The 70,702-nt window shown below is 42.2% G+C and overlaps 5 protein-coding genes across 5 annotated transcripts; all 5 read left to right on the top strand.

Moving 5' to 3' along the window:
* Positions 1 to 3,982: 3,982 nt before the first annotated feature.
* Positions 3,983 to 6,630, top strand: LOC147005240 (PRAME family member 8-like). The gene is made up of 3 exons (XM_085836247.1): positions 3,983 to 4,269; positions 4,710 to 5,300; positions 6,063 to 6,630. The coding sequence occupies exons 1-3, from the start codon at positions 3,983 to 3,985 to the stop codon at positions 6,628 to 6,630; spliced, it is 1,446 nt and encodes a 481-aa protein (XP_085692373.1).
* Positions 6,631 to 18,960: 12,330 nt separating this feature from the next.
* Positions 18,961 to 21,608, top strand: LOC147005239 (PRAME family member 8-like). Its single transcript, XM_085836246.1, has 3 exons — positions 18,961 to 19,247; positions 19,688 to 20,278; positions 21,041 to 21,608. The coding sequence occupies exons 1-3, from the start codon at positions 18,961 to 18,963 to the stop codon at positions 21,606 to 21,608; spliced, it is 1,446 nt and encodes a 481-aa protein (XP_085692372.1).
* Positions 21,609 to 33,936: 12,328 nt separating this feature from the next.
* On the top strand, positions 33,937 to 36,584 carry LOC147005238 (PRAME family member 8-like). The gene is made up of 3 exons (XM_085836245.1): positions 33,937 to 34,223; positions 34,664 to 35,254; positions 36,017 to 36,584. The coding sequence occupies exons 1-3, from the start codon at positions 33,937 to 33,939 to the stop codon at positions 36,582 to 36,584; spliced, it is 1,446 nt and encodes a 481-aa protein (XP_085692371.1).
* A 12,344-nt stretch (positions 36,585 to 48,928) lies between these two features.
* On the top strand, positions 48,929 to 51,576 carry LOC147005237 (PRAME family member 8-like). Its single transcript, XM_085836244.1, has 3 exons — positions 48,929 to 49,215; positions 49,656 to 50,246; positions 51,009 to 51,576. Exons 1-3 carry the CDS (start codon positions 48,929 to 48,931, stop codon positions 51,574 to 51,576), a joined length of 1,446 nt encoding a protein of 481 aa, XP_085692370.1.
* Positions 51,577 to 63,947: 12,371 nt separating this feature from the next.
* LOC147005236 (PRAME family member 8-like) lies at positions 63,948 to 66,595 on the top strand. Its single transcript, XM_085836243.1, has 3 exons — positions 63,948 to 64,234; positions 64,675 to 65,265; positions 66,028 to 66,595. Exons 1-3 carry the CDS (start codon positions 63,948 to 63,950, stop codon positions 66,593 to 66,595), a joined length of 1,446 nt encoding a protein of 481 aa, XP_085692369.1.
* The last annotated feature ends 4,107 nt before the right edge of the window (positions 66,596 to 70,702 follow it).

The raw sequence follows: 70,702 nt of genomic DNA, 5'->3' as shown, positions 1-70,702 counted from the left end.
TACATATGCAGCTAGAGACAAGAGCTCCGGGGTTCTGGTTAGTACATCATGTTGTTCCAACAATAGGGTTGCAGATCCCTTTAGCTCCTTGGGTACTTTCTCTAGCTTCTCCATTGGGAGCCCTGTGATACATCCAATAGCTGACTGTGAACATCCACTCCTGTGTTTGCTAGGCCCCGGCATCGTCTCACAAGAGACAGCTATATTTGGGTCCTTTCAGCAAAATCTTGCTAGTGTATGCAATGGTGTCAGCGTTTAGAAGCTGATTATGGGATGGATCCCTGGATACGGCAGTCTCTAAATGGTCCATCCTTTCATCACAGCTATGAACTTTGTCTCTGTAACTCCTTCCCTGGGTGTTTTGTTCCCAATTCTAAGAAGGTGCACAGTGTCCACACTTTGGTCTTCATTCTTCTTGAGTTTCATGCGTTTAGCAAATTGTATCTTATATCTTGGGTATCCTAAGTTTTGGGCTAATATCCACTTATCAGTGAATACATATTGTGTGAGTTCTTTTGTGATTGTGTTACTTCACTCAAGATGATGCCCTCCAGGTCCATCCATTTGGCTAGGAATTTCATAAATTCATTCTTTTTAATAGCTGAGTAGTACTCCATTGTGTAAATGTACCATAATTTCTGTATCCATTCCTCTGTTGAGGGACATCTGGGTTCTTTCCAGCTTCTGGCTATTATAAATAGGGCTGCTATGAACATAGTGGAGCATGTGTCCTTTTTACCGGTTGGGACATCTTCTGGATATATGCCCAGGAGAGGTATTGCTGGGTCCTCCGGTAGTACTATGTCCAATTTTCTGAGGAACCGCCAGACTGATTTCCAGAGTGGTTGTACAAGCTTGCAATCCCACCAACAATGGAGGAGTGTTCCTCTTTCTCCACATCCTCGCCAGCATCTGCTGTCACCTGAATTTTTGATCTTAGCCATTCTGACTGGTGTGAGGTGGAATCTCAGGATTGTTTTGATTTGCATTTCCCTGATGATTAAGGATGTTGAACATTTTTTCAGGTGTTTCTCTGCCATTCGGTATTCCTCAGGTGAGAATTCTTTGTTCAGTTCTGAGCCCCATTTTTTAATGGGGTTATTTGACTTTCTGGAGTCCACCTTCTTGAGTTCTTTATATATATTGGATATTAGTCCCTTATCTGATTTAGGATAGGTGAAGATCCTTTCCCAATCTGTTGGTGTTTTTTTTGTCTTATTGATGGTGTCTTTAGCCTTGCAGAAGCTTTGTAGTTTCATGAGGTCCCACTTGTCAATTCTCAATCTTACAGCACAAGCCATTACTGTTCTATTCAGGAATTTTTCCCCTGTGCCCATATTGTTTTATTGTTTTGAGACAGGGTGTCTTTGTTTAAGGGCGCTAAATGTCCTATAAGCCACTCTGAGGAACAGTCTAGCCTTGAAATCAAAGATGTTCCTGCCTCTGACTGTAGTCCTGGGATTAATGTCCTGTGCCACCCTGCCCAGCTCTGGTTCAATTTTATGAAAGATACTCACTCTATAGGTTTCACTGGTTGGGAATTAGTTATTTAGATAAGGGTAGTTCTGAACTCCCTGAATCAGTCAAACTTTGACTCCTGGGGGGAGGGAAAAATGTGTATGCCACCATTTCCAGTATAGATGTATTGTTTTAGTAAGATTTGTTCTATGTGTAGGGGTGTATTGCCTACAACTAAGAATGGGGAGCCCTCACATGCCTGCTACCCTAGAAGGTCAGAAGGCCGTTTAACATTTGCTAGAACTGGAGTCAGAGATCATTTCAAGCCACCATGTAGATGATAGGGATAGAAGGTTGACAGGTGTTCCTTCTTTCTAAGCCAAGTCTCCAGCCCACGACCCACATCACATCTCATAGCCCTGACGAATGTTGTTGGGCTGATCCTACTTGTCATACTCTAAGTTTCCTGAGCAGCCAAGGGCACCATCTCCCTCACACCTTCCTTTTCATGTTTGCCTTTATGTATTTAGAAAGCAGGTCTTGTAGGGATCAGACTATACTTCAGCTTACAATTTGGCTGAAGATGACATTAAAACTAGCCTCCTACCTCCCACTTCCAATTTTGAGCTTACAAGCATGCCCCATCTTGTCTATTGCAAAGAGAGTTTTAGAGTGGAATCCCTGAATGCCAGGTAGCTCCTTATGAACTGAGTGCACACACAACACCTTGGCTAGTATAGTAATGGAATCAAGCCTTGCTCCTACCCTAACTTTTGAGTGACTGCTGCTACAGTTTACTGACAGAGCATCCACTTCAGCCCTTGAGCTCCAGTACATATTCCTAACTCTGACTCTGTATTCTGTCCCAAATCCAGCAAAGAAGAATAACGTTGAATTATGCTATGTCTCTGATCAACAACAGATTAAACCCTTAGCTGATGAAAACTGGAAATGACTCTGGTCCCAAGAATAAAATCCAACCAGATGTGTTTATTCATAACAGTAATCCTATCAATAAGAAGGATCCTGAGGCAGGAGAATTTCTAGAATTAGACTTCTAAAACACCCTTGGCTTCTCAGCATGACAAGATCCCTGGAACAAATTGCAAACTAAGTAAGCCTTAAGTAAATGAAAGAACAAATCACCAAACTTGATGTTGTATGGTTATTTAACAAGTGGAATGTTCATATTTTTCCATAAAAGTTTTTTTTGGGGGGGTCTGGGGATGAGGAAGAGTGGAGAGTATGGGAACACAAGTCCTTCTGATTCAAACGATGAAATGATTAGATCTGTAATCTGGAATTTGAAAGGTGGAGATTAAACCAGGAAATCCAATTCCAGTTTGGGATTGGAGGGTGTGGCTACAATAGGGAGGGGTGAGCACAGAGGTATATAAAGGCACCAGTGGATCCAGAGCACACATTCAGTGACCTGCAGCCTGGATAACTGTCTGGTGCAACTGGAACTTGGAGACCTATCTGCAGTGCTCAACTGGTATGTACTGGTGTTTCCTGGAGGAATGCAGTTTGATGTAGAGAAGTTTAGACTCCTTTAGAGGAACAGGTTGAAGACCTTGAATTTCATTCCAAATGAATTTTTAGCCTCATCACCGATATATTTCCATGATAGCTTGCATAGTTCACTAGTGTGCTTCATATAATCTTTGGAGACAAGGATTCTGTATCTTGATCAAACTCTCTTAGAACTGGCCATGTGGCTCCTGGGAACCTGGAAATCAGATCATTCTGACTAACCTGTCCCTCATGATTCCCCTTCACTGAATTTGTGTGTGTGTGTGTGTGTGTTTGTGTGTGTGTGAGAGAGAGAGAGAGAGAGAGAGAGAGAGACAGAGACAGAGACAGAGACACACACACACACAGAGAGAGAGAGAGAGAGAGAGAGAGAGAGAGAGAGAGAAAGAGAGAGAGAGAGAGAGAGAGAAGCTGGCTCATATGGTAGACATGTGTTCCATGTATGTTTGATCTCCTTCAATACCCATTTGTTGGAGTGATACTTGTGAGTTATGCATATGTATTGCGTTAGACTTTGCTTTTCATCTTTTCCACATAGCTTTGCTCTGTGTACATGATCTTTTTCCCAGACACAAGAAACCCTAAAAATTGTAGAAATGCACTGAAGTCATTCTGCTTACTGGGAATTAATATTGCTCCGCATCACAAGGATTTATGTTTGGTTGGTTGGTTGGTTGGTTGGTTGGTTGGTTTTGTTTGATTTCTGATTTTTTTTTTTAAGACTGTTTTTGTGAAAGGGTCATACAAAAAGGATTTTGATTTGAAAATTATGTGCTCATTTGTTTGATAGAATGACCCTGGTTTTGGGAGTCTGCCTTTCCACCACCAGTTTATGTTGAAGAGGTTAAATGATTTCTCTGTCACTCTCAGAGTAGTAACTCTGAAGCTTAGTGGTTGATGTAATGGTGAGGAAGTTTTAAACACTTTGTCTTGAAAGTATATTTTTTTCTGAATCCTTCCCAAGGAGCCTTCTGACTGGAGACCGAAGAGGATGAGTGTTCAGACTCTGTCCACACTCCAGAAGCTGGCATTGCAGGCTCTGCTGAGAGATGAGGCTTTGGCCTTGTCCTCTCTGGAGGAGGTGCCTTTTCTGCTCTTCCCAGCACTGTTCAAGGAGGCCTTCGCCTGCAGACTTAAGAAGCTCATAAAGGCAATGGTGGCTGCCTGGACTTTTCCCTGTCTCCCTGTGGGGGCTTTGATGAATTCACCTAACCTGGAGACGTTGCAGGCTGTGCTAGATGGAATAGACATGCTACTGACAAGAGAATCTCACCCCAGGTGAGTAATAATCAAGTCGTCTATAAGGGAGCAATTGGGTACACAGTAGAGATTGTGGGGTCAGGGAGAATGGCTTCTGATGGGATCATCAAGCAGTGGTGCAGGAACCTTGAAGCTATTGTCTTCTTGGATTAAGGACAGTTGTCAGTGGATTACAGCTTACTATATGTAATCTCTAGAATGAGCCTATCCCTGGTTTCCCACAACCACTATTACTGGGACTAAGGAGAAATAAAGAGTAACTTAGTGGAAGGAAAGTGGTCAGGTCTACACATGCAGCTCAGGGAAAGATTCTGTAGCATGCTTGCGTGCACATTGCACTCTGTTTAAAGTAATTACACCATAACAAGATGGGCGAGACTTGAGTTTAGAGTCAGGTACTCAAAGCTGACTGACTGTAGTCATGTCTGCTGATATTTGACATGTTTCACTCCAAGCAGGGGAAAACTTCAGGTTCTGGACCTGAGGAATGTGCACCATGCCTTCTGGGACATATGGGTTGGTGCAGAGGATGGTAGCTGTTCTTCAGAGCCCTTGGATGAGAAGCCTACGGTAGTGAAAGTCCTTCCAAGATATGCACGGAGGAGGCAGCTGAAGGTGGTAGCTGACCTGTGCCTCAGGCCCCGCCAGGATGAGTCACAAGCATACTTCTTGAAGTGGGCCCAGCAGAGAAAGGACTCCCTACATTTGTGCTGTATAAACATGAAGATCTGGGCTATGCCCGTGAACTTTGTCTTAGAGATTTTGAACGTCTTTCATCCAGAGCACATAGAGGAATTGGAACTGAACACTGAGTGGAATGTGTTCAATCTGGCCCGTTTTGCTCCCTGCTTCGGGCAGATGAGAAATCTTCGCAAACTTCTCCTGGCACCCCTCTATAAGAACGTCTTCAAGATTTCCAATAGAACAGGAGACAGAGAAGACATGTGTGTCAAGGAGTTCATTTCTATCTTCTCCAAATTCAATTGTCTCCAGCATCTCTCCATGTGTGGTGTCCACTTTCTCATAGACCATATGAATCAGGTCTTCAGGTAAGCAAGGAGGGAGAGCTGGGTTACCTAGCCGAGCATTTTTTCTTGTCCATTTAAAGGATTATTCGTGTTCCCTGCCTGACAGTTAGCCACCTGGAACAAATTTTAGGGACCCTTTAGAATATGGATGTTATGTGAGATTCAAAGACTCAAATAATTACTCCTGAAGCAGAAGACTGAAGGGAGGTAAGGAGTAGCTCAGATCAGGTCAGAAGGGACTGTAATTCTTCTTGGAATCACGGCCAACAGGGGGATGAGGATGTATTTAGGAGATGGGGGAGATCATCAAAGTGAGGAGGTGAGCTCTGTGCTAAGATCTGTGGGAACAGCCTACTATCTTCCCCTACTTTCCCATGAGTGAAGGGTTTTGAGCCCCAGTACTGTGGAGTACAAGGGACGTGAGGGATTGTATGGAACTGTAAGGGATAGCAAGTGTGACAGTTCAGATGCTGCGATTAAATGCAGCTTTGAATGAGCCCACATGTAATATCCCTAGATCCTGTCAGGACTCTCTTGCTATGGAAATTCCTCTATGTGTCTTAGGGGCTAAACTGGTTTTCTGCTTGAGACTGAAGTCCGCTGATTTTGTGTGGGTTTGACTTGACTAAGCTGATTTCAAAAGGAAGCATCTCAGATAATATCTATGGTCATTTGGTCACACTGAACTTGGTCACCTGGTCACTTCTATGACTGTGTAAACCCCACTCCATGCTCTTCATTACCATTTGCCTGAACTAACCATCTGGTCTCATTTATCCCTAGGTGCCTGATGACATCCTTGGAGTCCCTCTCCATCACTCACTACCAAATTTCACAGTTAGACTTGGATTCCTTCTCTTGCTGTCAGAGTCTCTTTCAGCTAAAACATCTGGAGATGAAAGGTATGGTCTTACAGGTTTTGGATGTGATGCCTCTGAGAGGTCTCTTAGAGAAAGTAATGAACACTCTTGAGACTCTGAATTTGCAGGGATGTAGGATGAAGGACTCCCAGCTCAATGCACTCCTACCTTCCCTCATACAATGCTCTCAGCTCACCAAGATCAACTTGTACAACAATGACTTCTCCATGCCCATCCTGAAGGACCTTTTACAGCACACAGCCAGCTGGAGCAAGATGAATGTGGAACAATACCCTGCCCCTCTGGAGTGCTATAATGAGTTGGGCCATGTCTCTGTAGAAAGATTCGCCCAGCTCTGTCAGGATCTCATGGATACACTGACAGCAATAAGGCAGCCCAAGAGCCTCTCTTTTGCTACACGTAAATGCCACAAATGTGGCGAGCGCTGTGTCTATGGCCAGGGACTCAGACTTTGTTTTTGCTGGAGGTGAACATGGATACAGAACTTCTGCATGTGAATAAATGACAAGTTTGGGACACATCTCTGATGTCGGTTGCTCAGAGACTGTGACTTCAGGCAGTGTACAGATGCTTGGAAAGAAAAGGATGAACAATAACTGGGATCTTGGAGGCTGAGCTTGACCTGGGGAACAGAGAGATGGACTGTGCAGTGATAAAGACAACTTGGGTGGCTTGAGTGGACTCTGCCGGGAAAGATTAACTAGATCCTTTTTCATGGACTTGTAAACTTTTTGTTCTTCACTGTACTATTAAGTGAATGCATAGAACATGGGTTCTTTAGATGTTATTCCTGTTGTCTGAGTAGAATAAAGTATCTAATTTTAAGCATTCTGTAGCAACTGCCCTCTGTTGAGAGTCAAAATGAACACATGGAAGTCAGACATATCATGATTCAAAATCTTGGGTAGGTGGATAAAGTTATCAGCTAAGGTGGTTCACATATGGATATCTTGATTGGCTGGTGGTAAAAAAGAAGTCATAAATACAATCTCCATGTCTCTTACACTCCTTCTTTCTTTCTTTCCCTCACCCTGTCTCCCTGTCTGCCTCTCAACTTCACAGGCCTTGTTGCTTGGAACCTGTGAACCTGCTGGAAGTTTGCTCACAGAAAATTCCTTTCATGCTCTTCAGAAAAACAAACAAATCAACAAACAAAAGCTCAGGAGCCCCAAAGGGCAATGGATCATGTTTTAATAGTACATGTTGCTTTAGAAGAGGGCAAAATTTGTTTTCAGAACTGCAGATGCAACTCACGCTTCAGGTGTTAGTCCCATTTCTTCAGACATCTGTGGATCCTGGCATTTACATGCACATTATGTAAAATAAATCTGAGTATACACAAAATTGAGAACATCTTAGACAAAAATCACACAATTTCACAAAGACTTCAGAAAAATGAAGTAATTGAATAAATGACATTGGTCAGTAGCAGTTGCCTGAGTTTTGTGTGCCTCCAATGGTATTTCCCCTCCACCACAGTGTGAAGAGAATGTGCGAAGCTTCAGGTGTTTTCATTGAGCTTAATTGGGGAGTAGTAGCCCAGTTTGTTCTGGGCTCTGGTTTGAGGCCTGCACCTTGGATGTTTGAAAGAATACTATGACTTCATCCTAGACCAATATCTATCTTTCTGTCTATTTTCCTGTCAGTCCTTTTCAAGACAGTGGTTGGGACCCTTAGTATTGCTCAACAGTACTACATACTGGGTATCTGTCTAAAGAATCTACAATATACACATACATTCACACACACACACACACACACACACACATAAACACACACTAAACAAATGAAAACAAGAAAGTATTGAGAATGAAAATTTAAAGGTAATTCCAAATATTCTCTGTATGTGAAATAAACTCTTGACTGTATACCTCCAAGTACTTTACCTATAGCAATTCCTCACATCCTTAGCTTACACAGTCTGGAAAGAGAAAGACCAGTAACTAGACTTGAGCTATGGTGGTAATTAGTCACTGAGCTGAGCCATCAAGTTTGAAAATTTCAAATTTTTTCACACTATATGAGATGGAGTCCCAAGACATTATACATGCCAAGCAAGCATCAAACCACTGAGGTACATCTCAGGTTGACTTTGATCAACTCATTTAGTTTTTCATTTCTGATTTACTTCCAGAGGGTCTTACTTCGTAGCCTTTTCTGGCTGATAATTCTGTCTACTTAAGAGGATGTGCAGTCCCTTGGAGATTTTTTTTATCTGGTGGCCACTTATTCTTCAGATCAGGTTTTGTCAAATTTACAAATCTCCTCTCTCATTTCTCATGCCAGTATACATCATTTTAAACCAATGTCACAAATATCTTTATATGAGAAAAGAAAAATATTCAGTGTCACCTTAGCCCACATGCTAGTCTTTGAGACTGCCGGAAGATCTGTAATGTGTTCTTGTCCATTTGGTCAAGGGATGGACACACTGAACCAGGTAAGCAGAGCACTTAGTGACCAAGAGACCAGAACATAACCTCATTCAGAAAATCATTCTCTCTACTAGCTTCTTTGGGGCTCTTTGTTGCTGTTGAGACAGGCTGTCATGTATGAGCTGCATCTGCAGTAAAACAGCTGTGTACTCCTGATACTCCTCCCACTTCTTTCCATGTGAAGGCAAGAGGGCAATACTCTCCAATTTCTCCTTAATATAGAACAAGTGTATTCAGTTCCACAGAAACTGTTTTCACTGCTGGCTGTGGTGGTCCAAGCTCCACTCTCAGGATGCAGGGGTGGTAGCATCAGGGTAAGTATTCAGGCTAGCCTCAGCTTCATAATTGCCTGCAGGCTAGGTTAGTCTACATCAGATGACTCAAAAATAAAGAAATAAGTATGGAAAGTAGATCAGGGCATATCATCTGTAAGATATTGACCCAGAGCCCCCATGTTCTGAGTGGTTGGGGAATCACCTTCACAGGGGCAGAGGGAGGGGGATGTAAAAGGGGGATTGCAAAAGGGAGACATGGAAAGGGAAAAACATTTGAAATGTAAATATAGAAAATATCGGAGACAAAAACAAACAAACAAACAAACAAAAACCAAAGAGAATCATATGAAGAATCAACAAAACCAAGAGCTGATTCTTTGAGTAAAAGCACTAAAATGGATAAACCCTTAGCCAAACTAAGTAAAGGGCACAGAGTAAGAATCCAAATTAATAAAATCAGAAAAGAAAAGGAAGACAGCCACAGACTTAGCAAGGGGAAACTACGACAGGAAGTGGGAGGGTGTTTTTCAGAGGGGAAATCAGGAACTGGGATAACATTTGACATGGAAATAAAGAAAATATCCAGTAATAAAAAGGAAAAGGGAGACAGAACAACAGACATGAAGGAAATCTTTAGGTTTTAAGTCAAAAACCTGTACTCTACACAATTGGAAACCTAAATGAAATGGATTATTTTCAAGACAAATGTAACTTACAAAATGTAAAACTCAATGTCAAGTTAACTGTCTAGTCCTATACCCTCTACAGAACTACTAGTAATCATTAAAAGTCTTCCATCCAAAACAATGGCTCAGGGCCAGACTGTTTTAGTGCAGAACTTTACCATACTTTCTTTTTTTTTTTTTTAATTTTTTATTAGGTATTTTCCTCATTTACATTTCTAATGCTACCCCAAAAGCCCCACACCCTCCCAGACCCACTCCTCCACGCACCCACTCCCACTTATTGGCCCTGGCATTCCCCTGTACTGAGGCATATAATGTTTGCACGACCAATGGGCCTCTCATCCACTGATGGCCGACTAGGCTATCTTCTGATATATATGCAGCTAGAGACACAAGCACCGGGGGATACTGGTTAGTTCATATTGTTGTTTCACCTATAGGGTTTCTGATCCCCTCCAGCTCCTTGGGTACTTTCTCTAGCTCCTACATTGGGTGCCCTGTGATCCATCCAATAGCTGACTGTGAGCATCCACTTCTGTGTTTGCTAGGTCCCGGCATAGTCTCCAAAGACACAGCTATATCAGGGTTCTTTCAACAAAATCTTGCTAGTGTATGCAATGGTGTCAGCATTTGGAGGCCGATTATGGGATGGATCTCCGGGAATGCCAGTCTCTTGATGTCCATCCTTTCATCTCAGCTTCAAACTTTTTCTCTGTAACTCCTTCCATGGGTGTTTTGTTGCCAATTCTAAGAAGGGGCAAAGTGTCCACAATTTGGTCTTTGATCTTCTTCAGATTCCTGTGTTTTTCAAATTGTATTTTATATCTTGGGTATTCTAAGTTTCTGGGATAATATCCACTTATCAGTGAGTACATATCATGTGAGTTTTTTTTTTTTTTTTTTTTTTTTTTGTGATTGGGTTATCTCACTCAGCATGATGCCCTCCAGGTCCATCCATTTGCATAGGAATTTCATAAATTCACAAAAACAAACACAAACATTTGAGTGAATGGAAATGTGAGGGAACACACTAGCAATCTTAGCACTGAGGAGGCTTATGAGTAAGGAGGTTCTTGCTTTTCAGCCTACCCAATGCCACATGGCCATTTCTAGGAGAGCTTAAACAAAATACAAAGACCTTCTTTTAAAAAATCAACCATAATAATGAAATCAACTGCTTAACATATATGTTTGTGATGAGGCTAAAACTTCATTTGGAATTAAATACCAGATGTTCAATGTGTTCCTGTAAGTAGATAAAAATTAACATTTTTTTGGTCATATGTGGGAGACTAAAGGTTTCTACATCCAACTGCATGACCCAGGGGATTATCCTTACCTACTACTTCTGAACACTGTAGATAGGTCTCTCAGTGCTGGCCAAACAAGTCCATTATCCAGGCTGCATGACAGTATTGAGATAAGCTCCCATTTTTAACCCAGAAGCTGTCTCCAATCCATAAAGTCTTGCAAATGAAACACTAACCTTGTTAAATGGAAATTTCTTTTCCCTTTTTTTTTGGGGGGGGGGTGTCGAGACAGGGTTTCTCTATGTAGGACTGGCTGTCCTAGAACTCAGTCTATAGACGGAGCTTGCCTGGAACTCAGAAATCTGCCTGCCTCTGCCTCCCACCTGCTGGGATTAAAGGTGTGTGCCACCGTGCAAGGTGCAAATCTCACTCTTAACGGGAGACTAATTGACCAGTTGTAGGTAGGAAAAGAAGACAAACTCAAAGACTTTTTAGCAAATCTGAGTGTTAGAAAGTTGTGTCATGTACTTTTTTTTATTTATATTGTTTTGCTTTTAGATTATAAGTTCTTTGCTTGTCTATTACAGCTACCATTTTCCTGTTTTTCTGGGATTTCTGTGTCTTTGAATGTATTCTGTATTTCTTTGGCATTTGTTTTTGCTGCTGTTGTTGGTGATTCTACTTTATTGTTTTGATGGGATGGGATTGGCTCCCTTTTTTCTGTTGGTTTATTTATTTTGTCCTGTTCCATCTTGTGTGTTTTTCTTTTCTATTGATTTTTCTGTTGCTTTTTTGTTTATTTGTTCATTTCTGTGTTGTTTTTCAGGGTCTGATTGTAAATTAACCTGTTCTGTAACTCACTTGCTAGGCCAGGCTGGAGGTGGTCCTGCCTCTTCCTTCCCTGTCCTGACAGTACACTTGTGTACTACCACACATGTTTCTGGATTCTTTCAGTGCCTGTTTCTTTTCTCAGGAGAGATACAAAGAGTGTGGATTGAGATGGAAAATAATGTGGGAATGATCTCAGAGAAGATGGGGGAGTTGAAACCATAACCACAACCCATTGTATGAATAAAAATATTTTCAGTAAGGAAAAAGCAAAGAAAAGGTGAGGGAGATGTGACTGATTAGGTAGAGCACTGGCTTCTCTAACAGATACCTCAGGATCATTTCCAGGCTTCTATGTGTCAGCTACTGTATCTTTTCCCCCCATGCTCCTAACTCATGAACCATCTCTTTATCCCATATGTGGTTAACATGAAGGAGTGTAAGCTTAGCACATTGTCTACAGATAATGCCACTGAGATAGTAACTAGACAGGCTGAAGGCTCATACTACACAAAGAGGCAGAGATAGTATCTTCTTTAATTTGCATGTAGACAGTGTTATAGATGGAAACTATTTCACCTAGGCAGCCATAACGAATAGTGTGGGGGTTCATTAAAGGAAAGGATCTCAGTATACAGACTTCATAAGTGAGATAGTAGAATTTTAGAAGCTTGAAAGTTGGGAGCTATAGCACTCTTGATCATGAGAGAGACCCCAACATGGAGAAGACCAGTGGCTGCTTGAATGAGGCACAGTCTTGAGGGAAGTGCCTGAAGAGAAGTTGTTTCAAGACATGTAGCTGGCAAGACTTTACAAGGTGTACACTGGCCTGGAAGGAAACTGATCTCTGTTTTCTACTTTCATAGGAACCTGTGTCATTGATGCTGTCCCCTGGAAGAAGTGATTCTGGAATGACCTCTGAGGTTACTCTCTAGGCACATCTGCTAGATATTTTCAAGATATGCAAAAGTTGAGGACCAAGCCTAGATGTGGCCATTGTCCTGTGACAGCCAAATTTCTGGAGAAAATAAATGGAAGAAGCCAAGCTTATTAGTTCCCTTGGATTTCTAGTCTCTAGTCTCTGACTTATGCCTGTTAAATTCAATTGTCAGTCAAGGAAGAAAATGATTGCTCATAGCTTTGGGCAGCAAACAGGTGTTGCTCTGAAGCTCACAATGTTCCTTCCCAGGTCCTACTGGTGTGGCTCAGAGGTGAAAACAGAAAGGAATTGTGTGTGCTAGGAAGATGTGAATGGCTAAATACTATAGGCACAGTTGTGAAGCAGCTGCTATACCTGCTTAGAGGTGGTAGAAGGCAGCAAGCTACCAAAATAAAAGCTCTGGGCACCAGATGAGCAAGGGGGCTAGAAGTTTCATGGACAGACAGAGAACAAGGCTTAGTAGCAGGATCAAGTCAAGTCCAGAGGAAACCCTAAAACAAAGACAGAAGTAAAATCACTGCCCCCCAAAAGACCTCACGAAGAAACAAGAAACAAATAACAACAAGAAAACCTTCAAGTCTTTCCATCCTTCTACTCTGATGAGCATTGAACAGAAGGTCAACATCACCAGGACAGGGCTCCTAGAACCTTGGTGAAACAATGGCACCCAAACAGCAGATTCTACCGTGCATGAAATTCCTCAAGGACAGCCTGGACCAGCTGCTCACAGAGTCACAGGTCAATTACAGAAAATCTCTAGAAGTAAACTCATAGCAATATAACAGGTTCAGGGATCTATCCCCTCCCATTGAGCACAACCTCTGAAGAAAGCCTTTTTCCCACCATTGGGTATGTATACAAAGGCCTCCATTCCCTCTGATGTGTGACATTGTTCACGCATGCTAAATAGAGTATGCACATCAGTGTCTGGTTTCAGTGATTGTAAATAGGATGGATCCCCAGGTGAGTCAGTCTCTAAATGGTCATTTATTCACTATCTACTCCACATTTTGACTCTGTAACTCTTTCCATGGGTCCCCCCCCCCTTCTAAGATGGATAGAAGTATCCACACTATGGTCTTCCTTCTTCTTGAGTTTCATGTGGTTTATTTATTGTATCTTGGATATTCTGAGCTTCTGGGCATCTGGGATAATATCCACATATCTGTATGCCCCAGTGTGGGGGAATGCCAGGGCCAGGAAGCAGGAGTGGGTGAGTTGGTAAGCAGGGAGAAGAGGAGGGCATAGGGGAAGGGTGTTTTTCACAGGGGAAATCAGGAAAGGGGCTAACATTTGAAAATGTAAATAAAGAAAATATCCAATAAAAAGGCGTGTCATTGTCTTTATCTCTAGCCACGGGTCCTTGTGGCTCTTCCATTAAAAACTGTATTGGCTGTTAACTTGGCAAGGTCAATGCTAGCCCCTAGGCTCCGGAATTCCCTGGTCATGAGCCCCATCCAGCTCAAAGTCTCCTTTCTCTTGGTCCCATTTTATTCTGAAAATCTTTCTTTCCACTTTGGATTTCTCCTTACTTTTCCAAGGAGACTTCGTTAGCTCTTTGGAGAAAGCCTTTTTCTCTTGACCCCAGGAGTTTTACTGCAGATATTTTAATTCATGAAGCCCAGAACAAGAGGCTGAGCTGCCAATCAAACACCCAGCTCCCATTGTTGGTATTTGAATGGGAGACACAGAATTACATTATATAGTTTGGGGGTCATCCTTCATCAGTTCACTGAAACTTGCACTACCACCCTAGATCAGCTCTCCTGCTCTTCTGTGCATGCTGACTGTCTTAGTTCATTTGTGAATTGGTGTATCAGCAGGGGCATATGCACATAGAGTGGGTGGACTGTAAACTGAAGTGGTCTCTCTCAATACAGCTGTGGGTCCCACTACTGAACTCAGGCTTGACAGCAAGTGCCATTCCCCTCTGAGCCATCTCACTGGCTCTTAAGCTCTCTTGAATTTTTATTTAAGAATTTTATTTTGCGTTTTGGGTATTTTTTATTTGGTTTTGTTTCTCTCTTTGTTTGTTGGATTTATTTTTGACAGGGTTGGTCAGGTTACCCATTTCTGGTTCTTCCTGAACTCACGTTGTAGACCAGACTAACCTTGACCTCAGAGCTTCTCCTGCTTCTACCTCCCTAATCCTGGGTTTTAAGTCTGTAACTGCACCGTCTGGGAAATTTCACCTTGCTTCTGTTTTTGTTTTATTGTTTTTTTTTTTTGATTTTTAATATTTTTATTACATATTTTCCTCAATTACATTTCCAATGCTATCCCAAAAGTCCCCCATAGAGCCCCCCACTTCCCTACCCACCCATTCCCATTCTTTTGGCCCTGGCATTCCCCTATATTGGGGCATATAAAGTTTGCAAGTCCAATGGGCCTCTCTTTCCATTGATGGCCGACTAGGCCATCTTTCGATACATATGCAGCTAGAGACAAGAGCTCCGGGGTTCTGGTTAGTACATCATGTTGTTCCAACAATAGGGTTGCAGATCCCTTTAGCTCCTTGGGTACTTTCTCTAGCTTCTCCATTGGGAGCCCTGTGATACATCCAATAGCTGACTGTGAACATCCACTCCTGTGTTTGCTAGGCCCCGGCATCGTCTCACAAGAGACAGCTATATTTGGGTCCTTTCAGCAAAATCTTGCTAGTGTATGCAATGGTGTCAGCGTTTAGAAGCTGATTATGGGATGGATCCCTGGATACGGCAGTCTCTAAATGGTCCATCCTTTCATCACAGCTATGAACTTTGTCTCTGTAACTCCTTCCCTGGGTGTTTTGTTCCCAATTCTAAGAAGGTGCACAGTGTCCACACTTTGGTCTTCATTCTTCTTGAGTTTCATGCCTTTAGCAAATTGTATCTTATATCTTGGGTATCCTAAGTTTTGGGCTAATATCCACTTATCAGTGAATACATATTGTGTGAGTTCTTTTGTGATTGTGTTACTTCACTCAAGATGATGCCCTCCAGGTCCATCCATTTGGCTAGGAATTTCATAAATTCATTCTTTTTAATAGCTGAGTAGTACTCCATTGTGTAAATGTACCATAATTTCTGTATCCATTCCTCTGTTGAGGGACATCTGGGTTCTTTCCAGCTTCTGGCTATTATAAATAGGGCTGCTATGAACATAGTGGAGCATGTGTCCTTTTTACCGGTTGGGACATCTTCTGGATATATGCCCAGGAGAGGTATTGCTGGGTCCTCCGGTAGTACTATGTCCAATTTTCTGAGGAACCGCCAGACTGATTTCCAGAGTGGTTGTACAAGCTTGCAATCCCACCAACAATGGAGGAGTGTTCCTCTTTCTCCACATCCTCGCCAGCATCTGCTGTCACCTGAATTTTTGATCTTAGCCATTCTGACTGGTGTGAGGTGGAATCTCAGGATTGTTTTGATTTGCATTTCCCTGATGATTAAGGATGTTGAACATTTTTTCAGGTGTTTCTCTGCCATTCGGTATTCCTCAGGTGAGAATTCTTTGTTCAGTTCTGAGCCCCATTTTTTAATGGGGTTATTTGACTTTCTGGAGTCCACCTTCTTGAGTTCTTTATATATATTGGATATTAGTCCCTTATCTGATTTAGGATAGGTGAAGATCCTTTCCCAATCTGTTGGTGGTTTTTTTGTCTTATTGATGGTGTCTTTAGCCTTGCAGAAGCTTTGTAGTTTCATGAGGTCCCACTTGTCAATTCTCGATCTTACAGCACAAGCCATTACTGTTCTATTCAGGAATTTTTCCCCTGTGCCCATATTGTTTTATTGTTTTGAGACAGGGTGTCTGTGTTTAAGGGCGCTAAATGTCCTATAAGCCACTCTGAGGAACAGTCTAGCCTTGAAATCAAAGATGTTCCTGCCTCTGACTGTAGTCCTGGGATTAATGTCCTGTGCCACCCTGCCCAGCTCTGGTTCAATTTTATGAAAGATACTCACTCTATAGGTTTCACTGGTTGGGAATTAGTTATTTAGATAAGGGTAGTTCTGAACTCCCTGAATCAGTCAAACTTTGACTCCTGGGGGGAGGGAAAAATGTGTATGCCACCATTTCCAGTATAGATGTATTGTTTTAGTAAGATTTGTTCTATGTGTAGGGGTGTATTGCCTACAACTAAGAATGGGGAGCCCTCACATGCCTGCTACCCTAGAAGGTCAGAAGGCAGTTTAACATTTGCTAGAACTGGAGTCAGAGATCATTTCAAGCCACCATGTAGATGATAGGGATAGAAGGTTGACAGGTGTTCCTTCTTTCTAAGGCAAGTCTCCAGCCCACGACCCACATCACATCTCATAGCCCTGACGAATGTTGTTGGGCTGATCCTACTTGTCATACTCTAAGTTTCCTGAGCAGCCAAGGGCACCATCTCCCTCACACCTTCCTTTTCATGTTTGCCTTTATGTATTTAGAAAGCAGGTCTTGTAGGGATCAGACTATACTTCAGCTTACAATTTGGCTGAAGATGACATTAAAACGAGCCTCCTACCTCCCACTTCCAATTTTGAGCTTACAAGCATGCCCCATCTTGTCTATTGCAAAGAGAGTTTTAGAGTGGAATCCCTGAATGCCAGGTAGCTCCTTATGAACTGAGTGCACACACAACACCTTGGCTAGTATAGTAATGGAATCAAGCCTTGCTCCTACCCTAACTTTTGAGTGACTGCTGCTACAGTTTACTGACAGAGCATCCACTTCAGCCCTTGAGCTCCAGTACATATTCCTAACTCTGACTCTGTATTCTGTCCCAAATCCAGCAAAGAAGAATAACGTTGAATTATGCTATGTCTCTGATCAACAACAGATTAAACCCTTAGCTGATGAAAACTGGAAATGACTCTGGTCCCAAGAATAAAATCCAACCAGATGTGTTTATTCATAACAGTAATCCTATCAATAAGAAGGATCCTGAGGCAGGAGAATTTCTAGAATTAGACTTCTAAAACACCCTTGGCTTCTCAGCATGACAAGATCCCTGGAACAAATTGCAAACTAAGTAAGCCTTAAGTAAATGAAAGAACAAATCACCAAACTTGATGTTGTATGGTTATTTAACAAGTGGAATGTTCATATTTTTCCATAAAAGTTTTTTTTTTGGGGGGTCTGGGGATGAGGAAGAGTGGAGAGTATGGGAACACAAGTCCTTCTGATTCAAACGATGAAATGATTAGATCTGTAATCTGGAATTTGAAAGGTGGAGATTAAACCAGGAAATCCAATTCCAGTTTGGGATTGGAGGGTGTGGCTACAATAGGGAGGGGTGAGCACAGAGGTATATAAAGGCACCAGTGGATCCAGAGCACACATTCAGTGACCTGCAGCCTGGATAACTGTCTGGTGCAACTGGAACTTGGAGACCTATCTGCAGTGCTCAACTGGTATGTACTGGTGTTTCCTGGAGGAATGCAGTTTGATGTAGAGAAGTTTAGACTCCTTTAGAGGAACAGGTTGAAGACCTTGAATTTCATTCCAAATGAATTTTTAGCCTCATCACCGATATATTTCCATGATAGCTTGCATAGTTCACTAGTGTGCTTCATATAATCTTTGGAGACAAGGATTCTGTATCTTGATCAAACTCTCTTAGAACTGGCCATGTGGCTCCTGGGAACCTGGAAATCAGATCATTCTGACTAACCTGTCCCTCATGATTCCCCTTCACTGAATTTGTGTGTGTGTGTGTGTGTGTGTTTGTGTGTGAGAGAGAGAGAGAGAGAGACAGAGACAGAGACAGAGACACACACACACACAGAGAGAGAGAGAGAGAGAGAGAAAGAGAGAGAGAGAGAGAGAGAAGCTGGCTCATATGGTAGACATGTGTTCCATGTATGTTTGATCTCCTTCAATACCCATTTGTTGGAGTGATACTTGTGAGTTATGCATATGTATTGCGTTAGACTTTGCTTTTCATCTTTTCCACATAGCTTTGCTCTGTGTACATGATCTTTTTCCCAGACACAAGAAACCCTAAAAATTGTAGAAATGCACTGAAGTCATTCTGCTTACTGGGAATTAATATTGCTCCGCATCACAAGGATTTATGTTTGGTTGGTTGGTTGGTTGGTTGGTTGGTTGGTTGGTTGGTTTTGTTTGATTTCTGATTTTTTTTTAAGACTGTTTTTGTGAAAGGGTCATACAAAAAGGATTTTGATTTGAAAATTATGTGCTCATTTGTTTGATAGAATGACCCTGGTTTTGGGAGTCTGCCTTTCCACCACCAGTTTATGTTGAAGAGGTTAAATGATTTCTCTGTCACTCTCAGAGTAGTAACTCTGAAGCTTAGTGGTTGATGTAATGGTGAGGAAGTTTTAAACACTTTGTCTTGAAAGTATATTTTTTTCTGAATCCTTCCCAAGGAGCCTTCTGACTGGAGACCGAAGAGGATGAGTGTTCAGACTCTGTCCACACTCCAGAAGCTGGCATTGCAGGCTCTGCTGAGAGATGAGGCTTTGGCCTTGTCCTCTCTGGAGGAGGTGCCTTTTCTGCTCTTCCCAGCACTGTTCAAGGAGGCCTTCGCCTGCAGACTTAAGAAGCTCATAAAGGCAATGGTGGCTGCCTGGACTTTTCCCTGTCTCCCTGTGGGGGCTTTGATGAATTCACCTAACCTGGAGACGTTGCAGGCTGTGCTAGATGGAATAGACATGCTACTGACAAGAGAATCTCACCCCAGGTGAGTAATAATCAAGTCGTCTATAAGGGAGCAATTGGGTACACAGTAGAGATTGTGGGGTCAGGGAGAATGGCTTCTGATGGGATCATCAAGCAGTGGTGCAGGAACCTTGAAGCTATTGTCTTCTTGGATTAAGGACAGTTGCCAGTGGATTACAGCTTACTATATGTAATCTCTAGAATGAGCCTATCCCTGGTTTCCCACAACCACTATTACTGGGACTAAGGAGAAATAAAGAGTAACTTAGTGGAAGGAAAGTGGTCAGGTCTACACATGCAGCTCAGGGAAAGATTCTGTAGCATGCTTGCGTGCACATTGCACTCTGTTTAAAGTAATTACACCATAACAAGATGGGCGAGACTTGAGTTTAGAGTCAGGTACTCAAAGCTGACTGACTGTAGTCATGTCTGCTGATATTTGACATGTTTCACTCCAAGCAGGGGAAAACTTCAGGTTCTGGACCTGAGGAATGTGCACCATGCCTTCTGGGACATATGGGTTGGTGCAGAGGATGGTAGCTGTTCTTCAGAGCCCTTGGATGAGAAGCCTACGGTAGTGAAAGTCCTTCCAAGATATGCACGGAGGAGGCAGCTGAAGGTGGTAGCTGACCTGTGCCTCAGGCCCCGCCAGGATGAGTCACAAGCATACTTCTTGAAGTGGGCCCAGCAGAGAAAGGACTCCCTACATTTGTGCTGTATAAACATGAAGATCTGGGCTATGCCCGTGAACTTTGTCTTAGAGATTTTGAACGTCTTTCATCCAGAGCACATAGAGGAATTGGAACTGAACACTGAGTGGAATGTGTTCAATCTGGCCCGTTTTGCTCCCTGCTTCGGGCAGATGAGAAATCTTCGCAAACTTCTCCTGGCACCCCTCTATAAGAACGTCTTCAAGATTTCCAATAGAACAGGAGACAGAGAAGACATGTGTGTCAAGGAGTTCATTTCTATCTTCTCCAAATTCAATTGTCTCCAGCATCTCTCCATGTGTGGTGTCCACTTTCTCATAGACCATATGAATCAGGTCTTCAGGTAAGCAAGGAGGGAGAGCTGGGTTACCTAGCCGAGCATTTTTTCTTGTCCATTTAAAGGATTATTCGTGTTCCCTGCCTGACAGTTAGCCACCTGGAACAAATTTTAGGGACCCTTTAGAATATGGATGTTATGTGAGATTCAAAGACTCAAATAATTACTCCTGAAGCAGAAGACTGAAGGGAGGTAAGGAGTAGCTCAGATCAGGTCAGAAGGGACTGTAATTCTTCTTGGAATCACGGCCAACAGGGGGATGAGGATGTATTTAGGAGATGGGGGAGATCATCAAAGTGAGGAGGTGAGCTCTGTGCTAAGATCTGTGGGAACAGCCTACTATCTTCCCCTACTTTCCCATGAGTGAAGGGTTTTGAGCCCCAGTACTGTGGAGTACAAGGGACGTGAGGGATTGTATGGAACTGTAAGGGATAGCAAGTGTGACAGTTCAGATGCTGCGATTAAATGCAGCTTTGAATGAGCCCACATGTAATATCCCTAGATCCTGTCAGGACTCTCTTGCTATGGAAATTCCTCTATGTGTCTTAGGGGCTAAACTGGTTTTCTGCTTGAGACTGAAGTCCGCTGATTTTGTGTGGGTTTGACTTGACTAAGCTGATTTCAAAAGGAAGCATCTCAGATAATATCTATGGTCATTTGGTCACACTGAACTTGGTCACCTGGTCACTTCTATGACTGTGTAAACCCCACTCCATGCTCTTCATTACCATTTGCCTGAACTAACCATCTGGTCTCATTTATCCCTAGGTGCCTGATGACATCCTTGGAGTCCCTCTCCATCACTCACTACCAAATTTCACAGTTAGACTTGGATTCCTTCTCTTGCTGTCAGAGTCTCTTTCAGCTAAAACATCTGGAGATGAAAGGTGTGGTCTTACAGGTTTTGGATGTGATGCCTCTGAGAGGTCTCTTAGAGAAAGTAATGAACACTCTTGAGACTCTGAATTTGCAGGGATGTAGGATGAAGGACTCCCAGCTCAATGCACTCCTACCTTCCCTCATACAATGCTCTCAGCTCACCAAGATCAACTTGTACAACAATGACTTCTCCATGCCCATCCTGAAGGACCTTTTACAGCACACAGCCAGCTGGAGCAAGATGAATGTGGAACAATACCCTGCCCCTCTGGAGTGCTATAATGAGTTGGGCCATGTCTCTGTAGAAAGATTCGCCCAGCTCTGTCAGGATCTCATGGATACACTGACAGCAATAAGGCAGCCCAAGAGCCTCTCTTTTGCTACACGTAAATGCCACAAATGTGGCGAGCGCTGTGTCTATGGCCAGGGACTCAGACTTTGTTTTTGCTGGAGGTGAACATGGATACAGAACTTCTGCATGTGAATAAATGACAAGTTTGGGACACATCTCTGATGTCGGTTGCTCAGAGACTGTGACTTCAGGCAGTGTACAGATGCTTGGAAAGAAAAGGATGAACAATAACTGGGATCTTGGAGGCTGAGCTTGACCTGGGGAACAGAGAGATGGACTGTGCAGTGATAAAGACAACTTGGGTGGCTTGAGTGGACTCTGCCGGGAAAGATTAACTAGATCCTTTTTCATGGACTTGTAAACTTTTTGTTCTTCACTGTACTATTAAGTGAATGCATAGAACATGGGTTCTTTAGATGTTATTCCTGTTGTCTGAGTAGAATAAAGTATCTAATTTTAAGCATTCTGTAGCAACTGCCCTCTGTTGAGAGTCAAAATGAACACATGGATGCCAGACATATCATGATTCAAAATCTTGGGTAGGTGGATAAAGTTATCAGCTAAGGTGGTTCACATATGGATATCTTGATTGGCTGGTGGTAAAAAAGAAGTCATAAATACAATCTCCATGTCTCTTACACTCCTTCTTTCTTTCTTTCCCTCACCCTGTCTCCCTGTCTGCCTCTCAACTTCACAGGCCTTGTTGCTTGGAACCTGTGAACCTGCTGGAAGTTTGCTCACAGAAAATTCCTTTCATGCTCTTCAGAAAAACAAACAAATCAACAAACAAAAGCTCAGGAGCCCCAAAGGGCAATGGATCATGTTTTAATAGTACATGTTGCTTTAGAAGAGGGCAAAATTTGTTTTCAGAACTGCAGATGCAACTCACGCTTCAGGTGTTAGTCCCATTTCTTCAGACATCTGTGGATCCTGGCATTTACATGCACATTATGTAAAATAAATCTGAGTATACACAAAATTGAGAACATCTTAGACAAAAATCACACAATTTCACAAAGACTTCAGAAAAATGAAGTAATTGAATAAATGACATTGGTCAGTAGCAGTTGCCTGAGTTTTGTGTGCCTCCAATGGTATTTCCCCTCCACCACAGTGTGAAGAGAATGTGCGAAGCTTCAGGTGTTTTCATTGAGCTTAATTGGGGAGTAGTAGCCCAGTTTGTTCTGGGCTCTGGTTTGAGGCCTGCACCTTGGATGTTTGAAAGAATACTATGACTTCATCCTAGACCAATATCTATCTTTCTGTCTATTTTCCTGTCAGTCCTTTTCAAGACAGTGGTTGGGACCCTTAGTATTGCTCAACAGTACTACATACTGGGTATCTGTCTAAAGAATCTACAATATACACATACATTCACAAACACACACACACACACACACACACACATAAACACACACTAAACAAATGAAAACAAGAAAGTATTGAGAATGAAAATTTAAAGGTAATTCCAAATATTCTCTGTATGTGAAATAAACTCTTGACTGTATACCTCCAAGTACTTTACCTATAGCAATTCCTCACATCCTTAGCTTACACAGTCTGGAAAGAGAAAGACCAGTAACTAGACTTGAGCTATGGTGGTAATTAGTCACTGAGCTGAGCCATCAAGTTTGAAAATTTCAAATTTTTTCACACTATATGAGATGGAGTCCCAAGACATTATACATGCCAAGCAAGCATCAAACCACTGAGGTACATCTCAGGTTGACTTTGATCAACTCATTTAGTTTTTCATTTCTGATTTACTTCCAGAGGGTCTTACTTCGTAGCCTTTTCTGGCTGATAATTCTGTCTACTTAAGAGGATGTGCAGTCCCTTGGAGATTTTTTTTATCTGGTGGCCACTTATTCTTCAGATCAGGTTTTGTCAAATTTACAAATCTCCTCTCTCATTTCTCATGCCAGTATACATCATTTTAAACCAATGTCACAAATATCTTTATATGAGAAAAGAAAAATATTCAGTGTCACCTTAGCCCACATGCTAGTCTTTGAGACTGCCGGAAGATCTGTAATGTGTTCTTGTCCATTTGGTCAAGGGATGGACACACTGAACCAGGTAAGCAGAGCACTTAGTGACCAAGAGACCAGAACATAACCTCATTCAGAAAATCATTCTCTCTACTAGCTTCTTTGGGGCTCTTTGTTGCTGTTGAGACAGGCTGTCATGTATGAGCTGCATCTGCAGTAAAACAGCTGTGTACTCCTGATACTCCTCCCACTTCTTTCCATGTGAAGGCAAGAGGGCAATACTCTCCAATTTCTCCTTAATATAGAACAAGTGTATTCAGTTCCACAGAAACTGTTTTCACTGCTGGCTGTGGTGGTCCAAGCTCCACTCTCAGGATGCAGGGGTGGTAGCATCAGGGTAAGTATTCAGGCTAGCCTCAGCTTCATAATTGCCTGCAGGCTAGGTTAGTCTACATCAGATGACTCAAAAATAAAGAAATAAGTATGGAAAGTAGATCAGGGCATATCATCTGTAAGATATTGACCCAGAGCCCCCATGTTCTGAGTGGTTGGGGAATCACCTTCACAGGGGCAGAGGGAGGGGGATGTGAAAGGGGGATTGTAAAAGGGAGACATGGAAAGGGAAAAACATTTGAAATGTAAATATAGAAAATATCGGAGACAAAAACAAACAAACAAACAAACAAAAACCAAAGAGAATCATATGAAGAATCAACAAAACCAAGAGCTGATTCTTTGAGTAAAAGCACTAAAATGGATAAACCCTTAGCCAAACTAAGTAAAGGGCACAGAGTAAGAATCCAAATTAATAAAATCAGAAAAGAAAAGGAAGACAGCCACAGACTTAGCAAGGGGAAACTACGACAGGAAGTGGGAGGGTGTTTTTCAGAGGGGAAATCAGGAACTGGGATAACATTTGACATGGAAATAAAGAAAATATCCAGTAATAAAAAGGAAAAGGGAGACAGAACAACAGACATGAAGGAAATCTTTAGGTTTTAAGTCAAAAACCTGTACTCTACACAATTGGAAACCTAAATGAAATGGATTATTTTCAAGACAAATGTAACTTACAAAATGTAAAACTCAATGTCAAGTTAACTGTCTAGTCCTATACCCCCTACAGAACTACTAGTAATCATTAAAAGTCTTCCATCCAAAACAATGGCTCAGGGCCAGACTGTTTTAGTGCAGAACTTTACCATACTTTCTTTTTTTTTTTTTAAATTTTTTATTAGGTATTTTCCTCATTTACATTTCTAATGCTATCCCAAAAGCCCCACACCCTCCCAGACCCACTCCTCCACGCACCCACTCCCACTTATTGGCCCTGGCATTCCCCTGTACTGAGGCATATAATGTTTGCACGACCAATGGGCCTCTCATCCACTGATGGCCGACTAGGCTATCTTCTGATATATATGCAGCTAGAGACACAAGCACCGGGGGATACTGGTTAGTTCATATTGTTGTTTCACCTATAGGGTTTCTGATCCCCTCCAGCTCCTTGGGTACTTTCTCTAGCTCCTACATTGGGTGCCCTGTGATCCATCCAATAGCTGACTGTGAGCATCCACTTCTGTGTTTGCTAGGTCCCGGCATAGTCTCCAAAGACACAGCTATATCAGGGTTCTTTCAACAAAATCTTGCTAGTGTATGCAATGGTGTCAGCATTTGGAGGCCGATTATGGGATGGATCTCCGGGAATGCCAGTCTCTTGATGTCCATCCTTTCATCTCAGCTTCAAACTTTTTCTCTGTAACTCCTTCCATGGGTGTTTTGTTGCCAATTCTAAGAAGGGGCAAAGTGTCCACAATTTGGTCTTTGATCTTCTTCAGATTCCTGTGTTTTTCAAATTGTATTTTATATCTTGGGTATTCTAAGTTTCTGGGATAATATCCACTTATCAGTGAGTACATATCATGTGAGTTTTTTTTTTTTTTTTTTTTTTTGTGATTGGGTTATCTCACTCAGCATGATGCCCTCCAGGTCCATCCATTTGCATAGGAATTTCATAAATTCACAAAAACAAACACAAACATTTGAGTGAATGGAAATGTGAGGGAACACACTAGCAATCTTAGCACTGAGGAGGCTTATGAGTAAGGAGGTTCTTGCTTTTCAGCCTACCCAATGCCACATGGCCATTTCTAGGAGAGCTTAAACAAAATACAAAGACCTTCTTTTAAAAAATCAACCATAATAATGAAATCAACTGCTTAACATATATGTTTGTGATGAGGCTAAAACTTCATTTGGAATTAAATACCAGATGTTCAATGTGTTCCTGTAAGTAGATAAAAATTAACATTTTTTTGGTCATATGTGGGAGACTAAAGGTTTCTACATCCAACTGCATGACCCAGGGGATTATCCTTACCTACTACTTCTGAACACTGTAGATAGGTCTCTCAGTGCTGGCCAAACAAGTCCATTATCCAGGCTGCATGACAGTATTGAGATAAGCTCCCATTTTTAACCCAGAAGCTGTCTCCAATCCATAAAGTCTTGCAAATGAAACACTAACCTTGTTAAATGGAAATTTCTTTTCCCTTTTTTTTTGGGGGGGGGTGTCGAGACAGGGTTTCTCTATGTAGGACTGGCTGTCCTAGAACTCAGTCTATAGACGGAGCTTGCCTGGAACTCAGAAATCTGCCTGCCTCTGCCTCCCACCTGCTGGGATTAAAGGTGTGTGCCACCGTGCAAGGTGCAAATCTCACTCTTAACGGGAGACTAATTGACCAGTTGTAGGTAGGAAAAGAAGACAAACTCAAAGACTTTTTAGCAAATCTGAGTGTTAGAAAGTTGTGTCATGTACTTTTTTTTATTTATATTGTTTTGCTTTTAGATTATAAGTTCTTTGCTTGTCTATTACAGCTACCATTTTCCTGTTTTTCTGGGATTTCTGTGTCTTTGAATGTATTCTGTATTTCTTTGGCATTTGTTTTTGCTGCTGTTGTTGGTGATTCTACTTTATTGTTTTGATGGGATGGGATTGGCTCCCTTTTTTCTGTTGGTTTATTTATTTTGTCCTGTTCCATCTTGTGTGTTTTTCTTTTCTATTGATTTTTCTGTTGCTTTTTTGTTTATTTGTTCATTTCTGTGTTGTTTTTCAGGGTCTGATTGTAAATTAACCTGTTCTGTAACTCACTTGCTAGGCCAGGCTGGAGGTGGTCCTGCCTCTTCCTTCCCTGTCCTGACAGTACACTTGTGTACTACCACACATGTTTCTGGATTCTTTCAGTGCCTGTTTCTTTTCTCAGGAGAGATACAAAGAGTGTGGATTGAGATGGAAAATAATGTGGGAATGATCTCAGAGAAGATGGGGGAGTTGAAACCATAACCACAACCCATTGTATGAATAAAAATATTTTCAGTAAGGAAAAAGCAAAGAAAAGGTGAGGGAGATGTGACTGATTAGGTAGAGCACTGGCTTCTCTAACAGATACCTCAGGATCATTTCCAGGCTTCTATGTGTCAGCTACTGTATCTTTTCCCCCCATGCTCCTAACTCATGAACCATCTCTTTATCCCATATGTGGTTAACATGAAGGAGTGTAAGCTTAGCACATTGTCTACAGATAATGCCACTGAGATAGTAACTAGACAGGCTGAAGGCTCATACTACACAAAGAGGCAGAGATAGTATCTTCTTTAATTTGCATGTAGACAGTGTTATAGATGGAAACTATTTCACCTAGGCAGCCATAACGAATAGTGTGGGGGTTCATTAAAGGAAAGGATCTCAGTATACAGACTTCATAAGTGAGATAGTAGAATTTTAGAAGCTTGAAAGTTGGGAGCTATAGCACTCTTGATCATGAGAGAGACCCCAACATGGAGAAGACCAGTGGCTCCTTGAATGAGGCACAGTCTTGAGGGAAGTGCCTGAAGAGAAGTTGTTTCAAGACATGTAGCTGGCAAGACTTTACAAGGTGTACACTGGCCTGGAAGGAAACTGATCTCTGTTTTCTACTTTCATAGGAACCTGTGTCATTGATGCTGTCCCCTGGAAGAAGTGATTCTGGAATGACCTCTGAGGTTACTCTCTAGGCACATCTGCTAGATATTTTCAAGATATGCAAAAGTTGAGGACCAAGCCTAGATGTGGCCATTGTCCTGTGACAGCCAAATTTCTGGAGAAAATAAATGGAAGAAGCCAAGCTTATTAGTTCCCTTGGATTTCTAGTCTCTAGTCTCTGACTTATGCCTGTTAAATTCAATTGTCAGTCAAGGAAGAAAATGATTGCTCATAGCTTTGGGCAGCAAACAGGTGTTGCTCTTAGGCTCACAATGTTCCTTCCCAGGTCCTACTGGTGTGACTCAGAGGTGAAAACAGAAAGGCACAGTTGTGGAAGCAGCTGCTATACCTGCTTAGAGGTGGTAGAGGGCAGCAAGCTACCAGAATAAAAGCTCTGGGCACCAGATGAGCAAGGGGGCTAGAAGTTTCATGGACAGACAGAGAACAAGGCTTAGTAGCAGGATCAAGTCAAGTCCAGAGGAAACCCTAAAACAAAGACAGAAGTAAAATCACTGCCCCCCAAAAGACCTCACGAAGAAACAAGAAACAAATAACAACAAGAAAACCTTCAAGTCTTTCCATCCTTCTACTCTGATGAGCATTGAACAGAAGGTCAACATCACCAGGACAGGGCTCCTAGAACCTTGGTGAAACAATGGCACCCAAACAGCAGATTCTACCGTGCATGAAATTCCTCAAGGACAGCCTGGACCAGCTGCTCACAGAGTCACAGGTCAATTACAGAAAATCTCTAGAAGTAAACTCATAGCAATATAACAGGTTCAGGGATCTATCCCCTCCCATTGAGCACAACCTCTGAAGAAAGCCTTTTTCCCACCATTGGGTATGTATACAAAGGCCTCCATTCCCTCTGATGTGTGACATTGTTCACGCATGCTAAATAGAGTATGCACATCAGTGTCTGGTTTCAGTGATTGTAAATAGGATGGATCCCCAGGTGAGTCAGTCTCTAAATGGTCATTTATTCACTATCTACTCCACATTTTGACTCTGTAACTCTTTCCATGGGTCCCCCCCCCTTCTAAGATGGATAGAAGTATCCACACTATGGTCTTCCTTCTTCTTGAGTTTCATGTGGTTTATTTATTGTATCTTGGATATTCTGAGCTTCTGGGCATCTGGGATAATATCCACATATCTGTATGCCCCAGTGTGGGGGAATGCCAGGGCCAGGAAGCAGGAGTGGGTGGGTTGGTAAGCAGGGAGAAGAGGAGGGCATAGGGGAAGGGTGTTTTTCACAGGGGAAATCAGGAAAGGGGCTAACATTTGAAAATGTAAACAAAGAAAATATCCAATAAAAAGGCGTGTCATTGTCTTTATCTCTAGCCACAGGTCCTTGTGGCTCTTCCATTAAAAACTGTATTGGCTGTTAACTTGGCAAGGTCAATGCTAGCCCCTAGGCTCCGGAATTCCCTGGTCATGAGCCCCATCCAGCTCAAAGTCTCCTTTCTCTTGGTCCCATTTTATTCTGAAAATCTTTCTTTCCACTTTGGATTTCTCCTTACTTTTCCAAGGAGACTTCGTTAGCTCTTTGGAGAAAGCCTTTTTCTCTTGACCCCAGGAGTTTTACTGCAGATATTTTAATTCATGAAGCCCAGAACAAGAGGCTGAGCTGCCAATCAAACACCCAGCTCCCATTGTTGGTATTTGAATGGGAGACACAGAATTACATTATATAGTTTGGGGGTCATCCTTCATCAGTTCACTGAAACTTGCACTACCACCCTAGATCAGCTCTCCTGCTCTTCTGTGCATGCTGACTGTCTTAGTTCATTTGTGAATTGGTGTATCAGCAGGGGCATATGCACATAGAGTGGGTGGACTGTAAACTGAAGTGGTCTCTCTCAATACAGCTGTGGGTCCCACTACTGAACTCAGGCTTGACAGCAAGTGCCATTCCCCTCTGAGCCATCTCACTGGCTCTTAAGCTCTCTTGAATTTTTATTTAAGAATTTTATTTTGCGTTTTGGGTATTTTTTATTTGGTTTTGTTTCTCTCTTTGTTTGTTGGATTTATTTTTGACAGGGTTGGTCAGGTTACCCATTTCTGGTTCTTCCTGAACTCACGTTGTAGACCAGACTAACCTTGACCTCAGAGCTTCTCCTGCTTCTACCTCCCTAATCCTGGGTTTTAAGTCTGTAACTGCACCGTCTGGGAAATTTCACCTTGCTTCTGTTTTTGTTTTATTGTTTTTTTTTTTTTTTGATTTTTAATATTTTTATTACATATTTTCCTCAATTACATTTCCAATGCTATCCCAAAAGTCCCCCATAGCGCCCCCCACTTCCCTACCCACCCATTCCCATTCTTTTGGCCCTGGCATTCCCCTATATTGGGGCATATAAAGTTTGCAAGTCCAATGGGCCTCTCTTTCCATTGATGGCCGACTAGGCCATCTTTCGATACATATGCAGCTAGAGACAAGAGCTCCGGGGTTCTGGTTAGTACATCATGTTGTTCCAACAATAGGGTTGCAGATCCCTTTAGCTCCTTGGGTACTTTCTCTAGCTTCTCCATTGGGAGCCCTGTGATACATCCAATAGCTGACTGTGAACATCCACTCCTGTGTTTGCTAGGCCCCGGCATCGTCTCACAAGAGACAGCTATATTTGGGTCCTTTCAGCAAAATCTTGCTAGTGTATGCAATGGTGTCAGCGTTTAGAAGCTGATTATGGGATGGATCCCTGGATATGGCAGTCTCTAAATGGTCCATCCTTTCATCACAGCTACGAACTTTGTCTCTGTAACTCCTTCCCTGGGTGTTTTGTTCCCAATTCTAAGAAGGTGCACAGTGTCCACACTTTGGTCTTCATTCTTCTTGAGTTTCATGCGTTTATCAAATTGTATCTTATATCTTGGGTATCCTAAGTTTTGGGCTAATATCCACTTATCAGTGAATACATATTGTGTGAGTTCTTTTGTGATTGTGTTATTTCACTCAAGATGATGCCCTCCAGGTCCATCCATTTGGCTAGGAATTTCATAAATTCATTCTTTTTAATAGCTGAGTAGTACTCCATTGTGTAAATGTACCATAATTTCTGTATCCATTCCTCTGTTGAGGGACATCTGGGTTCTTTCCAGCTTCTGGCTATTATAAATAGGGCTGCTATGAACATAGTGGAGCATGTGTCCTTTTTACCGGTTGGGACATCTTCTGGATATATGCCCAGGAGAGGTATTGCTGGGTCCTCCGGTAGTACTATGTCCAATTTTCTGAGGAACCGCCAGACTGATTTCCAGAGTGGTTGTACAAGCTTGCAATCCCACCAACAATGGAGGAGTGTTCCTCTTTCTCCACATCCTCGCCAGCATCTGCTGTCACCTGAATTTTTGATCTTAGCCATTCTGACTGGTGTGAGGTGGAATCTCAGGATTGTTTTGATTTGCATTTCCCTGATGATTAAGGATGTTGAACATTTTTTCAGGTGTTTCTCTGCCATTCGGTATTCCTCAGGTGAGAATTCTTTGTTCAGTTCTGAGTCCCATTTTTTAATGGGGTTATTTGACTTTCTGGAGTCCACCTTCTTGAGTTCTTTATATATATTGGATATTAGTCCCTTATCTGATTTAGGATAGGTGAAGATCCTTTCCCAATCTGTTGGTGGTTTTTTTGTCTTATTGATGGTGTCTTTAGCCTTGCAGAAGCTTTGTAGTTTCATGAGGTCCCACTTGTCAATTCTCGATCTTACAGCACAAGCCATTACTGTTCTATTCAGGAATTTTTCCCCTGTGCCCATATTGTTTTATTGTTTTGAGACAGGGTGTCTTTGTTTAAGGGCGCTAAATGTCCTATAAGCCACTCTGAGGAACAGTCTAGCCTTGAAATCAAAGATGTTCCTGCCTCTGACTGTAGTCCTGGGATTAATGTCCTGTGCCACCCTGCCCAGCTCTGGTTCAACTTTATGAAAGATACTCACTCTATAGGTTTCACTGGTTGGGAATTAGTTATTTAGATAAGGGTAGTTCTGAACTCCCTGAATCAGTCAAACTTTGACTCCTGGGGGGAGGGAAAAATGTGTATGCCACCATTTCCAGTATAGATGTATTGTTTTAGTAAGATTTGTTCTATGTGTAGGGGTGTATTGCCTACAACTAAGAATGTGGAGCCCTCACCTGCCTGCTACCCTAGAAGGTCAGAAGGCAGTTTAACATTTGCTAGAACTGGAGTCACAGATCATTTCAAGCCACCATGTAGATGATAGGGATAGAAGGTTGACAGGTGTTCCTTCTTTCTAAGCCAAGTCTCCAGCCCACGACCCACATCACATCTCATAGCCCTGACGAATGTTGTTGGGCTGATCCTACTTGTCATACTCTAAGTTTCCTGAGCAGCCAAGGGCACCATCTCCCTCACACCTTCCTTTTCATGTTTGCCTTTATGTATTTAGAAAGCAGGTCTTGTAGGGATCAGACTATACTTCAGCTTACAATTTGGCTGAAGATGACATTAAAACGAGCCTCCTACCTCCCACTTCCAATTTTGAGCTTACAAGCATGCCCCATCTTGTCTATTGCAAAGAGAGTTTTAGAGTGGAATCCCTGAATGCCAGGTAGGTCCTTATGAACTGAGTGCACACACAACACCTTGGCTAGTATAGTAATGGAATCAAGCCTTGCTCCTACCCTAACTTTTGAGTGACTACTGCTACAGTTTACTGACAGAGCATCCACTTCAGCCCTTGAGCTCCAGTACATATTCCTAACTATGACTCTGTATTCTGTCCCAAATCCAGCAAAGAAGAATAACGTTGAATTATGCTATGTCTCTGATCAACAACAGATTAAACCCTTAGCTGATGAAAACTGGAAATGACTCTGGTCCCAAGAATAAAATCCAACCAGATGTGTTTATTCATAACAGTAATCCTATCAATAAGAAGGATCCTGAGGCAGGAGAATTTCTAGAATTAGACTTCTAAAACACCCTTGGCTTCTCAGCATGACAAGATCCCTGGAACAAATTGCAAACTAAGTAAGCCTTAAGTAAATGAAAGAACAAATCACCAAACTTGATGTTGTATGGTTATTTAACAAGTGGAATGTTCATATTTTTCCATAAAAGTTTTTTTGGGGGGGTCTGGGGATGAGGAAGAGTGGAGAGTATGGGAACACAAGTCCTTCTGATTCAACCGATGAAATGATTAGATCTGTAATCTGGAATTTGAAAGGTGGAGATTAAACCAGGAAATCCAATTCCAGTTTGGGATTGGAGGGTGTGGCTACAATAGGGAGGGGTGAGCACAGAGGTATATAAAGGCACCAGTGGATCCAGAGCACACATTCAGTGACCTGCAGCCTGGATAACTGTCTGGTGCAACTGGAACTTGGAGACCTATCTGCAGTGCTCAACTGGTATGTACTGGTGTTTCCTGGAGGAATGCAGTTTGATGTAGAGAAGTTTAGACTCCTTTAGAGGAACAGGTTGAAGACCTTGAATTTCATTCCAAATGAATTTTTAGCCTCATCACCGATATATTTCCATGATAGCTTGCATAGTTCACTAGTGTGCTTCATATAATCTTTGGAGACAAGGATTCTGTATCTTGATCAAACTCTCTTAGAACTGGCCATGTGGCTCCTGGGAACCTGGAAATCAGATCATTCTGACTAACCTGTCCCTCATGATTCCCCTTCACTGAATTTGTGTGTGTGTGTGTGTTTGTGTGTGTGTGTGTGTGTGTGAGAGAGAGAGAGAGAGAGAGAGAGAGAGAGAGAGAGAGACAGAGACAGAGACAGAGACAGAGACAGAGACAGAGACAGAGACACACACACACACACACAGAGAGAGAGAGAGAGAGAGAGAGAAGCTGGCTCATATGGTAGACATGTGTTCCATGTATGTTTGATCTCCTTCAATACCCATTTGTTGGAGTGATACTTGTGAGTTATGCATATGTATTGCGTTAGACTTTGCTTTTCATCTTTTCCACATAGCTTTGCTCTGTGTACGTGATCTTTTTCCCAGACACAAGAAACCCTAAAAATTGTAGAAATGCACTGAAGTCATTCTGCTTACTGGGAATTAATATTGCTCCGCATCACAAGGATTTATGTTTGGTTGGTTGGTTGGTTGGTTGGTTGGTTGGTTGGTTGGTTGGTTTTGTTTGATTTCTGATTTTTTTTTAAGACTGTTTTTGTGAAAGGGTCATACAAAAAGGATTTTGATTTGAAAATTATGTGCTCATTTGTTTGATAGAATGACCCTGGTTTTGGGAGTCTGCCTTTCCACCACCAGTTTATGTTGAAGAGGTTAAATGATTTCTCTGTCACTCTCAGAGTAGTAACTCTGAAGCTTAGTAGTTGATGTAATGGTGAGGAAGTTTTACACACTTTGTCTTTAAAGTATATTTTTTTCTGAATCCTTCCCAAGGAGCCTTCTGACTGGAGACCGAAGAGGATGAGTGTTCAGACTCTGTCCACACTCCAGAAGCTGGCATTGCAGGCTCTGCTGAGAGATGAGGCTTTGGCCTTGTCCTCTCTGGAGGAGGTGCCTTTTCTGCTCTTCCCAGCACTGTTCAAGGAGGCCTTCGCCTGCAGACTTAAGAAGCTCATAAAGGCAATGGTGGCTGCCTGGACTTTTCCCTGTCTCCCTGTGGGGGCTTTGATGAATTCACCTAACCTGGAGACGTTGCAGGCTGTGCTAGATGGAATAGACATGCGACTGACAAGAGAATCTCACCCCAGGTGAGTAATAATCAAGTCGTCTATAAGGGAGCAATTGGGTACACAGTAGAGATTGTGGGGTCAGGGAGAATGGCTTCTGATGGGATCATCAAGCAGTGGTGCAGGAACCTTGAAGCTATTGTCTTCTTGGATTAAGGACAGTTGTCAGTGGATTACAGCTTACTATATGTAATCTCTAGATTGAGCCTATCCCTGGTTTCCCACAACCACTATTACTGGGACTAAGGAGAAATAAAGAGTAACTTAGTGGAAGGAAAGTGGTCAGGTCTACACATGCAGCTCAGGGAAAGATTCTGTAGCATGCTTGCGTGCACATTGCACTCTGTTTAAAGTAATTACACCATAACAAGATGGGCGAGACTTGAGTTTAGAGTCAGGTACTCAAAGCTGACTGACTGTAGTCATGTCTGCTGATATTTGACATGTTTCACTCCAAGCAGGGGAAAACTTCAGGTTCTGGACCTGAGGAATGTGCACCATGCCTTCTGGGACATATGGGTTGGTGCAGAGGATGGTAGCTGTTCTTCAGAGCCCTTGGATGAGAAGCCTACGGTAGTGAAAGTCCTTCCAAGATATGCACGGAGGAGGCAGCTGAAGGTGGTAGCTGACCTGTGCCTCAGGCCCCGCCAGGATGAGTCACAAGCATACTTCTTGAAGTGGGCCCAGCAGAGAAAGGACTCCCTACATTTGTGCTGTATAAACATGAAGATCTGGGCTATGCCCGTGAACTTTGTCTTAGAGATTTTGAACGTCTTTCATCCAGAGCACATAGAGGAATTGGAACTGAACACTGAGTGGAATGTGTTCAATCTGGCCCGTTTTGCTCCCTGCTTCGGGCAGATGAGAAATCTTCGCAAACTTCTCCTGGCACCCCTCTATAAGAACGTCTTCAAGATTTCCAATAGAACAGGAGACAGAGAAGACATGTGTGTCAAGGAGTTCATTTCTATCTTCTCCAAATTCAATTGTCTCCAGCATCTCTCCATGTGTGGTGTCCACTTTCTCATAGACCATATGAATCAGGTCTTCAGGTAAGCAAGGAGGGAGAGCTGGGTTACCTAGCCGAGCATTTTTTCTTGTCCATTTAAAGGATTATTCGTGTTCCCTGCCTGACAGTTAGCCACCTGGAACAAATTTTAGGGACCCTTTAGAATATGGATGTTATGTGAGATTCAAAGACTCAAATAATTACTCCTGAAGCAGAAGACTGAAGGGAGGTAAGGAGTAGCTCAGATCAGGTCAGAAGGGACTGTAATTCTTCTTGGAATCACGGCCAACAGGGGGGTGAGGATGTATTTAGGAGATGGGGGAGATCATCAAAGTGAGGAGGTGAGCTCTGTGCTAAGATCTGTGGGAACAGCCTACTATCTTCCCCTACTTTCCCATGAGTGAAGGGTTTTGAGCCCCAGTACTGTGGAGTACAAGGGACGTGAGGGATTGTATGGAACTGTAAGGGATAGCAAGTGTGACAGTTCAGATGCTGCGATTAAATGCAGCTTTGAATGAGCCCACATGTAATATTCCTAGATCCTGTCAGGACTCTCTTGCTATGGAAATTCCTCTATGTGTCTTAGGGGCTAAACTGGTTTTCTGCTTGAGACTGAAGTCTGCTGATTTTGTGTGGGTTTGACTTGACTACGCTGATTTCAAAAGGAAGCATCTCAGATAATATCTATGGTCATTTGGTCACACTGAACTTGGTCACCTGGTCACTTCTATGACTGTGTAAACCCCACTCCATGCTCTTCATTACCATTTGCCTGAACTAACCATCTGGTCTCATTTATCCCTAGGTGCCTGATGACATCCTTGGAGTCCCTCTCCATCACTCACTACCAAATTTCACAGTTAGACTTGGATTCCTTCTCTTGCTGTCAGAGTCTCTTTCAGCTAAAACATCTGGAGATGAAAGGTGTGGTCTTACAGGTTTTGGATGTGATGCCTCTGAGAGGTCTCTTAGAGAAAGTAATGAACACTCTTGAGACTCTGAATTTGCAGGGATGTAGGATGAAGGACTCCCAGCTCAATGCACTCCTACCTTCCCTCATACAAGGCTCTCAGCTCACCAAGATCAACTTGTACAACAATGACTTCTCCATGCCCATCCTGAAGGACCTTTTACAGCACACAGCCAGCTGGAGCAAGATGAATGTGGAACAATACCCTGCCCCTCTGGAGTGCTATAATGAGTTGGGCCATGTCTCTGTAGAAAGATTCGCCCAGCTCTGTCAGGATCTCATGGATACACTGACAGCAATAAGGCAGCCCAAGAGCCTCTCTTTTGCTACACGTAAATGCCACAAATGTGGCGAGCGCTGTGTCTATGGCCAGGGACTCAGACTTTGTTTTTGCTGGAGGTGAACATGGATACAGAACTTCTGCATGTGAATAAATGACAAGTTTGGGACACATCTCTGATGTCGGTTGCTCAGAGACTGTGACTTCAGGCAGTGTACAGATGCTTGGAAAGAAAAGGATGAACAATAACTGGGATCTTGGAGGCTGAGCTTGACCTGGGGAACAGAGAGATGGACTGTGCAGTGATAAAGACAACTTGGGTGGCTTGAGTGGACTCTGCCGGGAAAGATTAACTAGATCCTTTTTCATGGACTTGTAAACTTTTTGTTCTTCACTGTACTATTAAGTGAATGCATAGAACATGGGTTCTTTAGATGTTATTCCTGTTGTCTGAGTAGAATAAAGTATCTAATTTTAAGCATTCTGTAGCAACTGCCCTCTGTTGAGAGTCAAAATGAACACATGGATGCCAGACATATCATGATTCAAAATCTTGGGTAGGTGGATAAAGTTATCAGCTAAGGTGGTTCACATATGGATATCTTGATTGGCTGGTGGTAAAAAAGAAGTCATAAATATAATCTCCATGTCTCTTACACTCCTTCTTTCTTTCTTTCCCTCACCCTGTCTCCCTGTCTGCCTCTCAACTTCACAGGCCTTGTTGCTTGGAACCTGTGAACCTGCTGGAAGTTTGCTCACAGAAAATTCCTTTCATGCTCTTCAGAAAAACAAACAAATCAACAAACAAAAGCTCAGGAGCCCCAAAGGGCAATGGATCATGTTTTAATAGTACATGTTGCTTTAGAAGAGGGCAAAATTTGTTTTCAGAACTGCAGATGCAACTCACTCTTCAGGTGTTAGTCCCATTTCTTCAGACATCTGTGGATCCTGGCATTTACATGCACATTATGTAAAATAAATCTGAGTATACACAAAATTGAGAACGTCTTAGACAAAAATCACACAATTTCACAAAGACTTCAGAAAAATGAAGTAATTGAATAAATGACATTGGTCAGTAGCAGTTGCCTGAGTTTTGTGTGCCTCCAATGGTATTTCCCCTCCACCACAGTGTGAAGAGAATGTGCGAAGCTTCAGGTGTTTTCATTGAGCTTAATTGGGGAGTAGTAGCCCAGTTTGTTCTGGGCTCTGGTTTGAGGCCTGCACCTTGGATGTTTGAAAGAATACTATGACTTCATCCTAGACCAATATCTATCTTTCTGTCTATTTTCCTGTCAGTCCTTTTCAAGACAGTGGTTGGGACCCTTAGTATTGCCCAATAGTTCTACATACTGGGTTTCTGTCTAAAGAATCTACAATACACACATACATTCACACACACACACACACACACACAGACACACACACACAGACACACATAAACACACACTAAACAAATGAAAACAAGAAAGTATTAAGAATGAAAATTTAAAGGTAATTCCAAATATTCTCTGTATGTGAAATAAACTCTTCATTGTATACCTCCAAGTACTTTACCTATAGCAATTCCTCACATCCTTAGTTTACACAGTCTGGAAAGAGAAAGACCAGTAACTAGACTTGAGCTATGGTGGTAATTAGTCACTGAGCTGAGCCATCAAGTTTGAAAATTTCAAATTTTTTCACACTATATGAGATGGAGTCCCAAGACATTATACATGCCAAGCAAGCATCAAACCACTGAGGTACATCTCAGGTTGACTTTGATCAACTCATTTAGTTTTTCATTTCTGATTTACTTCCAGAGGGTCTTACTTCGTAGCCTTTTCTGGCTGATAATTCTGTCTACTTAAGAGGATGTGCAGTCCCTTGGAGATTTTTTTTATCTGGTGGCCACTTATTCTTCAGATCAGGTTTTGTCAAATTTACAAATCTCCTCTCTCATTTCTCATGCCAGTATACATCATTTTAAACCAATGTCACAAATATCTTTATATGAGAAAAGAAAAATATTCAGTGTCACCTTAGCCCACATGCTAGTCTTTGAGACTGCCGGAAGATCTGTAATGTGTTCTTGTCCATTTGGTCAAGGGATGGACACACTGAACCAGGTAAGCAGAGCACTTAGTGACCAAGAGACCAGAACATAACCTCATTCAGAAAATCATTCTCTCTACTAGCTTCTTTGGGGCTCTTTGTTGCTGTTGAGTCAGGCTGTCATGTATGAGCTGCATCTGCAGTAAAACAGCTGTGTACTCCTGATACTCCTCCCACTTCTTTCCATGTGAAGGCAAGAGGGCAATACTCTCCAATTTCTCCTTAATATAGAACAAGTGTATTCAGTTCCACAGGAACTGTTTTCACTGCTGGCTGTGGTGGTCCAAGCTCCACTCTCAGGATGCAGGGGTGGTAGCATCAGGGTAAGTATTCAGGCTAGCCTCAGCTTCATAATTGCCTGCAGGCTAGGTTAGTCTACATCAGATGACTCAAAAATAAAGAAATAAGTATGGAAAGTAGATCAGGGCATATCATCTGTAAGATATTGACCCAGAGCCCCCATGTTCTGAGTGGTTGGGGAATCACCTTCACAGGGGCAGAGGGAGGGGGATGTGAAAGGGGGATTGCAAAAGGGAGACATGGAAAGGGAAAAACATTTGAAATGTAAATATAGAAAATATCGGAGACAAAAACAAACAAACAAACAAACAAACAAAAACCAAAGAGAATCATATGAAGAATCAACAAAACCAAGAGCTGATTCTTTGAGTAAAAGCACTAAAATGGATAAACCCTTAGCCAAACTAAGTAAAGGGCACAGAGTAAGAATCCAAATTAATAAAATCAGAAAAGAAAAGGAAGACAGCCACAGACTTAGCAAGGGGAAACTACGACAGGAAGTGGGAGGGTGTTTTTCAGAGGGGAAATCAGGAACTGGGATAACATTTGACATGGAAATAAAGAAAATATCCAGTAATAAAAAGGAAAAGGGAGACAGAACAACAGACATGAAGGAAATCTTTAGGTTTTAAGTCAAAAACCTGTACTCTACACAATTGGAAACCTAAATGAAATGGATTATTTTCAAGACAAATGTAACTTACAAAATGTAAAACTCAATGTCAAGTTAACTGTCTAGTCCTATACCCCCTACAGAACTACTAGTAATCATTAAAAGTCTTCCATCCAAAACAATGGCTCAGGGCCAGACTGTTTTAGTGCAGAACTTTACCATACTTTCTTTTTTTTTTTTAATTTTTTTATTAGGTATTTTCCTCATTTACATTTCTAATGCTATCCCAAAAGCCCCACACCCTCCCAGACCCACTCCTCCACGCACCCACTCCCACTTATTGGCCCTGGCATTCCCCTGTACTGAGGCATATAATGTTTGCACGACCAATGGGCCTCTCATCCACTGATGGCCGACTAGGCTATCTTCTGATATATATGCAGCTAGAGACACAAGCACCGAGGGATATTGGTTAGTTCATATTGTTGTTTCACCTATAGGGTTTCTGATCCCTTCCAGCTCCTTGGGTACTTTCTCTAGCTCCTACATTGGGTGCCCTGTGATCCATCCAATAGCTGACTGTGAGCATCCACTTCTGTGTTTGCTAGGTCCCGGCATAGTCTCCAAAGACACAGCTATATCAGGGTTCTTTCAACAAAATCTTGCTAGTGTATGCAATGGTGTCAGCATTTGGAGGCCGATTATGGGATGGATCTCCGGGAATGCCAGTCTCTTGATGTCCATCCTTTCATCTCAGCTTCAAACTTTTTCTCTGTAACTCCTTCCATGGGTGTTTTGTTGCCAATTCTAAGAAGGGGCAAAGTGTCCACAATTTGGTCTTTGATCTTCTTCAGATTCCTGTGTTTTTCAAATTGTATTTTATATCTTGGGTATTCTAAGTTTCTGGGATAATATCCACTTATCAGTGAGTACATATCATGTGAGGTTTTTTTTTTTTTTTTTTTTTTTTTTTTTTTTTGTGATTGGGTTATCTCACTCAGCATGATGCCCTCCAGGTCCATCCATTTGCATAGGAATTTCATAAATTCACAAAAACAAACACAAACATTTGAGTGAATGGAAATGTGAGGGAACACACTAGCAATCTTAGCACTGAGGAGGCTTATGAGTAAGGAGGTTCTTGCTTTTCAGCCTACCCAATGCCACATGGCCATTTCTAGGAGAGCTTAAACAAAATACAAAGACCTTCTTTTAAAAAATCAACCATAATAATGAAATCAACTGCTTAACATATATGTTTGTGATGAGGCTAAAACTTCATTTGGAATTAAATACCAGATGTTCAATGTGTTCCTGTAAGTAGATAAAAATTAACATTTTTTTGGTCATATGTGGGAGACTAAAGGTTTCTACATCCAACTGCCTGACCCAGGGGATTATCCTTACCTACTACTTCTGAACACTGTAGATAGGTCTCTCAGTGCTGGCCAAACAAGTCCATTATCCAGGCTGCATGACAGTATTGAGATAAGCTCCCATTTTTAACCCAGAAGCTGTCTCCAATCCATAAAGTCTTTCAAATGAAACACTAACCTTGTTAAATGGAAATTTCTTTTCCCTTTTTTTGGGGGGGGGTGTTGAGACAGGGTTTCTCTATGTAGGACTGGCTGTCCTAGAACTCAGTCTATAGACGGAGCTTGCCTGGAACTCAGAAATCTGCCTGCCTCTGCCTCCCACCTGCTGGGATTAAAGGTGTGTGCCACCGTGCAAGGTGCAAATCTCACTCTTAACTGGAGACTAATTGATCAGTTGTAGGTAGGAAAAGAAGACAAACTCAAAGACTTTTTAGCAAATCTGAGTGTTAGAAAGTTGTGTCATGTACTTTTTTTTTATTTATATTGTTTTGCTTTTAGATTATAAGTTCTTTGCTTGTCTATTACAGCTACCATTTTCCTGTTTTTCTGGGATTTCTGTGTCTTTGAATGTATTCTGTATTTCTTTGGCATTTGTTTTTGCTGCTGTTGTTGGTGATTCTACTTTATTGTTTTGATGGGATGGGATTGGCTCCCTTTTTTCTGTTGGTTTATTTATTTTGTCCTGTTCCATCTTGTGTGTTTTTCTTTTCTATTGATTTTTCTGTTGCTTTTTTGTTTATTTGTTCATTTCTGTGTTGTTTTTCAGGGTCTGATTGTAAATTAACCTGTTCTGTAACACACTTGCTAGGCCAGGCTGGAGGTGGTCCTGCCTCTTCCTTCCCTGTCCTGACAGTACACTTGTGTACTACCACACATGTTTCTGGATTCTTTCAGTGCCTGTTTCTTTTCTCAGGAGAGATACAAAGAGTGTGGATTGAGATGGAAAATAATGTGGGAATGATCTCAGAGAAGATGGGGGAGTTGAAACCATAACCACAACCCATTGTATGAATAAAAATATTTTCAGTAAGGAAAAAGCAAAGAAAAGGTGAGGGAGATGTGACTGATTAGGTAGAGCACTGGCTTCTCTAACAGATACCTCAGGATCATTTCCAGGCTTCTATGTGTCAGCTACTGTATCTTTTCCCCCCATGCTCCTAACTCATGAACCATCTCTTTATCCCATATGTGGTTAACATGAAGGAGTGTAAGCTTAGCACATTGTCTACAGATAATGCCACTGAGATAGTAACTAGACAGGCTGAAGGCTCATACTACACAAAGAGGCAGAGATAGTATCTTCTTTAATTTGCATGTAGACAGTGTTATAGATGGAAACTATTTCACCTAGGCAGCCATAACGAATAGTGTGGGGGTTCATTAAAGGAAAGGATCTCAGTATACAGACTTCATAAGTGAGATAGTAGAATTTTAGAAGCTTGAAAGTTGGGAGCTATAGCACTCTTGATCATGAGAGAGACCCCAACATGGAGAAGACCAGTGGCTCCTTGAATGAGGCACAGTCTTGAGGGAAGTGCCTGAAGAGAAGTTGTTTCAAGACATGTAGCTGGCAAGACTTTACAAGGTGTACACTGGCCTGGAAGGAAACTGATCTCTGTTTTCTACTTTCATAGGAACCTGTGTCATTGATGCTGTCCCCTGGAAGAAGTGATTCTGGAATGACCTCTGAGGTTACTCTCTAGGCACATCTGCTAGATATTTTCAAGATATGCAAAAGTTGAGGACCAAGCCTAGATGTGGCCATTGTCCTGTGACAGCCAAATTTCTGGAGAAAATAAATGGAAGAAGCCAAGCTTATTAGTTCCCTTGGATTTCTAGTCTCTAGTCTCTGACTTATGCCTGTTAAATTCAATTGTCAGTCAAGGAAGAAAATGATTGCTCATAGCTTTGGGCAGCAAACAGGTGTTGCTCTTAGGCTCACAATGTTCCTTCCCAGGTCCTACTGGTGTGACTCAGAGGTGAAAACAGAAAGGCACAGTTGTGGAAGCAGCTGCTATACCTGCTTAGAGGTGGTAGAGGGCAGCAAGCTACCAGAATAAAAGCTCTGGGCACCAGATGAGCAAGGGGGCTAGAAGTTTCATGGACAGACAGAGAACAAGGCTTAGTAGCAGGATCAAGTCAAGTCCAGAGGAAACCCTAAAACAAAGACAGAAGTAAAATCACTGCCCCCCAAAAGACCTCACGAAGAAACAAGAAACAAATAACAACAAGAAAACCTTCAAGTCTTTCCATCCTTCTACTCTGATGAGCATTGAACAGAAGGTCAACATCACCAGGACAGGGCTCCTAGAACCTTGGTGAAACAATGGCACCCAAACAGCAGATTCTACCGTGCATGAAATTCCTCAAGGACAGCCTGGACCAGCTGCTCACAGAGTCACAGGTCAATTACAGAAAATCTCTAGAAGTAAACTCATAGCAATATAACAGGTTCAGGGATCTATCCCCTCCCATTGAGCACAACCTCTGAAGAAAGCCTTTTTCCCACCATTGGGTATGTATACAAAGGCCTCCATTCCCTCTGATGTGTGACATTGTTCACGCATGCTAAATAGAGTATGCACATCAGTGTCTGGTTTCAGTGATTGTAAATAGGATGGATCCCCAGGTGAGTCAGTCTCTAAATGGTCATTTATTCACTATCTACTCCACATTTTGACTCTGTAACTCTTTCCATGGGTCCCCCCCCCCTTCTAAGATGGATAGAAGTATCCACACTATGGTCTTCCTTCTTCTTGAGTTTCATGTGGTTTATTTATTGTATCTTGGATATTCTGAGCTTCTGGGCATCTGGGATAATATCCACATATCTGTATGCCCCAGTGTGGGGGAATGCCAGGGCCAGGAAGCAGGAGTGGGTGGGTTGGTAAGCAGGGAGAAGAGGAGGGCATAGGGGAAGGGTGTTTTTCACAGGGGAAATCAGGAAAGGGGCTAACATTTGAAAATGTAAACAAAGAAAATATCCAATAAAAAGGCGTGTCATTGTCTTTATCTCTAGCCACAGGTCCTTGTGGCTCTTCCATTAAAAACTGTATTGGCTGTTAACTTGGCAAGGTCAATGCTAGCCCCTAGGCTCCGGAATTCCCTGGTCATGAGCCCCATCCAGCTCAAAGTCTCCTTTCTCTTGGTCCCATTTTATTCTGAAAATCTTTCTTTCCACTTTGGATTTCTCCTTACTTTTCCAAGGAGACTTCGTTAGCTCTTTGGAGAAAGCCTTTTTCTCTTGACCCCAGGAGTTTTACTGCAGATATTTTAATTCATGAAGCCCAGAACAAGAGGCTGAGCTGCCAATCAAACACCCAGCTCCCATTGTTGGTATTTGAATGGGAGACACAGAATTACATTATATAGTTTGGGGGTCATCCTTCATCAGTTCACTGAAACTTGCACTACCACCCTAGATCAGCTCTCCTGCTCTTCTGTGCATGCTGACTGTCTTAGTTCATTTGTGAATTGGTGTATCAGCAGGGGCATATGCACATAGAGTGGGTGGACTGTAAACTGAAGTGGTCTCTCTCAATACAGCTGTGGGTCCCACTACTGAACTCAGGCTTGACAGCAAGTGCCATTCCCCTCTGAGCCATCTCACTGGCTCTTAAGCTCTCTTGAATTTTTATTTAAGAATTTTATTTTGCGTTTTGGGTATTTTTTATTTGGTTTTGTTTCTCTCTTTGTTTGTTGGATTTATTTTTGACAGGGTTGGTCAGGTTATCCATTTCTGGTTCTTCCTGAACTCACGTTGTAGACCAGACTAACCTTGACCTCAGAGCTTCTCCTGCTTCTACCTCCCTAATCCTGGGTTTTAAGTCTGTAACTGCACCGTCTGGGAAATTTCACCTTGCTTCTGTTTTTGTTTTATTGTTTTTTTTTTGATTTTTAATATTTTTATTACATATTTTCCTCAATTACATTTCCAATGCTATCCCAAAAGTCCCCCATAGCGCCCCCACTTCCCTACCCACCCATTCCCATTCTTTTGACCCTGGCATTCCCCTATATTGGGGCATATAAAGTTTGCAAGTCCAATGGGCCTCTCTTTCCATTGATGGCCGACTAGGCCATCTTTTGATACATATGCAGCTAGAGACAAGAGCTCCGGGGTTCTGGTTAGTACATCATGTTGTTCCAACAATAGGGTTGCATCCCTTTAGCTCCTTGGGTACTTTCTCTAGCTTCTCCATTGGGAGCCCTGTGATACATCCAATAGCTGACTGTGAACATCCACTCCTGTGTTTGCTAGGCCCCGGCATCGTCTCACAAGAGACAGCTATATTTGGGTCCTTTCAGCAAAATCTTGCTAGTGTATGCAATGGTGTCAGCGTTTAGAAGCTGATTATGGGATGGATCCCTGGATATGGCAGTCTCTAAATGGTCCATCCTTTCATCACAGCTACGAACTTTGTCTCTGTAACTCCTTCCCTGGGTGTTTTGTTCCCAGTTCTAAGAAGGTGCACAGTGTCCACACTTTGGTCTTCATTCTTCTTGAGTTTCATGCGTTTATCAAATTGTATCTTATATCTTGGGTATCCTAAGTTTTGGGCTAATATCCACTTATCAGTGAATACATATTGTGTGAGTTCTTTTGTGATTGTGTTATTTCACTCAAGATGATGCCCTCCAGGTCCATCCATTTGGCTAGGAATTTCATAAATTCATTCTTTTTAATAGCTGAGTAGTACTCCATTGTGTAAATGTACCATAATTTCTGTATCCATTCCTCTGTTGAGGGACATCTGGGTTCTTTCCAGCTTCTGGCTATTATAAATAGGGCTGCTATGAACATAGTGGAGCATGTGTCCTTTTTACCGGTTGGGACATCTTCTGGATATATGCCCAGGAGAGGTATTGCTGGGTCCTCCGGTAGTACTATGTCCAATTTTCTGAGGAACCGCCAGACTGATTTCCAGAGTGGTTGTACAAGCTTGCAATCCCACCAACAATGGAGGAGTGTTCCTCTTTCTCCACATCCTCGCCAGCATCTGCTGTCACCTGAATTTTTGATCTTAGCCATTCTGACTGGTGTGAGGTGGAATCTCAGGGTTGTTTTGATTTGCATTTCCCTGATGATTAAGGATGTTGAACATTTTTTCAGGTGTTTCTCTGCCATTCGGTATTCCTCAGGTGAGAATTCTTTGTTCAGTTCTGAGCCCCATTTTTTAATGGGGTTATTTGACTTTCTGGAGTCCACCTTCTTGAGTTCTTTATATATATTGGATATTAGTCCCTTATCTGATTTAGGATAGGTGAAGATCCTTTCCCAATCTGTTGGCGGTTTTTTTGTCTTATTGATGGTGTCTTTAGCCTTGCAGAAGCTTTGTAGTTTCATGAGGTCCCACTTGTCAATTCTCGATCTTACAGCACAAGCCATTACTGTTCTATTCAGGAATTTTTCCCCTGTGCCCATATTGTTTTATTGTTTTGAGACAGGGTGTCTTTGTTTAAGGGCGCTAAATGTCCTATAAGCCACTCTGAGGAACAGTCTAGCCTTGAAATCAAAGATGTTCCTGCCTCTGACTATAGTCCTGGGATTAATGTCCTGTGCCACCCTGCCCAGCTCTGGTTCAATTTTATGAAAGATACTCACTCTATAGGTTTCACTGGTTGGGAATTAGTTATTTAGATAAGGGTAGTTCTGAACTCCCTGAATCAGTCAAACTTTGACTCCTGGGGGGAGGGAAAAATGTGTATGCCACCATTTCCAGTATAGATGTATTGTTTTAGTAAGATTTGTTCTATGTGTAGGGGTGTATTGCCTACAACTAAGAATGGGGAGCCCTCACATGCCTGCTACCCTAGAAGGTCAGAAGGCAGTTTAACATTTGCTAGAACTGGAGTCACAGATCATTTCAAGCCACCATGTAGATGATAGGGATAGAAGGTTGACAGGTGTTCCTTCTTTCTAAGCCAAGTCTCCAGCCCACGACCCACATCACATCTCATAGCCCTGACGAATGTTGTTGGGCTGATCCTACTTGTCATACTCTAAGTTTCCTGAGCAGCCAAGGGCACCATCTCCCTCACACCTTCCTTTTCATGTTTGCCTTTATGTATTTAGAAAGCAGGTCTTGTAGGGATCAGACTATACTTCAGCTTACAATTTGGCTGAAGATGACATTAAAACGAGCCTCCTACCTCCCACTTCCAATTTTGAGCTTACAAGCATGCCCCATCTTGTCTATTGCAAAGAGAGTTTTAGAGTGGAATCCCTGAATGCCAGGTAGCTCCTTATGAACTGAGTGCACACACAACACCTTGGCTAGTATAGTAATGGAATCAAGCCTTGCTCCTACCCTAACTTTTGAGTGACTACTGCTACAGTTTACTGACAGAGCATCCACTTCAGCCCTTGAGCTCCAGTACATATTCCTAACTCTGACTCTGTATTCTGTCCCAAATCCAGCAAAGAAGAATAACGTTGAATTATGCTATGTCTCTGATCAACAACAGATTAAACCCTTAGCTGATGAAAACTGGAAATGACTCTGGTCCCAAGAATAAAATCCAACCAGATGTGTTTATTCATAACAGTAATCCTATCAATAAGAAGGATCCTGAGGCAGGAGAATTTCTAGAATTAGACTTCTAAAACACCCTTGGCTTCTCAGCATGACAAGATCCCTGGAACAAATTGCAAACTAAGTAAGCCTTAAGTAAATGAAAGAACAAATCACCAAACTTGATGTTGTATGGTTATTTAACAAGTGGAATGTTCATATTTTTCCATAAAAGTTTTTTTGGGGGGGTCTGGGGATGAGGAAGAGTGGAGAGTATGGGAACACAAGTCCTTCTGATTCAACCGATGAAATGATTAGATCTGTAATCTGGAATTTGAAAGGTGGAGATTAAACCAGGAAATCCAATTCCAGTTTGGGATTGGAGGGTGTGGCTACAATAGGGAGGGGTGAGCACAGAGGTATATAAAGGCACCAGTGGATCCAGAGCACACATTCAGTGACCTGCAGCCTGGATAACTGTCTGGTGCAACTGGAACTTGGAGACCTATCTGCAGTGCTCAACTGGTATGTACTGGTGTTTCCTGGAGGAATGCAGTTTGATGTAGAGAAGTTTAGACTCCTTTAGAGGAACAGGTTGAAGACCTTGAATTTCATTCCAAATGAATTTTTAGCCTCATCACCGATATATTTCCATGATAGCTTGCATAGTTCACTAGTGTGCTTCATATAATCTTTGGAGACAAGGATTCTGTATCTTGATCAAACTCTCTTAGAACTGGCCATGTGGCTCCTGGGAACCTGGAAATCAGATCATTCTGACTAACCTGTCCCTCATGATTCCCCTTCACTGAATTTGTGTGTGTGTGTGTGTTTGTGTGTGTGTGTGTGTGTGTGTGTGTGAGAGAGAGAGAGAGAGAGAGAGAGAGAGAGAGAGACAGAGACAGAGACAGAGACAGAGACAGAGACAGAGACACACACACACACACAGAGAGAGAGAGAGAGAGAGAGAGAGAGAGAAGCTGGCTCATATGGTAGACATGTGTTCCATGTATGTTTGATCTCCTTCAATACCCATTTGTTGGAGTGATACTTGTGAGTTATGCATATGTATTGCGTTAGACTTTGCTTTTCATCTTTTCCACATAGCTTTGCTCTGTGTACGTGATCTTTTTCCCAGACACAAGAAACCCTAAAAATTGTAGAAATGCACTGAAGTCATTCTGCTTACTGGGAATTAATATTGCTCCGCATCACAAGGATTTATGTTTGGTTGGTTGGTTGGTTGGTTGGTTGGTTGGTTGGTTGGTTTTGTTTGATTTCTGATTTTTTTTTAAGACTGTTTTTGTGAAAGGGTCATACAAAAAGGATTTTGATTTGAAAATTATGTGCTCATTTGTTTGATAGAATGACCCTGGTTTTGGGAGTCTGCCTTTCCACCACCAGTTTATGTTGAAGAGGTTAAATGATTTCTCTGTCACTCTCAGAGTAGTAACTCTGAAGCTTAGTAGTTGATGTAATGGTGAGGAAGTTTTACACACTTTGTCTTTAAAGTATATTTTTTTCTGAATCCTTCCCAAGGAGCCTTCTGACTGGAGACCGAAGAGGATGAGTGTTCAGACTCTGTCCACACTCCAGAAGCTGGCATTGCAGGCTCTGCTGAGAGATGAGGCTTTGGCCTTGTCCTCTCTGGAGGAGGTGCCTTTTCTGCTCTTCCCAGCACTGTTCAAGGAGGCCTTCGCCTGCAGACTTAAGAAGCTCATAAAGGCAATGGTGGCTGCCTGGACTTTTCCCTGTCTCCCTGTGGGGGCTTTGATGAATTCACCTAACCTGGAGACGTTGCAGGCTGTGCTAGATGGAATAGACATGCGACTGACAAGAGAATCTCACCCCAGGTGAGTAATAATCAAGTCGTCTATAAGGGAGCAATTGGGTACACAGTAGAGATTGTGGGGTCAGGGAGAATGGCTTCTGATGGGATCATCAAGCAGTGGTGCAGGAACCTTGAAGCTATTGTCTTCTTGGATTAAGGACAGTTGTCAGTGGATTACAGCTTACTATATGTAATCTCTAGATTGAGCCTATCCCTGGTTTCCCACAACCACTATTACTGGGACTAAGGAGAAATAAAGAGTAACTTAGTGGAAGGAAAGTGGTCAGGTCTACACATGCAGCTCAGGGAAAGATTCTGTAGCATGCTTGCGTGCACATTGCACTCTGTTTAAAGTAATTACACCATAACAAGATGGGCGAGACTTGAGTTTAGAGTCAGGTACTCAAAGCTGACTGACTGTAGTCATGTCTGCTGATATTTGACATGTTTCACTCCAAGCAGGGGAAAACTTCAGGTTCTGGACCTGAGGAATGTGCACCATGCCTTCTGGGACATATGGGTTGGTGCAGAGGATGGTAGCTGTTCTTCAGAGCCCTTGGATGAGAAGCCTACGGTAGTGAAAGTCCTTCCAAGATATGCACGGAGGAGGCAGCTGAAGGTGGTAGCTGACCTGTGCCTCAGGCCCCGCCAGGATGAGTCACAAGCATACTTCTTGAAGTGGGCCCAGCAGAGAAAGGACTCCCTACATTTGTGCTGTATAAACATGAAGATCTGGGCTATGCCCGTGAACTTTGTCTTAGAGATTTTGAACGTCTTTCATCCAGAGCACATAGAGGAATTGGAACTGAACACTGAGTGGAATGTGTTCAATCTGGCCCGTTTTGCTCCCTGCTTCGGGCAGATGAGAAATCTTCGCAAACTTCTCCTGGCACCCCTCTCTAAGAACGTCTTCAAGATTTCCAATAGAACAGGAGACAGAGAAGACATGTGTGTCAAGGAGTTCATTTCTATCTTCTCCAAATTCAATTGTCTCCAGCATCTCTCCATGTGTGGTGTCCACTTTCTCATAGACCATATGAATCAGGTCTTCAGGTAAGCAAGGAGGGAGAGCTGGGTTACCTAGCCGAGCATTTTTTCTTGTCCATTTAAAGGATTATTCGTGTTCCCTGCCTGACAGTTAGCCACCTGGAACAAATTTTAGGGACCCTTTAGAATATGGATGTTATGTGAGATTCAAAGACTCAAATAATTACTCCTGAAGCAGAAGACTGAAGGGAGGTAAGGAGTAGCTCAGATCAGGTCAGAAGGGACTGTAATTCTTCTTGGAATCACGGCCAACAGGGGGGTGAGGATGTATTTAGGAGATGGGGGAGATCATCAAAGTGAGGAGGTGAGCTCTGTGCTAAGATCTGTGGGAACAGCCTACTATCTTCCCCTACTTTCCCATGAGTGAAGGGTTTTGAGCCCCAGTACTGTGGAGTACAAGGGACGTGAGGGATTGTATGGAACTGTAAGGGATAGCAAGTGTGACAGTTCAGATGCTGCGATTAAATGCAGCTTTGAATGAGCCCACATGTAATATTCCTAGATCCTGTCAGGACTCTCTTGCTATGGAAATTCCTCTATGTGTCTTAGGGGCTAAACTGGTTTTCTGCTTGAGACTGAAGTCCGCTGATTTTGTGTGGGTTTGACTTGACTAAGCTGATTTCAAAAGGAAGCATCTCAGATAATATCTATGGTCATTTGGTCACACTGAACTTGGTCACCTGGTCACTTCTATGACTGTGTAAACCCCACTCCATGCTCTTCATTACCATTTGCCTGAACTAACCATCTGGTCTCATTTATCCCTAGGTGCCTGATGACATCCTTGGAGTCCCTCTCCATCACTCACTACCAAATTTCACAGTTAGACTTGGATTCCTTCTCTTGCTGTCAGAGTCTCTTTCAGCTAAAACATCTGGAGATGAAAGGTGTGGTCTTACAGGTTTTGGATGTGATGCCTCTGAGAGGTCTCTTAGAGAAAGTAATGAACACTCTTGAGACTCTGAATTTGCAGGGATGTAGGATGAAGGACTCCCAGCTCAATGCACTCCTACCTTCCCTCATACAAGGCTCTCAGCTCACCAAGATCAACTTGTACAACAATGACTTCTCCATGCCCATCCTGAAGGACCTTTTACAGCACACAGCCAGCTGGAGCAAGATGAATGTGGAACAATACCCTGCCCCTCTGGAGTGCTATAATGAGTTGGGCCATGTCTCTGTAGAAAGATTCGCCCAGCTCTGTCAGGATCTCATGGATACACTGACAGCAATAAGGCAGCCCAAGAGCCTCTCTTTTGCTACACGTAAATGCCACAAATGTGGCGAGCGCTGTGTCTATGGCCAGGGACTCAGACTTTGTTTTTGCTGGAGGTGAACATGGATACAGAACTTCTGCATGTGAATAAATGACAAGTTTGGGACACATCTCTGATGTCGGTTGCTCAGAGACTGTGACTTCAGGCAGTGTACAGATGCTTGGAAAGAAAAGGATGAACAATAACTGGGATCTTGGAGGCTGAGCTTGACCTGGGGAACAGAGAGATGGACTGTGCAGTGATAAAGACAACTTGGGTGGCTTGAGTGGACTCTGCCGGGAAAGATTAACTAGATCCTTTTTCATGGACTTGTAAACTTTTTGTTCTTCACTGTACTATTAAGTGAATGCATAGAACATGGATTCTTTAGATGTTATTCCTGTTGTCTGAGTAGAATAAAGTATCTAATTTTAAGCATTCTGTAGCAACTGCCCTCTGTTGAGAGTCAAAATGAACACATGGATGCCAGACATATCATGATTCAAAATCTTGGGTAGGTGGATAAAGTTATCAGCTAAGGTGGTTCACATATGGATATCTTGATTGGCTGGTGGTAAAAAAGAAGTCATAAATATAATCTCCATGTCTCTTACACTCCTTCTTTCTTTCTTTCCCTCACCCTGTCTCCCTGTCTGCCTCTCAACTTCACAGGCCTTGTTGCTTGGAACCTGTGAACCTGCTGGAAGTTTGCTCACAGAAAATTCCTTTCATGCTCTTCAGAAAAACAAACAAATCAACAAACAAAAGCTCAGGAGCCCCAAAGGGCAATGGATCATGTTTTAATAGTACATGTTGCTTTAGAAGAGGGCAAAATTTGTTTTCAGAACTGCAGATGCAACTCACTCTTCAGGTGTTAGTCCCATTTCTTCAGACATCTGTGGATCCTGGCATTTACATGCACATTATGTAAAATAAATCTGAGTATACACAAAATTGAGAACGTCTTAGACAAAAATCACACAATTTCACAAAGACTTCAGAAAAATGAAGTAATTGAATAAATGACATTGGTCAGTAGCAGTTGCCTGAGTTTTGTGTGCCTCCAATGGTATTTCCCCTCCACCACAGTGTGAAGAGAATGTGCGAAGCTTCAGGTGTTTTCATTGAGCTTAATTGGGGAGTAGTAGCCCAGTTTGTTCTGGGCTCTGGTTTGAGGCCTGCACCTTGGATGTTTGAAAGAATACTATGACTTCATCCTAGACCAATATCTATCTTTCTGTCTATTTTCCTGTCAGTCCTTTTCAAGACAGTGGTTGGGACCCTTAGTATTGCCCAATAGTTCTACATACTGGGTTTCTGTCTAAAGAATCTACAATACACACATACATTCACACACACACACACACACACACACACACACAGACACACACACACAGACACACATAAACACACACTAAACAAATGAAAACAAGAAAGTATTAAGAATGAAAATTTAAAGGTAATTCCAAATATTCTCTGTATGTGAAATAAACTCTTCATTGTATACCTCCAAGTACTTTACCTATAGCAATTCCTCACATCCTTAGTTTACACAGTCTGGAAAGAGAAAGACCAGTAACTAGACTTGAGCTATGGTGGTAATTAGTCACTGAGCTGAGCCATCAAGTTTGAAAATTTCAAATTTTTTCACACTATATGAGATGGAGTCCCAAGACATTATACATGCCAAGCAAGCATCAAACCACTGAGGTACATCTCAGGTTGACTTTGATCAACTCATTTAGTTTTTCATTTCTGATTTACTTCCAGAGGGTCTTACTTCGTAGCCTTTTCTGGCTGATAATTCTGTCTACTTAAGAGGATGTGCAGTCCCTTGGAGATTTTTTTTATCTGGTGGCCACTTATTCTTCAGATCAGGTTTTGTCAAATTTACAAATCTCCTCTCTCATTTCTCATGCCAGTATACATCATTTTAAACCAATGTCACAAATATCTTTATATGAGAAAAGAAAAATATTCAGTGTCACCTTAGCCCACATGCTAGTCTTTGAGACTGCCGGAAGATCTGTAATGTGTTCTTGTCCATTTGGTCAAGGGATGGACACACTGAACCAGGTAAGCAGAGCACTTAGTGACCAAGAGACCAGAACATAACCTCATTCAGAAAATCATTCTCTCTACTAGCTTCTTTGGGGCTCTTTGTTGCTGTTGAGACAGGCTGTCATGTATGAGCTGCATCTGCAGTAAAACAGCTGTGTACTCCTGATACTCCTCCCACTTCTTTCCATGTGAAGGCAAGAGGGCAATACTCTCCAATTTCTCCTTAATATAGAACAAGTGTATTCAGTTCCACAGGAACTGTTTTCACTGCTGGCTGTGGTGGTCCAAGCTCCACTCTCAGGATGCAGGGGTGGTAGCATCAGGGTAAGTATTCAGGCTAGCCTCAGCTTCATAATTGCCTGCAGGCTAGGTTAGTCTACATCAGATGACTCAAAAATAAAGAAATAAGTATGGAAAGTAGATCAGGGCATATCATCTGTAAGATATTGACCCAGAGCCCCCATGTTCTGAGTGGTTGGGGAATCACCTTCACAGGGGCAGAGGGAGGGGGATGTGAAAGGGGGATTGCAAAAGGGAGACATGGAAAGGGAAAAACATTTGAAATGTAAATATAGAAAATATCGGAGACAAAAACAAACAAACAGTCAAACAAACAAAAACCAAAGAGAATCATATGAAGAATCAACAAAACCAAGAGCTGATTCTTTGAGTAAAAGCACTAAAATGGATAAACCCTTAGCCAAACTAAGTAAAGGGCACAGAGTAAGAATCCAAATTAATAAAATCAGAAAAGAAAAGGAAGACAGCCACAGACTTAGCAAGGGGAAACTACGACAGGAAGTGGGAGGGTGTTTTTCAGAGGGGAAATCAGGAACTGGGATAACATTTGACATGGAAATAAAGAAAATATCCAGTAATAAAAAGGAAAAGGGAGACAGAACAACAGACATGAAGGAAATCTTTAGGTTTTAAGTCAAAAACCTGTACTCTACACAATTGGAAACCTAAATGAAATGGATTATTTTCAAGACAAATGTAACTTACAAAATGTAAAACTCAATGTCAAGTTAACTGTCTAGTCCTATACCCCCTACAGAACTACTAGTAATCATTAAAAGTCTTCCATCCAAAACAATGGCTCAGGGCCAGACTGTTTTAGTGCAGAACTTTACCATACTTTCTTTTTTTTTTTTAATTTTTTTATTAGGTATTTTCCTCATTTACATTTCTAATGCTATCCCAAAATCCCCACACCCTCCCAGACCCACTCCTCCACGCACCCACTCCCACTTATTGGCCCTGGCATTCCCCTGTACTGAGGCATATAATGTTTGCACGACCAATGGGCCTCTCATCCACTGATGGCCGACTAGGCTATCTTCTGATATATATGCAGCTAGAGACACAAGCACCGGGGGATACTGGTTAGTTCATATTGTTGTTTCACCTATAGGGTTTCTGATCCCCTCCAGCTCCTTGGGTACTTTCTCTAGCTCCTACATTGGGTGCCCTGTGATCCATCCAATAGCTGACTGTGAGCATCCACTTCTGTGTTTGCTAGGTCCCGGCATAGTCTCCAAAGACACAGCTATATCAGGGTTCTTTCAACAAAATCTTGCTAGTGTATGCAATGGTGTCAGCATTTGGAGGCCGATTATGGGATGGATCTCCGGGAATGCCAGTCTCTTGATGTCCATCCTTTCATCTCAGCTTCAAACTTTTTCTCTGTAACTCCTTCCATGGGTGTTTTGTTGCCAATTCTAAGAAGGGGCAAAGTGTCCACAATTTGGTCTTTGATCTTCTTCAGATTCCTGTGTTTTTCAAATTGTATTTTATATCTTGGGTATTCTAAGTTTCTGGGATAATATCCACTTATCAGTGAGTACATATCATGTGAGGTTTTTTTTTTTTTTTTTTTTTTTTTTGTGATTGGGTTATCTCACTCAGCATGATGCCCTCCAGGTCCATCCATTTGCATAGGAATTTCATAAATTCACAAAAACAAACACAAACATTTGAGTGAATGGAAATGTGAGGGAACACACTAGCAATCTTAGCACTGAGGAGGCTTATGAGTAAGGAGGTTCTTGCTTTTCAGCCTACCCAATGCCACATGGCCATTTCTAGGAGAGCTTAAACAAAATACAAAGACCTTCTTTTAAAAAATCAACCATAATAATGAAATCAACTGCTTAACATATATGTTTGTGATGAGGCTAAAACTTCATTTGGAATTAAATACCAGATGTTCAATGTGTTCCTGTAAGTAGATAAAAATTAACATTTTTTTGGTCATATGTGGGAGACTAAAGGTTTCTACATCCAACTGCATGACCCAGGGGATTATCCTTACCTACTACTTCTGAACACTGTAGATATGTCTCTCAGTGCTGGCCAAACAAGTCCATTATCCAGGCTGCATGACAGTATTGAGATAAGCTCCCATTTTTAACCCAGAAGCTGTCTCCAATCCATAAAGTCTTGCAAATGAAACACTAACCTTGTTAAATGGAAATTTCTTTTCCCTTTTTTTTTGGGGGGGGGTGTCGAGACAGGGTTTCTCTATGTAGGACTGGCTGTCCTAGAACTCAGTCTATAGACGGAGCTTGCCTGGAACTCAGAAATCTGCCTGCCTCTGCCTCCCACCTGCTGGGATTAAAGGTGTGTGCCACCGTGCAAGGTGCAAATCTCACTCTTAACGGGAGACTAATTGATCAGTTGTAGGTAGGAAAAGAAGACAAACTCAAAGACTTTTTAGCAAATCTGAGTGTTAGAAAGTTGTGTCATGTACTTTTTTTTTATTTATATTGTTTTGCTTTTAGATTATAAGTTCTTTGCTTGTCTATTACAGCTACCATTTTCCTGTTTTTCTGGGATTTCTGTGTCTTTGAATGTATTCTGTATTTCTTTGGCATTTGTTTTTGCTGCTGTTGTTGGTGATTCTACTTTATTGTTTTGATGGGATGGGATTGGCTCCCTTTTTTCTGTTGGTTTATTTATTTTGTCCTGTTCCATCTTGTGTGTTTTTCTTTTCTATTGATTTTTCTGTTGCTTTTTTGTTTATTTGTTCATTTCTGTGTTGTTTTTCAGGGTCTGATTGTAAATTAACCTGTTCTGTAACACACTTGCTAGGCCAGGCTGGAGGTGGTCCTGCCTCTTCCTTCCCTGTCCTGACAGTACACTTGTGTACTACCACACATGTTTCTGGATTCTTTCAGTGCCTGTTTCTTTTCTCAGGAGAGATACAAAGAGTGTGGATTGAGATGGAAAATAATGTGGGAATGATCTCAGAGAAGATGGGGGAGTTGAAACCATAACCACAACCCATTGTATGAATAAAAATATTTTCAGTAAGGAAAAAGCAAAGAAAAGGTGAGGGAGATGTGACTGATTAGGTAGAGCACTGGCTTCTCTAACAGATACCTCAGGATCATTTCCAGGCTTCTATGTGTCAGCTACTGTATCTTTTCCCCCCATGCTCCTAACTCATGAACCATCTCTTTATCCCATATGTGGTTAACATGAAGGAGTGTAAGCTTAGCACATTGTCTACAGATAATGCCACTGAGATAGTAACTAGACAGGCTGAAGGCTCATACTACACAAAGAGGCAGAGATAGTATCTTCTTTAATTTGCATGTAGACAGTGTTATAGATGGAAACTATTTCACCTAGGCAGCCATAACGAATAGTGTGGGGGTTCATTAAAGGAAAGGATCTCAGTATACAGACTTCATAAGTGAGATAGTAGAATTTTAGAAGCTTGAAAGTTGGGAGCTATAGCACTCTTGATCATGAGAGAGACCCCAACATGGAGAAGACCAGTGGCTCCTTGAATGAGGCACAGTCTTGAGGGAAGTGCCTGAAGAGAAGTTGTTTCAAGACATGTAGCTGGCAAGACTTTACAAGGTGTACACTGGCCTGGAAGGAAACTGATCTCTGTTTTCTACTTTCATAGGAACCTGTGTCATTGATGCTGTCCCCTGGAAGAAGTGATTCTGGAATGACCTCTGAGGTTACTCTCTAGGCACATCTGCTAGATATTTTCAAGATATGCAAAAGTTGAGGACCAAGCCTAGATGTGGCCATTGTCCTGTGACAGCCAAATTTCTGGAGAAAATAAATGGAAGAAGCCAAGCTTATTAGTTCCCTTGGATTTCTAGTCTCTAGTCTCTGACTTATGCCTGTTAAATTCAATTGTCAGTCAAGGAAGAAAATGATTGCTCATAGCTTTGGGCAGCAAACAGGTGTTGCTCTTAGGCTCACAATGTTCCTTCCCAGGTCCTACTGGGGTGACTCAGAGGTGAAAACAGAAAGGCACAGTTGTGGAAGCAGCTGCTATACCTGCTTAGAGGTGGTAGAGGGCAGCAAGCTACCAGAATAAAAGCTCTGGGCACCAGATGAGCAAGGGGGCTAGAAGTTTCATGGACAGACAGAGAACAAGGCTTAGTAGCAGGATCAAGTCAAGTCCAGAGGAAACCCTAAAACAAAGACAGAAGTAAAATCACTGCCCCCCCAAAAGACCTCACGAAGAAACAAGAAACAAATAACAACAAGAAAACCTTCAAGTCTTTCCATCCTTCTACTCTGATGAGCATTGAACAGAAGGTCAACATCACCAGGACAGGGCTCCTAGAACCTTGGTGAAACAATGGCACCCAAACAGCAGATTCTACCGTGCATGAAATTCCTCAAGGACAGCCTGGACCAGCTGCTCACAGAGTCACAGGTCAATTACAGAAAATCTCTAGAAGTAAACTCATAGCAATATAACAGGTTCAGGGATCTATCCCCTCCCATTGAGCACAACCTCTGAAGAAAGCCTTTTTCCCACCATTGGGTATGTATACAAAGGCCTCCATTCCCTCTGATGTGTGACATTGTTCACGCATGCTAAATAGAGTATGCACATCAGTGTCTGGTTTCAGTGATTGTAAATAGGATGGATCCCCAGGTGAGTCAGTCTCTAAATGGTCATTTATTCACTATCTACTCCACATTTTGACTCTGTAACTCTTTCCATGGGTCCCCCCCCTCTTCTAAGATGGATAGAAGTATCCACACTATGGTCTTCCTTCTTCTTGAGTTTCATGTGGTTTATTTATTGTATCTTGGATATTCTGAGCTTCTGGGCATCTGGGATAATATCCACATATCTGTATGCCCCAGTGTGGGGGAATGCCAGGGCCAGGAAGCAGGAGTGGGTGGGTTGGTAAGCAGGGAGAAGAGGAGGGCATAGGGGAAGGGTGTTTTTCACAGGGGAAATCAGGAAAGGGGCTAACATTTGAAAATGTAAACAAAGAAAATATCCAATAAAAAGGCGTGTCATTGTCTTTATCTCTAGCCACAGGTCCTTGTGGCTCTTCCATTAAAAACTGTATTGGCTGTTAACTTGGCAAGGTCAATGCTAGCCCCTAGGCTCCGGAATTCCCTGGTCATGAGCCCCATCCAGCTCAAAGTCTCCTTTCTCTTGGTCCCATTTTATTCTGAAAATCTTTCTTTCCACTTTGGATTTCTCCTTACTTTTCCAAGGAGACTTCGTTAGCTCTTTGGAGAAAGCCTTTTTCTCTTGACCCCAGGAGTTTTACTGCAGATATTTTAATTCATGAAGCCCAGAACAAGAGGCTGAGCTGCCAATCAAACACCCAGCTCCCATTGTTGGTATTTGAATGGGAGACACAGAATTACATTATATAGTTTGGGGGTCATCCTTCATCAGTTCACTGAAACTTGCACTACCACCCTAGATCAGCTCTCCTGCTCTTCTGTGCATGCTGACTGTCTTAGTTCATTTGTGAATTGGTGTATCAGCAGGGGCATATGCACATAGAGTGGGTGGACTGTAAACTGAAGTGGTCTCTCTCAATACAGCTGTGGGTCCCACTACTGAACTCAGGCTTGACAGCAAGTGCCATTCCCCTCTGAGCCATCTCACTGGCTCTTAAGCTCTCTTGAATTTTTATTTAAGAATTTTATTTTGCGTTTTGGGTATTTTTTATTTGGTTTTGTTTCTCTCTTTGTTTGTTGGATTTATTTTTGACAGGGTTGGTCAGGTTACCCATTTCTGGTTCTTCCTGAACTCACGTTGTAGACCAGACTAACCTTGACCTCAGAGCTTCTCCTGCTTCTACCTCCCTAATCCTGGGTTTTAAGTCTGTAACTGCACCGTCTGGGAAATTTCACCTTGCTTCTGTTTTTGTTTTATTGTTTTTTTTTTTTGATTTTTAATATTTTTATTACATATTTTCCTCAATTACATTTCCAATGCTATCCCAAAAGTCCCCCATAGCGCCCCCCACTTCCCTACCCACCGATTCCCATTCTTTTGGCCCTGGCATTCCCCTATATTGGGGCATATAAAGTTTGCAAGTCCAATGGGCCTCTCTTTCCATTGATGGCCGACTAGGCCATCTTTCGATACATATGCAGCTAGAGACAAGAGCTCCGGGGTTCTGGTTAGTACATCATGTTGTTCCAACAATAGGGTTGCAGATCCCTTTAGCTCCTTGGGTACTTTCTCTAGCTTCTCCATTGGGAGCCCTGTGATACATCCAATAGCTGACTGTGAACATCCACTCCTGTGTTTGCTAGGCCCCGGCATCGTCTCACAAGAGACAGCTATATTTGGGTCCTTTCAGCAAAATCTTGCTAGTGTATGCAATGGTGTCAGCGTTTAGAAGCTGATTATGGGATGGATCCCTGGATATGGCAGTCTCTAAATGGTCCATCCTTTCATCACAGCTACGAACTTTGTCTCTGTAACTCCTTCCCTGGGTGTTTTGTTCCCAATTCTAAGAAGGTGCACAGTGTCCACACTTTGGTCTTCATTCTTCTTGAGTTTCATGCGTTTATCAAATTGTATCTTATATCTTGGGTATCCTAAGTTTTGGGCTAATATCCACTTATCAGTGAATACATATTGTGTGAGTTCTTTTGTGATTGTGTTATTTCACTCAAGATGATGCCCTCCAGGTCCATCCATTTGGCTAGGAATTTCATAAATTCATTCTTTTTAATAGCTGAGTAGTACTCCATTGTGTAAATGTACCATAATTTCTGTATCCATTCCTCTGTTGAGGGACATCTGGGTTCTTTCCAGCTTCTGGCTATTATAAATAGGGCTGCTATGAACATAGTGGAGCATGTGTCCTTTTTACCGGTTGGGACATCTTCTGGATATATGCCCAGGAGAGGTATTGCTGGGTCCTCCGGTAGTACTATGTCCAATTTTCTGAGGAACCGCCAGACTGATTTCCAGAGTGGTTGTACAAGCTTGCAATCCCACCAACAATGGAGGAGTGTTCCTCTTTCTCCACATCCTCGCCAGCATCTGCTGTCACCTGAATTTTTGATCTTAGCCATTCTGACTGGTGTGAGGTGGAATCTCAGGATTGTTTTGATTTGCATTTCCCTGATGATTAAGGATGTTGAACATTTTTTCAGGTGTTTCTCTGCCATTCGGTATTCCTCAGGTGAGAATTCTTTGTTCAGTTCTGAGCCCCATTTTTTAATGGGGTTATTTGACTTTCTGGAGTCCACCTTCTTGAGTTCTTTATATATATTGGATATTAGTCCCTTATCTGATTTAGGATAGGTGAAGATCCTTTCCCAATCTGTTGGTGGTTTTTTTGTCTTATTGATGGTGTCTTTAGCCTTGCAGAAGCTTTGTAGTTTCATGAGGTCCCACTTGTCAATTCTCGATCTTACAGCACAAGCCATTACTGTTCTATTCAGGAATTTTTCCCCTGTGCCCATATTGTTTTATTGTTTTGAGACAGGGTGTCTTTGTTTAAGGGCGCTAAATGTCCTATAAGCCACTCTGAGGAACAGTCTAGCCTTGAAATCAAAGATGTTCCTGCCTCTGACTGTAGTCCTGGGATTAATGTCCTGTGCCACCCTGCCCAGCTCTGGTTCAATTTTATGAAAGATACTCACTCTATAGGTTTCACTGGTTGGGAATTAGTTATTTAGATAAGGGTAGTTCTGAACTCCCTGAATCAGTCAAACTTTGACTCCTGGTGGGAGGGAAAAATGTGTATGCCACCATTTCCAGTATAGATGTATTGTTTTAGTAAGATTTGTTCTATGTGTAGGGGTGTATTGCCTACAACTAAGAATGGGGAGCCCTCACCTGCCTGCTACCCTAGAAGGTCAGAAGGCAGTTTAACATTTGCTAGAACTGGAGTCACAGATCATTTCAAGCCACCATGTAGATGATAGGGATAGAAGGTTGACAGGTGTTCCTTCTTTCTAAGCCAAGTCTCCAGCCCACGACCCACATCACATCTCATAGCCCTGACGAATGTTGTTGGGCTGATCCTACTTGTCATACTCTAAGTTTCCTGAGCAGCCAAGGGCACCATCTCCCTCACACCTTCCTTTTCATGTTTGCCTTTATGTATTTAGAAAGCAGGTCTTGTAGGGATCAGACTATACTTCAGCTTACAATTTGGCTGAAGATGACATTAAAACGAGCCTCCTACCTCCCACTTCCAATTTTGAGCTTACAAGCATGCCCCATCTTGTCTATTGCAAAGAGAGTTTTAGAGTGAAATCCCTGAATGCCAGGTAGCTCCTTATGAACTGAGTGCACACACAACACCTTGGCTAGTATAGTAATGGAATCAAGCCTTGCTCCTACCCTAACTTTTGAGTGACTACTGCTACAGTTTACTGACAGAGCATCCACTTCAGCCCTTGAGCTCCAGTACATATTCCTAACTCTGACTCTGTATTCTGTCCCAAATCCAGCAAAGAAGAATAACGTTGAATTATGCTATGTCTCTGATCAACAACAGATTAAACCCTTAGCTGATGAAAACTGGAAATGACTCTGGTCCCAAGAATAAAATCCAACCAGATGTGTTTATTCATAACAGTAATCCTATCAATAAGAAGGATCCTGAGGCAGGAGAATTTCTAGAATTAGACTTCTAAAACACCCTTGGCTTCTCAGCATGACAAGATCCCTGGAACAAATTGCAAACTAAGTAAGCCTTAAGTAAATGAAAGAACAAATCACCAAACTTGATGTTGTATGGTTATTTAACAAGTGGAATGTTCATATTTTTCCATAAAAGTTTTTTTGGGGGGGTCTGGGGATGAGGAAGAGTGGAGAGTATGGGAACACAAGTCCTTCTGATTCAACCGATGAAATGATTAGATCTGTAATCTGGAATTTGAAAGGTGGAGATTAAACCAGGAAATCCAATTCCAGTTTGGGATTGGAGGGTGTGGCTACAATAGGGAGGGGTGAGCACAGAGGTATATAAAGGCACCAGTGGATCCAGAGCACACATTCAGTGACCTGCAGCCTGGATAACTGTCTGGTGCAACTGGAACTTGGAGACCTATCTGCAGTGCTCAACTGGTATGTACTGGTGTTTCCTGGAGGAATGCAGTTTGATGTAGAGAAGTTTAGACTCCTTTAGAGGAACAGGTTGAAGACCTTGAATTTCATTCCAAATGAATTTTTAGCCTCATCACCGATATATTTCCATGATAGCTTGCATAGTTCACTAGTGTGCTTCATATAATCTTTGGAGACAAGGATTCTGTATCTTGATCAAACTCTCTTAGAACTGGCCATGTGGCTCCTGGGAACCTGGAAATCAGATCATTCTGACTAACCTGTCCCTCATGATTCCCCTTCACTGAATTTGTGTGTGTGTGTGTGTTTGTGTGTGTGTGTGTGTGTGTGTGTGAGAGAGAGAGAGAGAGAGAGAGAGAGAGAGAGAGAGACAGAGACAGAGACAGAGACAGAGACAGAGACACACACACACAGAGAGAGAAAGAGAGAGAGAGAGAGAGAGAGAGAGAGAGAGAGAGAGCGAGAGAGAGAGAGAAGCTGGCTCATATGGTAGACATGTGTTCCATGTATGTTTGATCTCCTTCAATACCCATTTGTTGGAGTGATACTTGTGAGTTATGCATATGTATTGCGTTAGACTTTGCTTTTCATCTTTTCCACATAGCTTTGCTCTGTGTACGTGATCTTTTTCCCAGACACAAGAAACCCTAAAAATTTTAGAAATGCACTGAAGTCATTCTGCTTACTGGGAATTAATATTGCTCCGCATCACAAGGATTTATGTTTGGTTGGTTGGTTGGTTGGTTGGTTGGTTGGTTGGTTTTGTTTGATTTCTGATTTTTTTTTAAGACTGTTTTTGTGAAAGGGTCATACAAAAAGGATTTTGATTTGAAAATTATGTGCTCATTTGTTTGATAGAATGACCCTGGTTTTGGGAGTCTGCCTTTCCACCACCAGTTTATGTTGAAGAGGTTAAATGATTTCTCTGTCACTCTCAGAGTAGTAACTCTGAAGCTTAGTGGTTGATGTAATGGTGAGGAAGTTTTAAACACTTTGTCTTGAAAGTATATTTTTTTCTGAATCCTTCCCAAGGAGCCTTCTGACTGGAGACCGAAGAGGATGAGTGTTCAGACTCTGTCCACACTCCAGAAGCTGGCATTGCAGGCTCTGCTGAGAGATGAGGCTTTGGCCTTGTCCTCTCTGGAGGAGGTGCCTTTTCTGCTCTTCCCAGCACTGTTCAAGGAGGCCTTCGCCTGCAGACTTAAGAAGCTCATAAAGGCAATGGTGGCTGCCTGGACTTTTCCCTGTCTCCCTGTGGGGGCTTTGATGAATTCACCTAACCTGGAGACGTTGCAGGCTGTGCTAGATGGAATAGACATGCGACTGACAAGAGAATCTCACCCCAGGTGAGTAATAATCAAGTCGTCTATAAGGGAGCAATTGGGTACACAGTAGAGATTGTGGGGTCAGGGAGAATGGCTTCTGATGGGATCATCAAGCAGTGGTGCAGGAACCTTGAAGCTATTGTCTTCTTGGATTAAGGACAGTTGTCAGTGGATTACAGCTTACTATATGTAATCTCTAGATTGAGCCTATCCCTGGTTTCCCACAACCACTATTACTGGGACTAAGGAGAAATAAAGAGTAACTTAGTGGAAGGAAAGTGGTCAGGTCTACACATGCAGCTCAGGGAAAGATTCTGTAGCATGCTTGCGTGCACATTGCACTCTGTTTAAAGTAATTACACCATAACAAGATGGGCGAGACTTGAGTTTAGAGTCAGGTACTCAAAGCTGACTGACTGTAGTCATGTCTGCTGATATTTGACATGTTTCACTCCAAGCAGGGGAAAACTTCAGGTTCTGGACCTGAGGAATGTGCACCATGCCTTCTGGGACATATGGGTTGGTGCAGAGGATGGTAGCTGTTCTTCAGAGCCCTTGGATGAGAAGCCTACGGTAGTGAAAGTCCTTCCAAGATATGCACGGAGGAGGCAGCTGAAGGTGGTAGCTGACCTGTGCCTCAGGCCCCGCCAGGATGAGTCACAAGCATACTTCTTGAAGTGGGCCCAGCAGAGAAAGGACTCCCTACATTTGTGCTGTATAAACATGAAGATCTGGGCTATGCCCGTGAACTTTGTCTTAGAGATTTTGAACGTCTTTCATCCAGAGCACATAGAGGAATTGGAACTGAACACTGAGTGGAATGTGTTCAATCTGGCCCGTTTTGCTCCCTGCTTCGGGCAGATGAGAAATCTTCGCAAACTTCTCCTGGCACCCCTCTCTAAGAACGTCTTCAAGATTTCCAATAGAACAGGAGACAGAGAAGACATGTGTGTCAAGGAGTTCATTTCTATCTTCTCCAAATTCAATTGTCTCCAGCATCTCTCCATGTGTGGTGTCCACTTTCTCATAGACCATATGAATCAGGTCTTCAGGTAAGCAAGGAGGGAGAGCTGGGTTACCTAGCCGAGCATTTTTTCTTGTCCATTTAAAGGATTATTCGTGTTCCCTGCCTGACAGTTAGCCACCTGGAACAAATTTTAGGGACCCTTTAGAATATGGATGTTATGTGAGATTCAAAGACTCAAATAATTACTCCTGAAGCAGAAGACTGAAGGGAGGTAAGGAGTAGCTCAGATCAGGTCAGAAGGGACTGTAATTCTTCTTGGAATCACGGCCAACAGGGGGGTGAGGATGTATTTAGGAGATGGGGGAGATCATCAAAGTGAGGAGGTGAGCTCTGTGCTAAGATCTGTGGGAACAGCCTACTATCTTCCCCTACTTTCCCATGAGTGAAGGGTTTTGAGCCCCAGTACTGTGGAGTACAAGGGACGTGAGGGATTGTATGGAACTGTAAGGGATAGCAAGTGTGACAGTTCAGATGCTGCGATTAAATGCAGCTTTGAATGAGCCCACATGTAATATTCCTAGATCCTGTCAGGACTCTCTTGCTATGGAAATTCCTCTATGTGTCTTAGGGGCTAAACTGGTTTTCTGCTTGAGACTGAAGTCCGCTGATTTTGTGTGGGTTTGACTTGACTAAGCTGATTTCAAAAGGAAGCATCTCAGATAATATCTATGGTCATTTGGTCACACTGAACTTGGTCACCTGGTCACTTCTATGACTGTGTAAACCCCACTCCATGCTCTTCATTACCATTTGCCTGAACTAACCATCTGGTCTCATTTATCCCTAGGTGCCTGATGACATCCTTGGAGTCCCTCTCCATCACTCACTACCAAATTTCACAGTTAGACTTGGATTCCTTCTCTTGCTGTCAGAGTCTCTTTCAGCTAAAACATCTGGAGATGAAAGGTGTGGTCTTACAGGTTTTGGATGTGATGCCTCTGAGAGGTCTCTTAGAGAAAGTAATGAACACTCTTGAGACTCTGAATTTGCAGGGATGTAGGATGAAGGACTCCCAGCTCAATGCACTCCTACCTTCCCTCATACAAGGCTCTCAGCTCACCAAGATCAACTTGTACAACAATGACTTCTCCATGCCCATCCTGAAGGACCTTTTACAGCACACAGCCAGCTGGAGCAAGATGAATGTGGAACAATACCCTGCCCCTCTGGAGTGCTATAATGAGTTGGGCCATGTCTCTGTAGAAAGATTCGCCCAGCTCTGTCAGGATCTCATGGATACACTGACAGCAATAAGGCAGCCCAAGAGCCTCTCTTTTGCTACACGTAAATGCCACAAATGTGGCGAGCGCTGTGTCTATGGCCAGGGACTCAGACTTTGTTTTTGCTGGAGGTGAACATGGATACAGAACTTCTGCATGTGAATAAATGACAAGTTTGGGACACATCTCTGATGTCGGTTGCTCAGAGACTGTGACTTCAGGCAGTGTACAGATGCTTGGAAAGAAAAGGATGAACAATAACTGGGATCTTGGAGGCTGAGCTTGACCTGGGGAACAGAGAGATGGACTGTGCAGTGATAAAGACAACTTGGGTGGCTTGAGTGGACTCTGCCGGGAAAGATTAACTAGATCCTTTTTCATGGACTTGTAAACTTTTTGTTCTTCACTGTACTATTAAGTGAATGCATAGAACATGGGTTCTTTAGATGTTATTCCTGTTGTCTGAGTAGAATAAAGTATCTAATTTTAAGCATTCTGTAGCAACTGCCCTCTGTTGAGAGTCAAAATGAACACATGGATGCCAGACATATCATGATTCAAAATCTTGGGTAGGTGGATAAAGTTATCAGCTAAGGTGGTTCACATATGGATATCTTGATTGGCTGGTGGTAAAAAAGAAGTCATAAATATAATCTCCATGTCTCTTACACTCCTTCTTTCTTTCTTTCCCTCACCCTGTCTCCCTGTCTGCCTCTCAACTTCACAGGCCTTGTTGCTTGGAACCTGTGAACCTGCTGGAAGTTTGCTCACAGAAAATTCCTTTCATGCTCTTCAGAAAAACAAACAAATCAACAAACAAAAGCTCAGGAGCCCCAAAGGGCAATGGATCATGTTTTAATAGTACATGTTGCTTTAGAAGAGGGCAAAATTTGTTTTCAGAACTGCAGATGCAACTCACTCTTCAGGTGTTAGTCCCATTTCTTCAGACATCTGTGGATCCTGGCATTTACATGCACATTATGTAAAATAAATCTGAGTATACACAAAATTGAGAACGTCTTAGACAAAAATCACACAATTTCACAAAGACTTCAGAAAAATGAAGTAATTGAATAAATGACATTGGTCAGTAGCAGTTGCCTGAGTTTTGTGTGCCTCCAATGGTATTTCCCCTCCACCACAGTGTGAAGAGAATGTGCGAAGCTTCAGGTGTTTTCATTGAGCTTAATTGGGGAGTAGTAGCCCAGTTTGTTCTGGGCTCTGGTTTGAGGCCTGCACCTTGGATGTTTGAAAGAATACTATGACTTCATCCTAGACCAATATCTATCTTTCTGTCTATTTTCCTGTCAGTCCTTTTCAAGACAGTGGTTGGGACCCTTAGTATTGCTCAATAGTTCTACATACTGGGTTTCTGTCTAAAGAATCTACAATACACACATACATTCACACACACACACACACACACAGACACACACACACAGACACACATAAACACACACTAAACAAATGAAAACAAGAAAGTATTAAGAATGAAAATTTAAAGGTAATTCCAAATATTCTCTGTATGTGAAATAAACTCTTCATTGTATACCTCCAAGTACTTTACCTATAGCAATTCCTCACATCCTTAGTTTACACAGTCTGGAAAGAGAAAGACCAGTAACTAGACTTGAGCTATGGTGGTAATTAGTCACTGAGCTGAGCCATCAAGTTTGAAAATTTCAAATTTTTTCACACTATATGAGATGGAGTCCCAAGACATTATACATGCCAAGCAAGCATCAAACCACTGAGGTACATCTCAGGTTGACTTTGATCAACTCATTTAGTTTTTCATTTCTGATTTACTTCCAGAGGGTCTTACTTCGTAGCCTTTTCTGGCTGATAATTCTGTCTACTTAAGAGGATGTGCAGTCCCTTGGAGATTTTTTTTATCTGGTGGCCACTTATTCTTCAGATCAGGTTTTGTCAAATTTACAAATCTCCTCTCTCATTTCTCATGCCAGTATACATCATTTTAAACCAATGTCACAAATATCTTTATATGAGAAAAGAAAAATATTCAGTGTCACCTTAGCCCACATGCTAGTCTTTGAGACTGCCGGAAGATCTGTAATGTGTTCTTGTCCATTTGGTCAAGGGATGGACACACTGAACCAGGTAAGCAGAGCACTTAGTGACCAAGAGACCAGAACATAACCTCATTCAGAAAATCATTCTCTCTACTAGCTTCTTTGGGGCTCTTTGTTGCTGTTGAGACAGGCTGTCATGTATGAGCTGCATCTGCAGTAAAACAGCTGTGTACTCCTGATACTCCTCCCACTTCTTTCCATGTGAAGGCAAGAGGGCAATACTCTCCAATTTCTCCTTAATATAGAACAAGTGTATTCAGTTCCACAGGAACTGTTTTCACTGCTGGCTGTGGTGGTCCAAGCTCCACTCTCAGGATGCAGGGGTGGTAGCATCAGGGTAAGTATTCAGGCTAGCCTCAGCTTCATAATTGCCTGCAGGCTAGGTTAGTCTACATCAGATGACTCAAAAATAAAGAAATAAGTATGGAAAGTAGATCAGGGCATATCATCTGTAAGATATTGACCCAGAGCCCCCATGTTCTGAGTGGTTGGGGAATCACCTTCACAGGGGCAGAGGGAGGGGGATGTGAAAGGGGGATTGCAAAAGGGAGACATGGAAAGGGAAAAACATTTGAAATGTAAATATAGAAAATATCGGAGACAAAAACAAACAAACAGTCAAACAAACAAACAAAAACCAAAGAGAATCATATGAAGAATCAACAAAACCAAGAGCTGATTCTTTGAGTAAAAGCACTAAAATGGATAAACCCTTAGCCAAACTAAGTAAAGGGCACAGAGTAAGAATCCAAATTAATAAAATCAGAAAAGAAAAGGAAGACAGCCACAGACTTAGCAAGGGGAAACTACGACAGGAAGTGGGAGGGTGTTTTTCAGAGGGGAAATCAGGAACTGGGATAACATTTGACATGGAAATAAAGAAAATATCCAGTAATAAAAAGGAAAAAGGAGACAGAACAACAGACATGAAGGAAATCTTTAGGTTTTAAGTCAAAAACCTGTACTCTACACAATTGGAAACCTAAATGAAATGGATTATTTTCAAGACAAATGTAACTTACAAAATGTAAAACTCAATGTCAAGTTAACTGTCTAGTCCTATACCCCCTACAGAACTACTAGTAATCATTAAAAGTCTTCCATCCAAAACAATGGCTCAGGGCCAGACTGTTTTAGTGCAGAACTTTACCATACTTTCTTTTTTTTTTAAATTTTTTTATTAGGTATTTTCCTCATTTACATTTCTAATGCTATCCCAAAAGCCCCACACCCTCCCAGACCCACTCCTCCACGCACCCACTCCCACTTATTGGCCCTGGCATTCCCCTGTACTGAGGCATATAATGTTTGCACGACCAATGGGCCTCTCATCCACTGATGGCCGACTAGGCTATCTTCTGATATATATGCAGCTAGAGACACAAGCACCGGGGGATACTGGTTAGTTCATATTGTTGTTTCACCTATAGGGTTTCTGATCCCCTCCAGCTCCTTGGGTACTTTCTCTAGCTCCTACATTGGGTGCCCTGTGATCCATCCAATAGCTGACTGTGAGCATCCACTTCTGTGTTTGCTAGGTCCCGGCATAGTCTCCAAAGACACAGCTATATCAGGGTTCTTTCAACAAAATCTTGCTAGTGTATGCAATGGTGTCAGCATTTGGAGGCCGATTATGGGATGGATCTCCGGGAATGCCAGTCTCTTGATGTCCATCCTTTCATCTCAGCTTCAAACTTTTTCTCTGTAACTCCTTCCATGGGTGTTTTGTTGCCAATTCTAAGAAGGGGCAAAGTGTCCACAATTTGGTCTTTGATCTTCTTCAGATTCCTGTGTTTTTCAAATTGTATTTTATATCTTGGGTATTCTAAGTTTCTGGGATAATATCCACTTATCAGTGAGTACATATCATGTGAGGTTTTTTTTTTTTTTTTTTTTTTTTTTGTGATTGGGTTATCTCACTCAGCATGATGCCCTCCAGGTCCATCCATTTGCATAGGAATTTCATAAATTCACAAAAACAAACACAAACATTTGAGTGAATGGAAATGTGAGGGAACACACTAGCAATCTTAGCACTGAGGAGGCTTATGAGTAAGGAGGTTCTTGCTTTTCAGCCTACCCAATGCCACATGGCCATTTCTAGGAGAGCTTAAACAAAATACAAAGACCTTCTTTTAAAAAATCAACC

This window comes from Mus caroli, unplaced genomic scaffold, assembly GCF_978045245.1.
Source record: "Mus caroli unplaced genomic scaffold, Mus_caroli_1 scaffold_4, whole genome shotgun sequence".
Taxonomy (NCBI): Eukaryota; Metazoa; Chordata; class Mammalia; order Rodentia; family Muridae; genus Mus; species Mus caroli.
This window is presented reverse-complemented; position numbering and strand designations above follow the sequence as displayed.

Bases quoted from the DNA above. Each gene is read 5' to 3' on its own strand.
- LOC147005240 (XM_085836247.1), top strand. From the start codon at position 3,983: ATGAGTGTTCAGACTCTGTCCACACTCCAGAAGCTGGCATTGCAGGCT. The intron at 4,270-4,709 runs GTGAGTAATAAT...CACTCCAAGCAG, and splicing joins ACAAGAGAATCTCACCCCAG to GGGAAAACTTCAGGTTCTGG. The intron at 5,301-6,062 runs GTAAGCAAGGAG...ATTTATCCCTAG, and splicing joins CATATGAATCAGGTCTTCAG to GTGCCTGATGACATCCTTGG.
- LOC147005237 (XM_085836244.1), top strand. From the start codon at position 48,929: ATGAGTGTTCAGACTCTGTCCACACTCCAGAAGCTGGCATTGCAGGCT. The intron at 49,216-49,655 runs GTGAGTAATAAT...CACTCCAAGCAG, and splicing joins ACAAGAGAATCTCACCCCAG to GGGAAAACTTCAGGTTCTGG. The intron at 50,247-51,008 runs GTAAGCAAGGAG...ATTTATCCCTAG, and splicing joins CATATGAATCAGGTCTTCAG to GTGCCTGATGACATCCTTGG.
- LOC147005238 (XM_085836245.1), top strand. From the start codon at position 33,937: ATGAGTGTTCAGACTCTGTCCACACTCCAGAAGCTGGCATTGCAGGCT. The intron at 34,224-34,663 runs GTGAGTAATAAT...CACTCCAAGCAG, and splicing joins ACAAGAGAATCTCACCCCAG to GGGAAAACTTCAGGTTCTGG. The intron at 35,255-36,016 runs GTAAGCAAGGAG...ATTTATCCCTAG, and splicing joins CATATGAATCAGGTCTTCAG to GTGCCTGATGACATCCTTGG.
- LOC147005236 (XM_085836243.1), top strand. From the start codon at position 63,948: ATGAGTGTTCAGACTCTGTCCACACTCCAGAAGCTGGCATTGCAGGCT. The intron at 64,235-64,674 runs GTGAGTAATAAT...CACTCCAAGCAG, and splicing joins ACAAGAGAATCTCACCCCAG to GGGAAAACTTCAGGTTCTGG. The intron at 65,266-66,027 runs GTAAGCAAGGAG...ATTTATCCCTAG, and splicing joins CATATGAATCAGGTCTTCAG to GTGCCTGATGACATCCTTGG.
- LOC147005239 (XM_085836246.1), top strand. From the start codon at position 18,961: ATGAGTGTTCAGACTCTGTCCACACTCCAGAAGCTGGCATTGCAGGCT. The intron at 19,248-19,687 runs GTGAGTAATAAT...CACTCCAAGCAG, and splicing joins ACAAGAGAATCTCACCCCAG to GGGAAAACTTCAGGTTCTGG. The intron at 20,279-21,040 runs GTAAGCAAGGAG...ATTTATCCCTAG, and splicing joins CATATGAATCAGGTCTTCAG to GTGCCTGATGACATCCTTGG.